General features: G+C 44.8%; 1 protein-coding gene, 1 long non-coding RNA gene, 3 other non-coding genes and 1 pseudogene across 8 annotated transcripts in view; 2 read left to right on the plus strand and 4 right to left on the minus strand.

Annotated features, from left to right (window-relative positions):
* Positions 1 to 8561: 8561 nt before the first annotated feature.
* Positions 8562 to 10100, minus strand: LOC117075495 (annotated as a pseudogene).
* Positions 9741 to 9814, plus strand: TRNAN-GUU. Its single transcript has one exon. It is a non-coding gene; the product is annotated as a tRNA-Asn (tRNA).
* A 10061-nt stretch (positions 10101 to 20161) lies between the features above and the next one.
* On the plus strand, positions 20162 to 20325 carry LOC117076884. Its single transcript, XR_004434516.1, has one exon. It is a non-coding gene; the product is annotated as a U1 spliceosomal RNA (small nuclear RNA).
* A 5885-nt stretch (positions 20326 to 26210) lies between these two features.
* Positions 26211 to 26282, minus strand: TRNAQ-CUG. The gene has a single exon. It is a non-coding gene; the product is annotated as a tRNA-Gln (tRNA).
* Positions 26283 to 50858: 24576 nt separating this feature from the next.
* Positions 50859 to 52000, minus strand: LOC117075544. Its single transcript, XR_004434046.1, has 3 exons — positions 51701 to 52000; positions 51197 to 51347; positions 50859 to 51100 (listed from the first exon to the last, which is right to left on the minus strand). It is a non-coding gene; the product is annotated as an uncharacterized LOC117075544 (long non-coding RNA).
* A 12007-nt stretch (positions 52001 to 64007) lies between these two features.
* Positions 64008 to 72089, minus strand: part of LOC117075461 (myomegalin) — a 276182-nt gene continuing 268100 nt past the window's right edge. The window contains exons 42-48 of one of the 4 annotated variants that reach the window (XM_033197852.1): positions 71601 to 71717; positions 70431 to 70657; positions 68296 to 68439; positions 67074 to 67212; positions 66722 to 66768; positions 65777 to 65828; positions 64008 to 65073 (exon numbers count right to left, since the gene is read on the minus strand). In XM_033197852.1, the coding sequence (XP_033053743.1) occupies positions 64928 to 65073; positions 65777 to 65828; positions 66722 to 66768; positions 67074 to 67212; positions 68296 to 68439; positions 70431 to 70657; positions 71601 to 71717 (872 nt within the window). In that variant the 3' untranslated portion in view covers positions 64008 to 64927. The remainder of the gene's footprint in view (positions 65074 to 65776; positions 65829 to 66721; positions 66769 to 67073; positions 67213 to 68295; positions 68440 to 70430; positions 70658 to 71600; positions 71718 to 72089) is intronic. The other 3 variants (XM_033197848.1, XM_033197851.1, XM_033197849.1) reach the window with 3 other exon arrangements.

The raw sequence follows: 72089 nt of genomic DNA on the forward strand, positions 1-72089 counted from the left end.
GTCCTGAACCCTCAGAGCTATTAGCTCCTGTTCCCTTGGTTCTTCTAATGAATATCATGAATAGAAATTGAGCTCTTTGGCTTTTACCCACTAAGTATGGCTATAGTACAGGTCTCTCTCTCCCTCTATGTCTTCTCTGTCTCTCTTACTGTTTCTTTCTCATTTTTGCGTTATTATTTTCTGCCATCAGTGGCACCAGTGTGGGTTTCTGGTTTTGATGTTATGGAGTGAACTTCTGGGGACAATCTCTGTTAGGTGGTGGTTGACAAGGATCCATTCCCTGACTGGCAGTGCGTGACCACTAATCTAGTCTGCGAGGCTTTCTTGATTGTCCATTATCCTAAAGATTCTGGTCTTTCCTGACATTTGAGACTGCAGCAATGAGAATTTTTTCATATCTTGTCTTTCTGATGTTTGGTAAAACTCTTATGGACATAGTAGTTGTCAATATCTGCAAGAATGGCATCTCTATAATAAGGATGATCTTAATACACAATGTGCCATGCCCCATTTCATAGGAACTCTTGGCTCCAGGAAAGTGCTATACCTAAATGGATCTTGGCACAGGAAGGAAACTAAATTCCTAGCATGTGAGGGGCGGCTTTCCTTGATGGGCATATTCAAATTTTTCATAGCTGAAAAATATCGAATTAATCTCCTCTAAGGATTGTGTAAATTACAGTACAGGAAGGAGAAAAAAGACAATTATTACATCCCAAATAAGCAACTGAGTCAGCAACATGAGCGCTTCTGATAATTATACAAATCAAGACCTCATAATTTCCTGTAATTTAAGCAAGTCCAGCCCTTAGTAAAAAATGGTAGAAAAGCAATGACCTGTAACAGTTGTCAGAATGAAAAATGGAGCCACTTATGCCAAATCCTAACAAAATTGAATCCGGAGATCACAAAGGAGGGGTGCTCACACACACATGCCCATGACAAAAAACTACCACAAGAACTCTCTGAAAACCACAACTTTGCACAAAGGCCACCACAACCTCACCCAAAGAATCTCTCTGCAAGGACATCTGCCCAGCAACTGCCTATTCAGCCTTGGACCGATGCCGCTCTTGTGATTATTCCTTGTGGCCAAGGATAAAGGTTTCTAAACAACTATGTGACCTTCCTCATTTCGGCTGTGAAAGGTTCCCCTTCTCAGCCTGCCCGGATGCGCCTATGGGTCCTCATACCGTAGTGTGCGGATCCCGGATTGAAATCCTCTGTTTATTCCCAAACATTCATTTCTTTGGAGAACCACCCTCTCTTGGTTGTTATTTTAGGTTGGCAACTTCGTCCTCTGGAAAAGAGAATAATCTGTTAAACTCAAAATTGTATCACAGAATTACTGAGATTTTTGGCAGTGAGGGCTCTCCAGGTATCTAAGGGTACCTAATGATTCCTTTTGTTTCCCTCACTGATAAGCATCACTGATAGAGACCACTGCCTCTGTTTCCACTTTAAATGATGTTACTTATGACATGCTTTAGAATGCCTGGTACTTTAACAGATTTTTTTCCTGTATAAATACACAGTATTTTCTAACTTTGTCTTGCCCTGAATACTGTAGACAAATTAAGTATCTGATCAATATAAAGGAGGTACTGCCCCAATAGTCTTATTATTATTATACGATTATTATTAATTTTCAGAGACAGAGTCGCTATTCCTCACCCAGGCTGGAGTGCAATGGCATGATCTAGCTCACTGCTGCCTTGAACCCCTGGGCTCAAGTGCTCCTCCTGCTCCAGCCTCCTGAGTAGCTGGGACTGCAGGCACATGCCACCATGCCTGCCTAATGTTTTTATTTTTCAGAGTTACAGGGCCTCACTGTGTTGCCCAGGCTGGCCCAATTAGCTTAAGAACAGTAATAATCATGTGTTTAAATTTACAATAAGAAAACTAAGACTTTTTATGAAAAAAACTCACATTTGTCTACATATGCTTTAAATGTGATGTTTCTCTGAGGGAAAAATCCTGCTGCTGAGTTTCCCAAGAGGAAAAACAAGCTGCAGATCAGCCGAGACAGAGACCAGGTTGGGGTGATCCGCCCCTTTGCGGCCTGCCAGGGGCAGAGGGGAATTCATCTTTAGAAAGACAGAACATGACTCAGTCCTTTCATAATTTTTCACGCAAAGACCCATCATTCAGTCACAATATTCTAGGCATATAAAGTAGCAGAGGCAAGAGAAAACAAACCCAAAACAGGAAACAATAGGTTTCTCACAGATGACGGAGATATCGAGGTTGTCAGATAGTAACATTAAAATGATATGATTTAGATGTTCAGAAAAAAGGAAGAGATGGTAAAATTTTTCACTGGAAAATAATAACCTATTTTGAAATAAAATGGAAATCATAGAAATAAAATGTGGTCATGGTAGAAATAACATAGAGATGTAATAAATATTTATAATTGGAAAGAAAATCTATTAAAGTTAGAAATAAAATGCAATAGTTATTATTTTAAAACGTCAATAGATTGGTGTAATGGCAGTTTGGATCCGTGTGAAGAGGGATTACTAGCCTGAAGATAAGTAAGCGGAGACTTTCCAGATAAGCATAGAGAGCTAGCAGGAAGGAAAACTAAGAAACGAGTGCATATATATTTGAGAATATATATATGTGAGTTATGTCATAAACGCTTAACATAATATGTCACTAAAGTCCTGGAAGCTGGAGGAGACAGAAAATGGGACAGAAGCAATACTGAAAGGAAATAGTTCTTACCTATGGACAATTATGAGAAACAAACCCAACGAGGCATCAAGCCACATGTGCAAGAGGAGCTATGAACTCCAAGCAGCATAAGGACAAACAAACCACACCTAGGCATGTCATCAGGACACTGCTGAATGCCCAAGGCACATGGGAAAACCAGAGCAGCGCCCAGAGGGGAAATTCCTATTGTGTCTAAAGGTCGGGAGCTAAATTCACAGCAGTGAAAAAGCAGGACACCACAGAGTTCTAAAATACTATCATTTTCAACTGCCTGCTGGCTCCTAACCCAAGACTACAGATCTTTCAAGTGGAGGTGAAGTGCAGATCTTTCTGGAGAAGCAGCACATGCTAACTAAGGGAAACGCAAAAACGTGAAATGATCCCCGGGGAATGTGAAAAGGGAATGAAGGAACGCAGAGCAATGTGTAGGTTAAATGCGTGGCTCAGTCAAATAGTACGTTTTACTAATCCAACGATCATAGTGATGTCCATGTGACTTAAAATATATGTTGCCATAAAATTAATGACAGTAACTTGAAAATCACAAGGAGGGTAAATGGAATCAAGATGTTCCAACTTATAGCACTGTGTAGGAAGAGTAAAAAGTTCTAATTTACTCCAAACTTTATTGTACAGATTTTACAGTACATATAAAAGTAAAAAATATATCTCAGGGTAAAATCAATACTAAAAAAAGTATTCATTTTAGGATTTCAGCAGTTTAAAAATAATTAACGTTATTTTTATATTAAAAATGTAAATGTAAACAGTGTACCGTGAAATTTAATAAATGTATAGACCGTTTTAAGTATTAACCAGACCAAGCTATAGTACATTTCCATCAACCCAGGAAGTTTTCCATCAAAGTATCTCAAAGAGGGAACCACTGTTGAGTCCTGATGCTTCATGTAAATGGAATCACACAGGAGTATCAGACAGGTACATTAAAATAAATTTGTTTTTGATATTCAAAAGATATTTTATGGGCATCTTTTGCTAAGCATGGTGTTTGGAGGGTTTTACCCATGTTACTGTGTTTTTTCATGCTTTCCCTGCTTTAAAAAAAGATTTTTTTTTGCTCATTTTTGTTTGCTGTGCGTGAGGTCATTTTATGACTATATAATAGTAGATATTAAATTTTTCTGTTGATGAGTACTTGTGTTGTACCTAGTTTTTCCTTAGTATAAAAATAAGGTTTCTATGAGCATTTCTTGTAGAAGTCTTGTGGGATGTATGTGTTCATTTTTCATGGGTAATGAATGAAAGTCAATTTGCTTTCCTATAGGGTAGACTTAACTCTGTAAGAAACTGCCAAATATTAGAAAAGGTGTTGTGCTAAATTGCAGTCCAACCAACGTCACACAGCAGTATCATACACACTCTGAATGAGGAAGAAGGAGGGGCAACGACTTTCAAAATCAGGTTTTCTATGTTTCCCTTCATTTTCTTGCAAGCATTTAATGACATTTTTGAAGGTGGTTATGGGGACACCAAGTGTTATCACCAGCCTTTTCAAGTCTTGCCACAGAGCCATGGAGAGATACCCCAGGGAAGCCCAGCCAAGGGTCAGGCTTATAAACACCAGGCAGGAATAGATGCCTACGAAATGAGAAGGGTCAAGTGATCCCTCCCTCTCCTGCCACGTCTGTGCCTCTCTTTGCAGCTGCCTTGACATCAAAAATGATCACTCCACTTATTTTGTCAAAGAAAAAGCCAGACATTAGGTAAAGCACAGAAAACGGATTTTATTCACTAACTACTGACAGTAGAGAACCTGGCTGAGCTGCGTTCCCATTTGTGCAGAGGTGATGGCATTATAGGGGGAGAGGGAGGAGAGAGAGAGGGCAGGGGGCAGGGCACAAGTGAAACATTACAAAAGGTTGGTCAGTGTAAACTTCTGCCTCATCAGGTCAGCTGTGTTTGCTAGCTGGCAATATTGAAGATAGGATTCTAACCTCCCACAGAGACGGGAAGACAGAGGCTCAGTTCTTCCTGAGAACTACAGCTCAAAGGAATAAGACTTTCAGATTGTAGGGAAAGACACACTGGAGTCCCTAGGAGATACACACACATCTCAAAGGGATGCAGGAAGGTTTCCCTTCTTAGTAAGTGCCATAAGAAAGGGAGATCCTGAATCTACCATCATCAGCAGGTATTGGCTAGAACTAAAGTAAGTTCCCCTGGCAGCCTCGAGCTTTCTGGGGTAGGCATTGTCACGGGAGCCTACAGTCATCCTCCGGACAAAGCCTTATGTCCGAGAAGCCATGATAGAGTCTGGTCATCTCTTAGCCCAGAAATTTAGACTGAGTCATTGTGTGCTGAGTTTGGTGTTTCTCACTTTCCATCACCCCATTACATGGCTTAGATTTTAGTCGACTCTGTTAGATGCAGAAAGCCACGGGTCATTTTCAGTGGCTTTCAGGCAGCCCAGGCATATCTATTGAAACCTGAATGAAAATAAAGAAAACCGTGAGATTGAGAGTGGGCCCCACAATAGGTATCCATTGCCCATATTCAAGGAGATGGACACGAATATTTCCAGGCTTTATCAAAATGGAAAGTGGCTTATGGAGTCAGGATGAAACTCAAACTTAGATTAGCACTGCATATAGCTTATTGATATATTTTTACATAAAAGCCATGACAAAATGACAATCCACAAGTGGCAATGGTATGTAGGGGTTGAGGAGAGACTCCATAAGGTCAAAATTAACGTCACTTTATTTATTTATTTTTATTTTTTTGAAATGGAGTTTCACTCCTGTTGCCCAGGCTGGAGTGCAATGGTGGGATCTTGGCTCACTGCAACCTCCACCTGCCAGGTTCAAGCAATTCTCCTGCCTCAGCCTCCTGAGTAGCTGGGATTACAGGCACGCACCACCATGCCCAACTAATTTTTTGCATTTTTAGTAGAAATGGGGTTTCACCATGTTATCCAGGCTGGTCTCAAACTCCTGAGCTCAGGTGATCTGCCCACCTCGGCCTCCCAAAGTGTGGGATTACAGGGGTGAGCCACCGTGCCTGGGCAACCTTACTTTCAATGAAACTCTTACATGTTGCTACTATAAGAGAAAGGAAGACAATGTTATGCTGGAATACATTAATTGTTGTGGGATAAACAGGCAGGACATGATGCTAAATTTATTAGTCAATTTTATTGAGAGTATTTGTGAAGATTAATTTTTCTGTTAGTTTGAATGGTCCATGGGGTGCCCACATATTTGGTTAAACAATATTTCTCACTGTGTTTCTGAGAGTGTTTTTGGATGTGATTGACATTTGAATCAGTAAACTGCGTAAAGCAGATTGCTCTCCCCAGTGTGAGTGTGCCTCATCCAACCCACAGAAGGCTTGAATAGAATGAAAGGCTAAGAAGGAAGTCTTTCTGCTCCAACTGCCTTTGAGCCGGGACATCAGTCTTCTGCTTTGGGCCTCGGACTTGGTAGAGAACTACATTCGACTCTCCTGGGTCTAGAGCTTACTCAGTGTAGACCTTGGACTTCTCTGCTTCCATAATCACATTAGCCAATATAAATCTCTCTCTCTCTCTCTCTCTCTCTTCTCTCTCTCTCTCTCTGTGTGTGTGTGTGTGTGTGGTGTGTATCCTGCTTGTTTTCTTTCTCTGGAGAACTCAGACTAATGTAGTAATATATGCCACTCGCCAGTCTTTGTCTCTATGCTTTTAAAAGGTATAAAACAAATAAGTAAACAAAACCCTGGAGGGTTCTCAAAGAAGAACAGCAAAGGAAGTGAATTCTGACAGGTTTTGCACTGAGGATATTCAGGTGTGAGGAAAACATGAAAACCACTATGCCAGGGAAAGCAAATGCTATTGAGAATGTCTCACAAACACAACTTACATGTCAGGAGGTAGGGTTGGCCCACAGGGTGGGCACATTTTACTTTAATTGCACTTTCGGTAGAACTTAAGATGAATCTAGGACTTTCACGATGGATGTGTCTATATCTGTGTGTGTGTATACATACACACATAGAGAGAGTGTGTGTATATATATTACATATAGTTATGTATGTTATATTATATATAGTGTATATATTATATATATATACACACACACAGAGAGGGAGAGAGAGAGAGAGAGAGAGTCTTGCCATCTTATCCAGGCTGGTCTCCAACTCTGGACCTCAATTGATCGTCCCGCCTCCCCCTCCCAAAGTGCTCAGATTACAGGCATGAGCCACCTCACCCAGCCCATTTTCATATTTTTAATTTAGTTCAACTATTGTGGAAGACAGTGTGGCAATTTCTCAAGGATCTAGAATCAGAAATACCATTTGACCCAGCAATCCCATTACTGGGTGTATACCTGAAGGATTATAAATCATTCTACTATAAAGACACATGCACACATGCACTATTCACAATAGCAAAGACTTGGAACCAACCCAAAGGCCCATCAGTGATAGACTGGATAAAGAAAACATGGCACATATACAGCATGGAATACTATGCAGCCATAAAAAAGAAAGCGTTCATGTCCTTCGGAGGGACATGGATGAAGCTGGAAACCATCATTCTCAGCAAACTAACAGGAATAGAAAACCAAACACTGCAGGCTGTCACTCATAAGAGGAAGCTGAAAAATCAGAACACATGGACACATGGAGGGGAACATCACACACTGGGGCCTGTAGGGGGTGGGGGGCAAAGGGAAGGATAGCATTAGGAGAAATACCTAATGTAGAGGACAGGTTGATGGGTGCAGCAAATCACCATGGCACGTGTAACAAACCTATGTAACAAACCTGGACGTTCTGCACATGTATCCCAGAACTTAAAGTATAATAAAAGTTTTTAAAATTTAAATACACATTCCAAAAATTATATAACAAGTACAGGAAGCCCACTTTATGCCAGTTTTACAAAAACAGAAAAGATGATATATCAATGACAAGGCATCAAAGTGGCAACATATTAAAGTAGTGAGAGAGAGAAAAAAGTTATTCTGGAATTCTAAGCCACAACGAAAAATCTTCCAAAAATGTGACTGAAATAAGGACATTTAAAGACATACAAAAAATGAGGCCAGGTGCGGTGGCTCACTCGTATATCCCAGCACTTTGGGAAGCCGAGGCAGGCAGATCACTTGAGGTCAGGGAGTTGGAGACCAGCTTGGCCAACATGGCAAAACTTTGTCTCTACTAAAAATACAAAAATTAGCCAGGCGTGGTGGCGCATGCCTGTGATCCCAGCTACTCGGGAGGCTGAGGCATGAGAATCACTTGTATCCAGGAGATGGAAGTTGCAGTGAGCCCAGATCATGCCACTGTACTCCAGCCTGGGTGACAGAGTGAGACTCCATCTCAAAAAAATACAAATAAAAATAAAGACATACAAATAAATGAAAGCATTCACCGACCCACACTACAACAAACGTTAAAGGAGTCCTCCAGGCCTAAGGATAAGGATATCAGACAGAAATCTGGACCTACACAAAGAAATGGAGATGCCTGGAAATCACTATGTATGTACTTAGATGTTGGGGTTTAGAACACGTCTAAAATCAAAATACATGACAACACTAGCATAAAGGCCAGAAGGGGAAGTATAATGTCACTTGAGGGCAAACTGATAAATACGTATTCTAGAAACCTTAAAGCTATCACTGACATAATAAAAGAAAGAATTATAGCTAATAAGCCAAAAAAGGAAAGAAAATGGAATGATATAAAAAACCATGTAATCACTATGCTGGAATAACTGCTCTTGAGGCCTCTACCCTATAAAATACACCAGTGGCCAATGAGAAATGTACAAGAATGACGATCGCAGCATTGCTTGCAATCATAAAGTAATGGAAACAACATAATTTCAAAGATACATGAAAAGGGTTTTATTTATTAAACAAACACAACAATTGAACAAACAAACAATGGAAGCAAGTCCTTTTGCCAAGAGGAACACAGAGGGTCATGATGGTGCTACTCCTCCAAGGATTTCAGGGGTCCCAGACGCCTAGTTTTCAGTCTGATTTTTCTGGAAGATCTTATTCTTGGGGAGCTACAGATTCTCTCGTTTCGGGCTCTTTCAGGTTCTATCTCCATTTTCCTCTCAATTCCTCCCCATTCTGCTACAATAAAAAAACAATTCTCACCTCCGGAAGATACCGCCTGTGCCTCCCCACGAGCCTTTCAGGAGATCTGCATGTCTGTTCCACCGCTCCCCAGCTTCTTTCCCTGCTTTTGCTTTTCCCTTCCCCCGCTCCCGCCCTCCCGCCCCACCACCCACCACCGCCTGACCACCACCCAGCGGAGATTCTCTATTTATTCTCCACCGCGCAGAAGGTGCACTGGAGGCCCCGCCCGTTGCCCGCCCCGCGGGGTGCCGAGAAATCAACCTGAATAAACGCTTTGTAAAAAGAACTTCCCCATGGAAAAATCTCTCATGATTTCCATTTTCAAGCCTCTTCAAAGGACTAAAAGCTAAAGGCGACGATGGAGTCATTCAATAAGTCCTAGTCGTGCGCCCTGGTGAGTGCCAGACCCTGCTCCCCGCGAGGGGACCCACGAGCGACCTTCGCCACCATCCCTGCCCTGGTGGAGCCCCCGTGCGGGACACAGGATTCGAAGATGGCAGCGGCAGCTCCGCAGCGGCCCCGAAAGCGACTGGGCCGGGTGGGCACAGGCTCCCTCACTGGATGAAAGCGGCGCAGAGAACGGGAAGAGCCATTCCGGGAACCCACTGGGCGTTCAGCTTCCCTTGGGGCCCCCAGGCGGCTCGGGCCCGGGTTTCTGAAGTTTCCGGGGAACTGGGAGTTTCCGGGGGCTTCTGAAGCAGGCGAGGGGCAGGGCAGGCCAAGGCCATTTGGCTGTCCTTCTGGCTCCAGAATCTCCCGCGCAAGTGTCCAACGTGACCAGCGCGATTCACCGCTCTAATCGCTCGGGTTTTCCAAGGCCTTGCTCTATCGTCCTGCCAGGCGAGCCCTGAGGCTGGAAGCGATAGGGGCAGTTTGTTAAAGGCGCCCTTCCCATAATGCGCAGTAGAATAAGTAGGTCCTGTCTCTGTGGCGCAATCGGTTAGCGCGTTCGGCTGTTAACCGAAAGGTTGGTGGTTCAAGCCCACCCAGGGACGCTTGCTCACGCTTTTAAAGCGTTTGTGTATTATCGATCACTAGAGAATCTCCCCCGTTCGTGTATTATCCATCACTAGAGAATCTGCCCTTTTTCTTCCCATAGTCCCAAATCCTAAAGGTTGGTGGTTCCAGGCCAGCCAGGGATGCCCACTGCAGGGAGGGTTTTATCTTCCCAGGATTCTAGGCACAGTTAACAGAGATCCCTGTCAAGGGCCATTCCCCAGACCCCACACACCTCCGCCTCACAGATCCATTTCAGAGCATCTCCTGAAATGTCATGCTGTCTTGTGCCTGTGTACAAGAAACAGAGACCAAACGAGTCACTTTTGGTGCCGATAAAATCCTCATGCTGCCCCTTATAGGCTTGGATGGGTTATATGCCAGCCTCAATTTTTTCATTTTTAATAGGAGGCCTAGAGAGATGTCCCATCCCCTGGATGTGCTGGATTTACTGATTGCTCTATCAATGATATGGATAGAAAGTGGAATCATTCATCATCATAATAATCCTCTCCATCATTTTTGAAAACAGCATTTCTTATCTGTCAGTTTGTGCATAATTTATTTAACCCTTTTCAAAATGTGTTTGAAATGAGGTTGACTTCATGGTTTTAGGATTTCAGAGAATCCTGAAATCGTCATTCTTGCACACATATCTTTGGCCACTGATAGTTCTATAGTAGCGTAGAGAACTGGATGTGCCACTGCTATATTACAGGCTTTTTAATGTTTATTTTTAGTTTTTGTGAGAGGGTCTCATTCTGTCTCTCAGGCTGGAGTGCAGTGGCCTGATTGCGTCTCCCTGTAGCCTTGATTTCTCAGGCTCAAGCGATCCTCCCATCTCTCAGCTTTCCCAGTAGCTGGGACTACAGGCGTGGGCCATTATGCCCTGCTAATTTTCGTATGTTTTGTAGAGAAGGGGTTTCACCATGTTGCCCAGGCTGGTCTCCAAACTCCTGGTCCGCAGCCTTGCAAAGTGCCAGGATTTACAGGCACCAGCAACTTCAATGGATCTTTTGTAATGCCTCTAACTTGAGCACTTTTAGCAAATTTATCTTCTGCGGGAGAGGTACCAATTCATATTCCAATTTATTTCTCAACTCTAATACTGTCCCTTTTCGTCATTTACTTGCTGACACAACAAACTTTCTCCCCCTTCTCCACATTTTTTAGACTAGGTCTCACTCTGTCACCCAGGATGGAGGGCAGTGGTGTGATCTCAGGTCACTGCAGCCTCCACCCCCGGGCTCTAGTGATCCTCCCACCTCAGCCTCCAGAGTAGCTGGATCTACAGACATGCACCACCACATTCAGCTTTTTTTTTCTTTTTTTTGTAGAGATAGGGCCTTGCTGTGTTGCCCAGGTTGGTATCCAACCCGGGAGCTCAAGAGATCTATTTGCCTCAGCCTCCCACAGTGCTAGAATTTCAGGTGTGAGCCACTGTGCTGGCCATGAGCCCATGATATTCTTTTTTTTTTTTTTTTTTTTTTTTTTGAGACGGAGTCTCGCTCTGTCACCCAGGCTGGAGTGCAATGGCGCGATCTCGGCTCACTGCAAGCTCCGCCTCCTGGTTTATGCCATTCTCCTGCCTCAGCCTCCCGAGTAGCTGGGACTACAGGCGCCCGCCATCTCGCCCGGCTAATTTTTTGTATTTTTTAGTAGAGACGGGGTTTCACCGTGTTAGCCAGGATGGTCTCGATCTCCCGACCTCGTGATCCACCCGTCTCGACCTCCCAAAGTGCTGGGATTACAGGCTTGAGCCACCGCGCCCGGCCAAGCCCATGATATTCTAATAAGGGGACAGGTGCCTTCCTGGCTTAACTAAGGGGAGGGTACAACAGAAGGACATGGTCGACATTACACATATATATTCTATTGCATAGGATGGACAGCTAAACTTGTAAGACATTTTCTTTTCTTTTCTTTTTTGAGTCAAGGTCTTTCTCTGTTGCCCAGGCTGCAGTGCAGTGGCACAATCACAGTTCACTGCAGCCTGAACCTCCTGGGCTCCAGTGATCCCCCCACCTTAGCCTTCCAAGTAGCTGAGACTACAGGTATGCACCATCATACATGGTTATTAAGAAAAATAATAATTCTGTAGAGATGTGGTCTCACTAAATTGCCCAGGCTGGTCTGCAACTCCTGAGCTCAAGTGATCCTCCTGCTTCAGCCTCCCAAAGTGCTGTGCTGAGATCACTGGCATGAGCCACCATGGTCAGCCCTGTTTCTTTTTAAAATTTATTTATTTTGAGTCAATATTTTATTTTCTCTGGAAAGAGAAAGGGAACAAGTTTTTTCCAGAAACAGGCCTATGGTATGGGCCCAATGATACCCTGATCCACCCCTTAGGCTTCAATTACCCTTTTTAAAGTAGTTCATAAGCTGACTTGTTGGAATTCAGACAAAATGATAGCGTGGGGAAAGCAGTGTATTGAAAACCACTGTCTACGATTGTGCAAAAGGTTTATTCTTGCTGTACCGTCTGTTCTGGCCCGAACATAATCCTGGAAAACCCCTTCACGTGTCACAGGGACTTTGTACCTTTAGGACCCTTTGAGACATGGCAGTTAGTCTTTATCCAGCTGTCTCCATCTCAGGGTCACAGATACCTTCTGGTGATAATTTGTATATGCTCTCAATGGGGTGAAGCATTTCCATGCCGATGAGCCTCAGCCCAAGTAGCAGGTAGACTGTGATTAGAAAAAATCATTCCTCTGGCCGGGCGCGGTGGCTCAAGCCTGTAATCCCAGCATTTTGGGAGGCCGAGACGGGCGGATCACGAGGTCAGGAGATCGAGACCATCCTGACTAACACGGTGAAACCCCGTCTCTACTAAAAAATACAAAAAAACTAGCCGGGCGAGGTGGCGGGCGCCTGTAGTCCCAGCTACTCGGGAGGCTGAGGCAGGAGAATGGCGTGAACCCGGGAGGCGGAGCTTGCAGTGAGCTGAGATCCGGCCACTGCACTCCAGCCTGGGCGACAGAGCGAGACTCTGTCTCAAAAAAAAAAAAAAAAAAGAAAAAATCATTCCTCATGGGGAGTGCCATCTGATCTCCATAGCAACCCAGGAACAAACTTTATCAGTCAGGTAGTTGGATCCGTTTGCAACGTTTGGCCTATGTCCCAACATTTCCATTGTGCCTATCACCCCTAATCCTCTGGACTGATGCAACTCAATAATGATACAATAAAAATTCAATTGACAAAACTAACAGAAGTTTTTAACCTTCCCTGGCCAAAGATCCTCCATTGTTTCTGGAAAACTTTCACTCTCTCCCTTTGAAATTAGAACAGGAAGACCCATGTAGTAGTTAGATGAAGGGGCTTATGAACCTGTACTGTACTTCTTAAAGGTAACATTCTCCATCATTGCTAAGGTCTCACAAGACTTCTTACCAAGAGCTCTGAATTAATAAAGGATGCCTTTCATAATGAGCTGCTGGGAGATGAAAATATCAAACATTGTGGCCTATAATCTGGAGATGTTGTTTACTGGAAACATCAAATAAAATATTCCCTCCAAGCCCACTGGAGGGCACTAAATAGATATTATTAATATGAATGTTTTCCTTTCTTTCTTTCTTTCTTTCCTTCCTTCCTTCCTTCCTTCCTTCCTTCTTTTCCTCCTTTCCTCCTTCCTTCCTTTCCTTCTTTCTCTCTCTCTCTCCCTCTCTCTTTTCTCTTTCTTTCTCTCTCTCTCCTTCCTTCCCCTTTCTTTCTTTCTTTCTTCTTTCTTTCTTTTCTTTTCTTTTCTTTTCTTTTCTTTCTTGAGATGGGGTCTCCCTCTGTTGCCCAGGCCCGAATGCACTGGCACAATTATGACTCATTGGAGCCTTTAACTCCTGGGATCAAACCATCTTCCTTCCTGAGTCTCCCAAGTAGCTGTGACCAGAGGTGTGGGTCACGACACCTGGCTCACATCAGGTTTTATTGCCCAATGTCTGTGGCAGTAAACATAAGGGCGTTGACACACAGATTCATGTTTCTCATATCTAAAAGGCAGCTCTCCAGAGTGGACATTTGTCAGTGAGGTTTTCACTTAAAGGTGACCTGCAATATCCCTGACCAAGATGGCAAGTAGCTGACATCTGTTGTAGCCGACTTCCAGATGTCATATATAACTGGGCTGTATAACCAGTTATTCACAATTCCAGTGCTAACTGCAACTGAAAGGGTTGATCTCTTTTTCTGTAGGCTGGAATATGTACACCATTAGGGTTCCTTTAATTTGTAGGGGTCCTCTCTTTGTGGTTTCGGTAAAATCACCCTATATGCATATTCTCTAAAGATATGACACACTAGTCCTATTGCGTGTATTTGTATATATATATATACCTACACACATAGCAACATTCCTGTGATCAGATTGTTGTTTTACTGTCCCTAATTAATTTGATTACAGCAGGGAGGGATAATTCTCTCATCAGAGTCTCACAAACCATTGCCACTGTGGGAAATTTGACAAGGTGCTGGGTTTGCCACCGTGAACCACCAACCACCTTTGGCCGTAATGACCATTGGTACATCCTGTGCTAAATTTCACCAGTATTCCCCCTGATTACACTCACGATGCAACTCGGGATCACATCAAGCAAAACCTCTTTATCGAATCTGTCTGACTCTTCCTAACATTCCTGCCCCACATCTCAGTTTAAACCATCATAATTGTACTGTCAAAATAACTGCCTGTAATCCCAGCACTTTGGGAGGTCGTGGCAGGAGGATCACTTGAGCCCAGAAGTTTGAGACTAGCTTCCTGGACAAAATGATGAAACCCTATCTCTACAAAATATACAAAAATTAGCTGGGCATGGTGGTGCCCACCTTTAGTCCCAGCTACTCAGGAGCATGAAGTGAGAGGATGACTTGAGCCCAGGAGTTCGAGCCTGCAGTGAATCCTGATGACACCACTGCACTCCAGACTGGGCAACAGAGTGAGACCCTGTCTCAGAAAGTAAATAAATAAGCTGGGCATGATGGTGTGTGCCTGTAACTCCAGCACTTGGGAGGCTGAGGTAGGATGATTCATTGAGCCCTGAAGGTCAAGAGGTCAAGACTGTACTGGGCTGTGATGTTGCCACAGCACTCCAGCCTGGGCAACAGTGAGACCCCGGCTGCAAAAAACAAACAAACAAACAAACAAACAAAAAAAACCAGAGACAACACCAACCAAACAAAAAATGGTTGCCTCACTCTGAAATGACAGTGGTAAACACTATGATGCTATTGGAAAGTTAAGAGAAAAACACTCCCTTCTGCTATCAGGATGCAACCTGTCCTCTTGCTCTAACATGTCTGACCATGGTTTAAATGCCAAAAGCTGATGTACCCAAATTATACTACACTTACCTGTTCTGCACCAGCACTTATTTTGTCTCTGGAGGAGATCACCATCCATGGCCCTCAAATATCTAAAGGCATGGAATGATGAAGTGCAATGTCTTTTAGGATATTTGGTCACCCCTATATATAGCTCTGAAGAAATTCAACATTGGATGAATGGCAAAGCCGAGGCGGGTGGATCACCTGTGGTCACGGGTTCAAGATCAGCCTGGTCAACACTGTGAAACCCCATCTCTACTGAAAATACAAAAATTATCCGGGTATGGTGGTGTTCACATGTACTCCCAGCTACTCAGGAGGCTGAGGTAGGAGAATCACTTGAACCCAGGAGGCAGATGTTGCAGTGAGCCAAGGTCATGCCACTGCACTTCAGCCTAGGAGACAGAGCAAGACTCCATCTCAAAAAAACGACCAACCAACCAACAAAACAAACAAACAAAAAAATTGGATGAGTATCCTCAAACTTTTCACTAGGCATGCCCACCACTCTATTTTATTAATAGATCGAGATCCTGTTGGGGGAAAATTTGCTAATTACCTGCCTGGCCATTAAGAAAGTAGCTCCATACATTTTTGGGGGAACACCCTTTTGCTTTGATGGGATGTTGCTTCCCATGGTTAGAAATCCTTCTTTAGCCTTAGGTAACATTGCTGATAAAAATTGGGCATGGTGGCTCTGGCCTATAATCCCAGTGATTCAGAGGCTGAGCTGGAAGGATCATTTAAACCCAGGAGTTCCAGTCTGCAGTGAGCTATGATGGTGACACTGCACTCCAGCCTGGGCGACAGAGCCACTCCTACTCTCTGAAAGAAAAATAGAGTCCAGGCTTGGTGGCCTATGCTTGTAATCCCAGCACTTTGAGAGGCTCGGGTGGGAGGATTGCTTGAGCTCAGGAATTTGGGACCATCCTGAGCAAGATAGGGAGACCCTGTCTTTCAACAAACAAACAAAACAAACAAACAAACAAAAACAAAATTAGCCAGGCATAGTGGTGCATGTCTGTAGTCCCAGCTACTCGGGAGGCTGAGGTGGGAGGATTGCTTGAGCAAGGGAAGTGGAGGCTGCAGTGAGCCAAGACTGCACCACTGCACTCTAGCCTAGGCAACACAGCAAGACTGTGTCTTAAAAAAAAAAAAAAGAAAGAAAGACAAAAGAAAGAAACAAATATTGCTGATGAAACTGTAGCCTCCTTCACAGCTCAACAAAAAGCTATTTATTCACTGGCTAAGGTTGTACTAGATAATCGCATCACTTTAGATGATACATATTTTCAAAGACAATATTATCCTTATTTAAAAACGGGTAGAACCTGGGCGAGGTGGCTCACACCTGTAATCCCAGCACTTTGGCAGGCCGAGGTGAGTGGGTCACCTGAGGTCAGGAGTCCGAGATCAGCCTGGCCAACACGGTGAAACCCCGTCTCTACTAAAAATACAAAAATTAGCTGGGCACAGTGGCATGTGCCTGCAGTCCTAGCAACTTGAGAGGCTGTGGCAGGAGAATCGCTTGAACCCAGGAGGCAGAGGTTGCAGTGAGTCAAGATCGTGCCACTGCACTCCAGCCTGGAAGACAGAGAGACAGTCTGTCTCAAACAAAACAAAACAAAAACAATGGGTAGATACAGCAGCACTTACAAGAGTTCATAAAAGGAATTGTACATTGTCAACTGATAGTGTGGAGAGAGCAGCCGCCTGCCCACCTGGTTGTGATCTCTGCACAATGCTTGCCCACAACCTCCTCTTCCACTTAGTACAACACAGCCCAGAACACACAAGGGGAGAGCCGCAGCCACAGCAGCCTCCGCAGCCCGCTTTAGATGGTAGATTTAGCTGATCAGGGAGGTGGATGTGTGCTGGTTACAATGTCTTGTTGCGTATACATATATAAATACTTCCCATGAAGTAGAACTTCATCTAGAAAAAATTAGAAGTCATTTGGCTACAAGAAATCATGAAAGAAGAACTGGGATGTGATGTTTTCCCCAATGTTTTTAGTTGGCTCCCTAATGGAATAGGAATAGGTTCCCTTACTGTTCTGGCATACAGATTCTCTTTGTGATTCTCATTCTTGTGTGCATTATATGTGTTCTATTCAAATTATTAATGTTATATATTCCCTGTTTTACTTCTGAGAAAAGTGATTTTATGGTATCTGAAGACTAGAGATGATTCAACAAGTGATAGCTGTAGACTTAACTGAGGTCTCTCTCTCATTTCCTTCCCTGCCCTTAGTGTGAGAAAGACTTTCTGGGAATGAGCCTTCCTGGCAAAGAGGGACACCTTGGCTGAGCTTTTGATCACCAGCGCTTTCAAGAAGAAAGATTTTTAAAAGAATTTTTATCTGAGGAATGTGAGCCACTTCACATGATCAGAGAGACATTAAATCAAGACAGCAACCACTTTCTAATTCCTTCCTTTTGAACTATGTATTCAACTGTTGGAACTGCTTGCTATCACCCCAGGTAGGTGTAAATTAATCTAATAATGCCACACCAAACACTACATCCCACACCCCATAACAACGGATAGCCAAGCTCTCAACAGTGCTATTTCTGAAAACCAATGAGAATTCCACACAGGCACCTTTCTATCAGCCCATTGTGCGTCCCCTCTTTTGATCTTTAAAAACCTGCTTGTGACAAAGGCCAAAGGGAGCTCAGATCCAAAGTTCTTTGGGTGTGAGTCTTCCAGGCAGCTGCCTTCACGTTGGCTCAAGTAAACTCTAGATTCTATTTTGTGCTTCAGCCTCTTTCTTTTAGGTCAACATGTTCAGCAACAGTAGAATAAATAAATAAGTTGGCCTATATTCATACAAAGGAATACACACAGAAACAAATAACCACATGAATAACATGAACAATTCATAGATGTAAGACTGAGTGAAAGAAGTCAAACCCATGCCTCTGCTCCTGAGACCGACTTTGCAAAAATTATAACTGGGACAATTATCACAGCGAAAGAGATCCTACCTAACTGATTCCATCTTGTTTCTAACGTCCAAGCTGTCCTTGTTCATTCCTGGGCACAGGCCAAAATAACTTTGAGAGGAACTTAGTTTATGGTTTAGCTGTGAAACAAAGATGATAACAGCCCTTTCCCAAAACAAACCCCCTTCCTACCTGGGGACTAGACTGCCTTTGCAGGACTCACAAATTAGCCACGATATTAGAAATGATGGTTTAGGAGTCACACAGCCTCCAGCTTACGATTCTAAACCTCCCCAAATTGTTCCTGGGGATCAAATCACTATTGTAAAACATAAGATCGGTGTGTGAGATATTGCACAGACCCTGCACTCGATGCATCAGCTGGCACCACCCAGATGGATAAACCAGCTCATCTGATCTTGTGGCCCCCACCCAGTAACTGACCCAGCTCAAGAGGATGCTTTAGCTCCCTCTGAGTTCATCTCCGACCTGAGCAATCAGAACTCCCAACTCACTGGCCCCCACCCACCAAATTATGCTTAAAAACTCTGGTCCCAGAATGCTCAGGAAGACTGATTTGAGTAATAACAAAACTGGTCTCCCACACAGTTGGCTCTGGGTGAGTAACTTTCTTTATTGCAATTCCCGTCTTGATAAATTGGTTCGGTCTAGGCAGCAGGCAACGTGAACCCATTGGGCAGTTATACTCCCCCAAAACCCACTACATACTTTATGATTCGATTTATATGAAAGCAAAGGACAGGAAAAACTGGCCTGATAGATTTGGAGTCTGTGGAGTATTGTCCGAGTTTGGGGTTGTGTTCTACAGATTGAAAGTAATCAGTCAAACACCTCAAATAAAATTTCCCCTCAATTTTTTTTTCCTCCAAATTTGGACCACTTTGTTTCTGTCTTTGCAGAATATAAAGTGCTAACATGAGGTAAGTGCTAAGGTCTAGAGAAGGCTGTGGAAGAGATGACAAACTCCAGCACCATGCCTGAGTGTCCAGTGTGCTCTGCTGGCAGCATATTTGTACATTGCTGTATTTGAAAAAACCCTACAAGATTCATGAAATTGGACCACCGTCTTTATAACACTACTAGTAGTAAAACAAGTAAGGATGGCTGGTTTGCAGTCATCTGAGCAGTGTCTCTAGTTTCATAAATATGGTTTCTCTCTGATATTGAACGGCTTCTAATTTCAAGTAGAATGTTACATCACAAGAATAACGATGTGAAGAGAACCAGTTTCCTGTGTAATCCTACATGTTTTAGTCTGCGCATTACAAGCCATTATTTGAAGAAGGGTGGACAGGTTCCAGTTGTCTGCCAAAGAGGTCCTCGGCAACACAGTGTAAGAACCTGCTTCTGGGCGGGCGTGATGGCTCAGGCCTGTAATCCCAGCACTTTGGGAGGCTGAGGCCAGCGGATTACCTGAAGTCAGGAGTGCGAGATCAGCCTGGCCATCATGGTGAAACCCGGTCTCTACTAAAAATACAAAAATTAGCCGGCCTTGGTGGCATGCGCCTGTAATCCCGGCTATGCGGCAGCCTGCGGCAGGAGAATCGCTTCAACTCGGGAGGCGGAGGTTGCAGGGAGCCGAGATCATGCGACTGCATTCCAGCCTGGGCGACAGCGCGAGACTCGGCGCCAAACCAAAACCAAAAAACTACAACAGAAACGCACGCTTCTTTGGGGAAGACCAGGGACGGGGAAGGGAGGGAAAGGAGAGGCAGAAGTCACTGTCCCCGCAGGCTGTGGCAGCAGGTTGTTCGGCTGAGCGGGAGGACGATGGGGCGGAAAAGCAGACGGGGACCGGGAACGCGCTGTCGGTGACATCACGGAGAGGGCGACTTCTATGTAGATGAGGCAGCGCAGGGGCTGCCGCTTCGCCACCGGCTGCTTCGCCACGAAGGACTTCCCGTGTTGTGGGAGCGAGCCCAGGACCGCCGGTCGGACCTGAGAGTCCCAGCTGTGTGTCAGGGCTAGGAGGGCTCGGGGGTGCGCGGGGCAAGTGACCGTGCGTGTAAAGGGTTAGGCGTGTGGAGCTGTGGCAGGGCGGAGGGGCCAAGGCTCATACTTACCTGGCAGGGGAGATACCATGATCACGAAGGTGGTTTTCCCAGGGCGAGGCTTATCCATTGCACTCCGGATGTGCTGACCCCTGCGATTTCCCCAAATGTGGGAAACTCGACTGCATAATTTGTGGTAGTGGGGGACTGCGTTCGCGCTTTCCCCTGTATTTTTATAGTGAAAAAGTAGAGTCCACCCGAAAGGCTACTCTTGACGTCTACGTGTTCGTCGTTTGGGTTGGATCTTAAGCGTTCTTCTCACAGTTGCAGTGTTGAGAAACGGGAAGTACCGTATTAGGTAGTTTGAGACTAGCTAAGTGACCTCAGGGGCCTTCTCTTCTTTTTCTACTTGGGGCTGGTTTTTGCAGATTGCTTCATGGTCTCCCGTCTCTTGGGTTCTCACGCTCTGTGGAAACCTTCGTGTTTTTGCGTAGCCCCCAGTCACTCTTCAGGCAGCCTCTGTTTCTAACCGCAGCCCCCACAGTTTGTGGGATTTCTGTGCTAGCGGGGAACGTGTTCTTATCTCACAGAGCCAGGAAGAAACTCTACGCAGTTGGGTGCTGTTCTCTGAGATGAAAGCAGGGACTTTGGTGCTGTTCTTTGGGATGAAATTAGTGTCCCCGTTGGGTTGTAGACACAGCATGCTTGCTTTCTGTAGGGGAACGGGAGGGCTCTCCCCGCGCCCAGGTGCCCTTGCTCGTGTTCACCGAGGCCTGCAGGTCGGAACCGCAGTCTTACCTGTAGGCAGAAAGGGCTGCGATCTACCCCAGCTACCCGAACTACCCAGCAATAAAATGGGACACATTACGGAAAGATGAGATTGCATGGATAATCTCAAAAACATTATGCCGAGTGACGAAAAGAGGACATCCTGTGAAGCGCCATCAAGGTGAATTTCTAGAACAGGTAAAACTAACCTGTATAGTGACAGAAACTACATCATTGATTGCTGGGGTCAGGCAGAGGGCGGGACTGACTGCAAAGGGCACGAGAGGACCTTTTAGAGTAATAGACATGTCATCAAACTTGAAATGGATGCGTTGTACCATAGCTCACACCTTAATCAACTTGGTTGTAAAAAGGAATAAGAAGACCACTCCAAATCTTAATGTCTTCTACTTGATTTAGTGTATGTTTACCCTTAGAGGATTCCTTTAGAAAAATGTCTCTCTAACTGTGCTAGGGAGTTGAGGAATTCCTTCATTTCTGGTTCTGTCTCTGTCTGCAGTTAAGTTCATGCACTATTAAATGGAATATTTGTAAAATAAAAATAGAGTCTAAGCTAAATTTTGTAAAAGCATACATATATGCATCTTTATTATTTTATTATTTTTTCAGGTCTATATGTCCTTATTATTTTTTCATTTTTTTGGGGGGGGGGCCTGGTGGGAACAGTCTAGCTAAAACATACATTCCTGTCTCTGTAGATATACCACAAGACCATTACTCCAGTGTTGCCCAAATGTTATGAGAAATTGTTTTTGAACTTAAGGTGACCAAAAATTTTACGTATGTTTACATCTTCTCTACTGTTAGTATGGTCTATGCTTAGCATGTTTAATTTTTTTTTTAAGACAATAGCTTAACAATGATTTGGAAGAAAAATATGTACCTATGTTAACAGTAGTTAATTCCAGGAGGTGTGAATATGGATGAGCAGTTATCTTCCCCTTTATGAATTTTTTAAATTTTTAAATGGAAAATCCTCAATGACCTGGAAGTGAATGAACAGATTAGATTTGGAAGGGGTGTGGAGCAGGTGAGAGGAAAATGTAAAGGGAAGGACAAACCCAGTTCTGGCAGGACCGTGTTTAACTTGAACGTTTCTGTGGAGCAGCTGTTGGACTAAGAAGAATATGGGGGAGGCAGGAGAATCACGAAAATATTTAGGACAGTGTATCGCCTGTCTTATCATTCCTCCTCCTTTTGTGTTTCTTCAAAAGAAATACACAGACTTACATTTCTTTTCAAGCATGCTTACCATTTGTGTTTCTCTTTTATTAATGTAACTGCCCGGTAGGTTTATCTTGCCGATTGCCCAGAAAAGCCAATGGAGCTGAGAACATCAGGCTTTCTACAATAGAGAAAGAATTTAATAAATGCAGAGGTAGCTAGGTGACCAGGACAGGGGTTTATTATTACTCAAATCTGCCAAAATTCAAAGACTAGAGTTTTTTGTTTGTTTGTTTGTTTAGGATAGTGTGGCAGGCAGGGGGCTAGGGAATGGGCAAAGCTGATTGGTTGGTTTGGGGGATGAAATCACAGTGTCAGAGCTTGTTTGCTGCACTGAGTCAGTCCCTGGGTGAGGGCCACAGGACCAGATGAGCCAGTTTACTGGTCTGGGTGTGCCAGCTAGTCCATCATAAGGCAGGGTCTGAAAAATATCTTGGACACCAATCTAAGGTTTAACGCTAGCAACGTTATATATAGGCACAGTTGGGGAGCTTAGGAATCGTGTGGCTTCTGGCTGCATGGCTCCTGAGCCATAATTTCCAATCTTGTGCCTAATTTATTAGCTTTGCTAAGGAGGTCTGATCCCCAAGATAGGAAAGAGTTTGTCTCGGGAAGGGGTAATCATCTTTGTTTCAGACTTAGACTTGGAACTAAATTCCTCTCATAGTTAGCCTGACCTATGCCCAGGAATGGACAAGGGCAGCTCAGAGGTTAGAAGTAAGATGCAGTCAGTTAGGTCAGATTTCTTTCACAGTCATAGTTTTCCCATGTCAGGTTTTTCTTACTGACATAATTTTTGCAAGGGTGATTTCGCTAGGAGCAGTATAAACACAGTGGTTCTGAGAATGTCTTCTGGAGCCAAGCTGCCTTCACTTCAAATTCTCCTTTGCTGGCTGAGTGACCCTGGGCAGGTCACTTAACGTCTTTGTGCATCTCAGTTTTCTCATATGGAAGATGAAAGTGATGGTGTGACCTCGGCCTGAGGTAAGGACTAAATGAGTAAACATATGCACTCATCAACTGTGCGTGACATGTGGCACTTTGTGATTCAGGCACAGTTGATGATGTGCATATGTTACTCATGTGCATGTTAGCTCTGGTGTTTTGCCTGCAACATTGCACAAAGAGCAGACGTGATGAAAACCATTTGTACTGAAGTTACAGCAGTGATACTTTCCAGTGGCTGTGCACCCTCCCAGGGAGACTGCAGCAATCCTCTCACCAGCAGTAACCTCCTGAGCTGGGAGGTTCCAGGAAGGCCCCTCAATCTCCAGCAGGTTTGACCCTCAAGGAGCTTCAGGAAATGAGCTAGAGAAGTATTTCTATTTGGGAGGAACTGGGAGTTTATTAGCTCATCCGTACAGCTCATCCAAATGGGAATAATGATTCAATTTCTGGCTTCAAATCTGCCCCAATAAAATTTTTACAGTTTTGGCCGGGTGAAGTGGCTCATGCCTGTAATTCCCGCACTTTGGAAGGCTGAGGCGGGTGGATTACCTGAGGTCAGGAGTTCGAGACCAGCCTGGCCAACATGGTGAAACCCCATCTCTACTAAAAATACAAAAAGTAACCGGGTGTGGTTGTGGGCGCCTGTAATCCCAGCAACTCAGGAGGCTGAGGCAGGAGAATCGCTTGAACCCAGGAGGTGGACATTGCAGTGAGCTGAGATCACGTCATTGCATTCCAGCCTGGATGACAGCACAAGACCCTGTCAAAATATATATATATATTTTGTAGTTTTATAGTGGAAGACATTTCTACATGTAGGGGAGGAAAGATGACTTTTCCTCACCCAGCCTAGGTTCACTGCTGAGACCCTTACAGCAAAAGACAGACTAACAAGAGAAGAGCATATGTATTTATTTAATGTAAGTTTTACATTACGGAGCGCCTTCTAAAGGAAATGAAAGCCCATGGAAACAGCTAAATCTCAATTTTTTTTTTTTTTTTGTTTAACAGTCAGTTTGTTGAAGAATGGATAGTCATGGAGAAGTATGATAAGACAATAATAGTATGACCTAGCAGTAACAAACTGAGGAAAACGTAGCCAGGCCTCTGTGTTCAGGCTCTTCTCTGTGTCCCTGTGTCTTCAGAATCGAGGATGCACCTTTCCTCTGGGTACAGAGAGTGCACCTCTCACATAAGTGTCTTTTAATCGACTTCAGAGAAGAAGGGCAGCAGGTGGTGGGGTGACAATGACCTTCCTGCTTCTGTTGTTTACTCAAATTCCTTTAGCATAAAATATTCAATACCCCAAGATGTCATATTTTGGAGTAGCATGTCATGAACCCCATCATGCTCATGCAACAAAACCTAGAGTCTTTGAAGAGTGATGACTGCAAAATATTTAAATTCAAAATACAAATGATGACCAAGTAGGGTGGCTCATACCTGTAGTCCCAGCAGGGAGGTGCGGGGAGGCCCAGGCAGGTGGATCATTTGAGTTCTGGAATTCGAGAGCTACCTGGCCATTATGTTGAAACCCCATCTCTACTAAAAATACAAAAATTAGCCCAGCATGTGGTGCACACCTGTTGTTCCAGCTACTTTCAGAGGGTGGGGAATGAGTGGGCTGAGGATCAACTGAAACAATATCATATTTACAAATGATTTTTTTTCCTATTAGGCTAGTCAAGTGAAGCAGTGGAAGTGGAGAAGGCACAATGAAACCTGTAACTGGTTGTGATCAATTATTTGTAAACAGGAATGAATTTTTATGCACTATACACTGTTGTCAAATTTACATATGCTGCAAAACTGGAGGTGAACAGCAGTGCCCTGGTCTCTTCCTACACTTACCTCTAGGGATAACAATTTTTAATGCGTGCAGCCAACCTGTACATAAATATTGTTACTCTTTGTCCAATTTTCCTCCCCAGGCCCTGCCACCCAGCCTGCAAGGGGAAACAGAGTTTGTGTGTTTCCTTACCTTCTAGTCCACTCCAAGGAGCCAAGAAGGCATCATCTCACCCCACTCAACCCCGGCTCGTCCTCCAAACTGAGCCCTTCAAAGATTGCGGTGATTTTCAGTCCTTCCTAATCGCTTTCAGACCCAAAATATGAAAATGAGAGCGATGGTCCTGAGCGCCTGGAGCTACATCTTAGTTCGCTCCCAAGACCCATCAGGAACCTCATCCCAAGTGCTCTGAAGAGCAGGAGAAAACATTTTTAACTCTGGTAGCGTCCTAAGGCGTCTTCTTCTTGGGGCAGGGTTCTGATGGGACGAGGGGGAGCCCCACCGTCAGAGACTCGCCCCTCAGAGCTGCTCAGGCTCCTCTTCTCCGTGGTGCTGCTGGGAGCTCGGCCGGGGCGGCGGAGGATCAGAACCCGCGCTCCCAGGCCGCGCACTTGAAGAGGCCGCCGGGAGGATTTCTCTTTCCAGCTCAGATCTTGGGATAAATAAATGAGATTTCCCGGAGTCAGGTTCCAAAGCTTAGTGAAATGGCGACTTTTAGGGTCCGCAATAGAGACGTAGGCGCTAAAAATTCGGCGTAAAAATCTGAGTATGAAGAAGAGAATAAATTAACACTCGGAATCAGATGGGCCATGTGAATAAAGCATTGCTATCCCAAGTTAGGTCTCCAACCATCCATCCTAAACTGAGACACAATCTCCAATGACTGAGCTAACCCCATCAAAATTTCTCACGCCACCGTTTACTTACCAAAATGACAGTGGGTGCCATTACGAGATTTCCCCAGTGAAAGTCCCGGTCTAGGACTGAGGGGCGGCAGCCTTTATAGTGGAGGAGACCTCTCACCCGGAGGCGGGGGGTCGGGGGGAGGTGGGGGCGGGAGGTCCGGGCTTCCGATTGCTGGGTGCCGGGAGGCTCGCCCAGGAAGGGGACCCTGCAGGATCGGTGACCCCGACTGGATGATTCGGCAATTTCCCTGTGGTCCCTGCCACTGTGAGAACCCGGCTTCTGGGACCCCGAACATCTAAGAGGGAGATGGAGAGGGGACAAGGAGCGCCAGGTACATCGCGAGCAGAAGGGACACGCAGGCCCGCAGCTCAGAGCTTCTGAATGTCAGTGGAATCCCCATTCCATTTAGGGAATAAAACACTGTACTATCGTCCTAATTAAACTGAAAGATACACAAAGGTTCTACCGAGACCCGAACTCGGATCACTGGATTCAGAGTCCAGAGTGCTCACCATTACACCATGGAACCTCACAATGCAAGTTTGCTGGCGGTGTCTGAATTCCTAATAAGTAGCAATAGTTCCCACCCACCCATGTCAAGGCATTTCTATTATCCCACAAGCAACACTCGAGGAAGGTGGATCAGTAGGAAGGAGCCATCCCTCTTGCTTTCTTTCTGTCCTCTCCTTTGATCGGCTTCTATCATTGCATTTGCACCTCGGAAAATGAGGCAATATCCACTGTGGGTTTAGGGCCAGAGAAGAGCCCTTGAAGCCTGGGTCATAAGAGTTTCCTGTGCCAAGGTGAAGTATTTTTCTTCTTTTTCTCTTTCTCTCCTTCTCTCTTTCTCTTTTTCTCTCTCTCGCTCTCTCTCTTTCTCTCTCTCTCTTTCTTTTCTTTCTTTCTCTTCTTTCTTTTTCTTTCTTTCTCTCTTTCTTTTTCTTTCTTTCTCTTTCTTTCCTTTCTTTCTCTCTCTTTTCTTTCCTTCCTTCCTCTTTCTCCCTCCCTCCCTTCCTCTCTCACTTCTTTCTCTCTCCCTTCCTTCCTTCCTTCCTTCCTTCCTTCCTTCCTTCCTTTCTTTGTATTGAGATAGAGTCTCCTTTGTTGCTCAGGCTGGAGTGCAGTGCAGTGGCAGTGGGCAATCTCCCCTCACTGCAACCTCCATCTGTTGGGTTCAAATAATTGCAAACCCCAGTAGCTGTGATTACAAGTGTATGCCACCATACCCGGCTAAATTTTGTATATTTAGTAGAGATGAGGTTTCGCCATGTTGGCCAGGCTGGTCTCGAACTCTTGACCTCAAGTGATTTGCCCACCTTGACTTCCCAAAGTGCTGGGATTACAGGTGTGAGCTACCGCGCCCAGCCCGGAGATGAAATGTCTGCAAAATTTCTGTTATTTTCTTTATGCTTTCCGTCTTTTCTGTTTGCCCAAGGAGGCTAGATGATTGTCAAAACAGGACAAGGGACTTCCTGGGTGCCTTGCCTCCTTCCTCCCTGTAGTACATAATAGAAGACAGCAATCAAGTGAGATTGGGAAACAGTGAATCCTTCATATTCTTCTTCATATACATCTATGTTTGTTTGTTTGGTTGGTTTTAACAAAATTTTCTCACCAGAAATGGAGATTTGTTGGATTTAAAATAAATGCAATCAGCCATGTTTTATATTTCTATAAAACACTCAAACCAGGCCATACTCACCTGCTATGACTCAAAATCAACCATATACTGTCAAGGTCAGGAGACAGGGCCCTGATATTTAAGCTCAGGGTGTTTTCTCAGAATTGGTCAAGTTGATGCCATTCCAATTTCTCAATATCTCATGATCCATTAATTACAGTCTGTAAAAGTATACATGTATTTTTACTGAAAGCCCAGGAGTTTGGTCTAGGCCCTACTGCTCAGCTCACAGAAAACCAATCATTGAGACATTGAGTGTTGCCGAGGAAGAAGGATTTAATTGGATGCTGCAGCTGAGGAGATGGGAGATGAGTTTCAAATCGATCTCCCAGATCAACTAAAGTGAGGGGTTTATTTAGCAGGGAAGAAACGTAACTGTGTGTGGGAAAAGAGGAACTAGGCAGGGGTGAGGAAGCTTTCATGATGAGTGAGGGGACTAACATCTCATTGTCTGGAGGCTGTGATCTGCTGAGTTTCAGGTCTATGATGCTTTTTGAGAGGCCTGAGGGTCCTTTCCTGAGGAAGGAACTCAGATAAAACAAATGTAAGTTTCAAGCTTTAAGACCAGAAGGGTCCATTTTTATGTCTGTCCATAAACACTGTCTATGGGACTATTGGGTCGATTTCAGTCCCCACTTTCTATTTGTCAGTTCTTCAATCATGGGGAATCTGGTCATCCAGCTTCCTGGCTGTGTCATGTGGAGAAGGGGCACCCTGAGCAGCTTCACACCATGGGTGACCGCATGGCCACCCAGGAATCAAACGTTCATCTAATACTGTAGTTTCTCCTGAAACACAATCTTTCTCTCTCCAGTTCCCAATTTCCACTAAAGACAAAACACAGCAGGACCAACCTACCTGCAAAAGAAGCTTCAGTTCCGTATACTTGGCCTGATTACCCACACAAAGTGCAGCAAGAATCATTTTTCATATAGGCTCTCCTAAATAGGCTTTGCTGGAACATTTCACAACGCCATTTCAGGCAAAGCCCTGGGAAAATTACCAATTCCTCCACCTGTGTCAGATTATAAAAGAAAACAAAATCTTATTGAACTTATGCAAACAAACACATGGTCATGAGTTAAGAATATTCCGTTTACAAATTCTGGAGAAATTCGGCAGAGAGAAAAATATGCCGCAAATTCTGTTTAGAGGACTATTGTACTCAATTGTTGCAGGCTATCAATAGCTCAAAAGAAAACAAGTTCTCCAGACTCTGAAGAATCAACAGTGTATCAAACAAACAAACAAACAAAGATCATAAAAACTTATTTCAGTCCTCTATTAGTCCAATCCATGCAATCAACTCCTGTTCTGCTTCATACTGGGCTAGCAATCTTTATGAACACATCAGCCTTTCTATTAGTGCCCTGGAAATTTTCTCTTTAGTTCAATGGCATGATCTCCAAGTTATCAGAAACCTGCCTCCAAGAGTCCTTTTCATGGACTTCCCCAAAGAACCAAGGCCTGGACTGTAACTGATTATAAGTAACTATGCGAACTACCAGGACCTGATATACCCATGTAGCAATCCTACACGTGTACCCTTGGTACATAAAATAAAACTGAAATTTTAATAGGAACAAAATTATATTACACTAAAAAAATTACTGCACAGAAAGTAAACTAATCATGGATTTAAAAAAATTAAATATTACAAATAAAGATCTAAAATCAATAATCCAAACTTACACTTTAGGAAACTCAAAGAAAACAAGAGCAAATTAAGTCCAAAGTGAGTGGAAGACAAGAAACAATAAACACTGGAGCAGAAATCAAGGAAATCAAAAACCAGAAATCAATAGAGAAAAGTCAACAAAACCTGAAGAATGTTCTTTGGAATGACCAGTAAAATTGATAAACCTTTAGCTGGTGAACCAAGAAACAATGAGAAAAGATACAAATTACTAATATGAAAAAGAAGGTCGGGCGCGGTGGCTCAAGCCTGTAATCCCAGCACTTTGGGAGGCCGAGACAAGCGGATCACAAGGTCATGAGATCAAGACTATCCTGGCTAACATGGTGAAACCCCGTCTCTACTAAAGAATACAAAAAACTAGTGGAGCGAGGTGGCGGGCGCCTGTAGTCCCAGCTACTCGGGAGGCTGAGGCAGGAGAATGGCGGGAACCCGAGAGGCGGAGCTTGCAGTGAGCCGAGATCCGGCCACTGCACTCCAGCCTGGGCCACAGAGCGAGATTCCGTCTCAAAAAAAAAAAAAAAAAAAAAAGAAAAAGAAAAAGAAAAGAAGGACTCTCACTACTGATCTCGTGGACATTAAAAGGATAGTAGAGGACTATTAAAACAATTCTCTGCTCACACATTTCATAACTTCGATGAATTGGACCAAGTCCTTGAAAGATAAAGTTGAGAAAACCTCATACAAGGAGAAATAGATAACTTAAATAGGTCTCTATTAATGAAATTGAAGCAACAGTTAACAACCTTCCAGAACAAAGCACCAGGTCTAGATGGTTTCACTACCAAACACTTAAGGAAGAAACAATACCAATTCTCTTTAGAAAATAGAAGCCGAGGGAACACGTCTTAACTCCGGTCTAGGAGGCAAGCTTCACCCTAGTAGCAGAACTGGACAAATGGTTTTGAACCAGGATGTTGAACTCGTCTGGACTGCTGACCAGCTCCTGAACTCAACCCTGGAAGAACTGTAGACGCAAGAAGAAAACATGGCTTACCGGAACTGTAAAAAACGGTAAACCTCCTGTAGAGACCAAGGCAGTATTGAACTGATGTGTGTGGAAAGTTGATGTTCACCGATAGCAGAGAGAGAACAAGAGGGTGGAAAGTATTTTCGGTTCTGCTCTTGCGTCTTTCTTCATGGTTCTGGGCCAACTGCATTTTTTCCCCCTTCCGGGAAGAGATTTGTCAGTGGCTCTTAATCCACCAATGTAGCAACTGTGATGTGACATCGGGACCCATATAAGCTTCGCTGAAGAAAAGAATAGATGAAAACAGGGGTGAAACTGGATAATCATGGGGCGTTCCTCTTCAGAGTGTCCTCCCGAGGCCTCCAGAGCTAACGACTGTCATGGCCTCCCCACCACGCTGCTTCAAGAGAAGCATTAAAAAGAATCCCTTGGACAGAAGATTTGCCTGGTGGAGTGTAAAACAAACAGGGCTGATAGAAATGAGTTTTGGGGACGTGCTGCTCTCCACTCGGGGCCCATCCTTCATTTTGCCGAGACCACCAAAGACTGGGCCTTCCTCAACAGGAAGGTCCGAGACCCCTCTCCGCAGCTCCCCTCATCTGCACTCGGGTTCCTCCCCACACGCCTCCCCTTTCCGTGGGTTCCAGTTCCCCATCATTGCGTGTGTCCGCCCAACCCCACAGCTTCTCTCCTTTCAGGAATGTCATTTCTTGAGCCGCACTCCCTCGCAAGATGTGCTCCAGTGGTCTATCCAAGGTCCAGGCAGATAATTAGTGACCAGGTGACTCTTTGTACTGCAGGGATCCAACAGCAGAGATGATGAAAGTCGCGCCAGTTTTAGGGTCAAATATGTAGAAATGCAGAGACCAACCAGACCCACTGGCTGCTTCAAAGACAGTCTCTGCAAAGTCTCTGCTTAGATAAATTCCGCTCTGGGGCCAGCTCACACCTGTAATCCCAGCACTTTGGGAGGCCGAGGCCGGTGGATCATGTGAGGTCAGTAGTTCAAGATCAGCCTAGCCAAAATGGTGAAACCCCGTCTCTACTGAAAATACAAAAATTAGCAGGAAATGGTGGCACATGCCTGTCATGGCAGCTACTTGGGAGGCTGAGGCATGAGAATCACTTGAGCCCGGAAGGTGGAGGTTGCAGTGAGCCAGAATTGTGCAACTGCACTCCAATCTGGGCGACAGACTGAGACTCTGTCTCAAACAGACAAACAAAAATAAATAAATAAAAGAAAAATAAATTCCGCTGCATAAAGAACCCGAGGAGGACTACACAGCACTTCCGCTCCCTCCGCCCCCCCCCCCCCCCGCCCCCACCCCGCCCCGGTCCACCTCTGCCTCCTTTTTTTCCTTTATTAGCGCGGCACAGTAAGTAAATGTAAAAACCACAGGGCACAAAGACAGGACGCTGCATTTGCCGGAAATGGAATCCAGGTCTCCCATGTGGGAGGCGAGAATTCTACCACTGAACAGCCAATGCCTCCAGACCCCGAGCTCTGCAGCCTTGGAAACAGTTAAGACACAGACTTCGGTAAAGGAGTCAAGATTTTCACCATGTTCTCTTTGCAAGATGTGACTTACAAAAGAGACACCCAGAGCAAAGGCTCACGGTGGAGATTTGCATCAGGCAACACCACAAAGTTATGGCTTCACATTAAAAGAGTTGACTTGAAAAAGCCTTATTCTGAGTAGGCTCTGTGCAACTGGGTAACAAGCCTCTGTAGGAAAACACCAGAAATTCATCCAGCTTCTTATCTCTGGTCCTGTATCCAGTGTGAACCCGTGGAAAGTTCTTGCCTCGCTTGTTGATGTCTTCTCTTTGCCTTCCTGTTGCTTGGTGCCTCCCAAACCCTTTCCTCCCAACCTTGACAGGAACATCAGTACTTTCCCCAAAAAGGCCTTCAGGACCCAGGAGTTTGAAAAGCTGAACTCTTGGGACTGTGCCTGGGATACTCCAGGAGACCAGGGTGATAATTGAACTTCCCTTCTCCTACACCTCTTTCGAGTTCTTGGAAAACGCCAGGGACCAGATCTTGCTTTTAACTTCTTATGCCTTACAGAGACCTAAACAAGAGGGAAGAAATGGACATTTCACTCCAAGATTTCTTCCCTTCACCTGGCCCTGGCCGGCCACCCAAGGAGGCCAGTTCAGGGAAAAACATTTCCATTTGATTCTAGATAGATGCTGGGATATTCCTCTAGCTAACATAAAGCGTTCTTTTGCTGTTTGCTTTTGTCAGACATTCATGTTTTCACTCTCATTCTTTTGTTTATAATGAGCGTGGTATAGATTTGCACCACTTTTTGTTGTTGTTTGTTTTCTTTCCTTTTTACATTTTTTGTTTCCAACTTTTATTTTAATTTCAGGGGTACATGTGCAGGATGTGCAGGTTTGTCTCATAGGTAAACCTGTGCCATGGTGGTTTGCTGCACAGGTCATCCTATCACCCAGGTACTAAGCCCAGCATCCATTAGCACTCTTCCTGATGCTCTCCCTCCTCCCAATCCCCACCCTCCAACAGGCTCCAGTGTGTGTTGTCTTCACCCCCCAACCCCATGTTTCCATGCATTCTGATATTCAGCTCTCACAATAAGTGAGAACACACGGTGTTAGGTTTTCTGTTTCTGCGTTAGCTTGCTAAAGATAATGTGCACTGCTTTTGACCCAGTGTGGTGGTTCACATGTGTAATCTCAGCACTTTGGGAGGTCAAGGCGGGTGGATCACGAGGTCAGGAGTTCAAGACCAGCCTGGCCAATATGGTAAACTCCTGTCTCTATCAAAAATATGAAAATTAGCTGGACATGGTGGCGTGTGCCTATATTCCCAGCTACTCGGGAGGCTGAGGCAGAAGAATCTCTTGAACCCAGGAGGTAGAGGTTGCAGTGAGCCGAGATCGGATCACTGCACTCCAGCCTGGTGACAGAGCGACACTCTGTCTCAAAATAATAATAATAATAATAATAATAATAATAATATGGACTGCTTTGAATATTTAACCCTTTCCTGCCATTAAACCATTAGAGCTGGCATTTCCTTTTCTATCCAATCGGAGAGACTTAGATCCATTATAATTCAGAGGAATTAGTGTTATGTTGGAGATGATGGGCATAGTTAGTCTCATTTCCACCACCTCATTGTATGATTTCTGTGTTTCTGCTTTGTTTGTAAAATCTCTTCCTGCGTTTGTTAACTAGACTGTTCTGTTTGGGTAAGTTTTTTGTTTTCCTGTAGTGTTTTTGACATTCCACATCCCTAATTTGTTAATATATTCTTTTAGATCTCAGGTGCACAGGAAGAAGGTAATCATGTACCTTAGCTCAGGGCACATTATGGTGGCTGCTCTGAGCAAGGCCCTTACTGTCTTTCCTTCTTTTCTCTGTTCATCCCACTCCCATTCCCCTGTCCACTTCCAGACACACGTTCTGAAGAGTTTAATATATGTTCTTTTATCCCACACTTTCTCTGCATATTTTAATAAAGGGATGTCTTTGGAGAACATGCATTGTTCTTTGGGAGTGAGGGGTGTTAAAACAACTTTAAAGTGTGAATTGGTTTCCGAAAACCAATTCCATCCTCTTTACTCCATTCTGTGTACTATCTTCTCAACTTTTCTATTCTAATACAAAAGTTTGCGCATAGGCCAGGCACGATGGCTCACACCTCTAATCCCAGCACTTTCGGAGGCTGAGGCGGGCAGATCATGAAGTCAGGAGTTCGAGACCAGCCTGGCCAACATAGTGAAACCCTGTCTCTACTAAAAATACAAAAATTAGCCAGGCATGGTGGTACACTCCTGTAATCCCAAGTACTCAGGAGGCTGAGGCAGAAGAATTGCTTAAACCTGGGAGGCAGAGGTTGTAGTGAGTGGAGATCCTGCAATTGTACTCCAGCCTGGGCAACAAAGCAAGACTCTGTCTCAAAAAAAAAAAAAAAAAAAAAGAGAGAATACAATAGTGCCACCATTCTAAAATACTGTCTGATAGTTTCTAATACAGTTAAAAATACCCTTACTTCATGACCCACCCATTCCATTACTAGGTTTATACTCAACAGAAATGAAGGCACAGCCCCATAAAAAGGCTCATAGTAGAATATTTGGAAACACCTTATTCACAATAGCCATAACTAGAAATATCCCAAGTGTCCATCAACTGTAGTGTATTCACATGTTGGAATAACACTCATCAATAACACCAAAGAGCTGAGATACATGCCATAAAGTGGAAGCATCTCATAACCACTGTTGCATTAAAAAAAAAAAAAACAAAGTCAAAATCAGTATAGTCCTTTACGTGATTTCTACAAGAAGCAAAAGTAAATCATGGAGATAGAAATCAGAATGGTGATTGGCTAAGTGGGGATGGGGTGAGGATTGACTGGAAAGGGGCTCCAACGACTTCTTGGTCTGTTGAAAATGTCCCGTAACTTGATCTATGTTATGGTTTCTTTTGTCAAAATGCACTGGACCACACACTTAAGATTGGTGCACTTTAGTCTCTGTGGATTATACTTCAGTCATTTACTGGTAGCAAAAAATAAAATAAAATAAAATAAATAAATAAATAAATAAATACATAAAAACAAAATTAAAGATTGTGGTTGGGGAATGTCATTAACTTTAGATTTTATTGTATTCCTTCGGTTTTACTTAAAATACCCAGCTGGAGTGCGAACTCCTCTTCTCTTGTTCATTTCTAATTTGGCCTGAATGGGCCCCATGGATTTTTGAAATATCTGACCCAGAAAAACGGGTAGGGCCACATCATGTCAACAGTAAAAGATTCTGATAAGGTTGACTGAGAGGGGGCACCTCACCTTTTGGGTGTTGTACTTGCTCAGAGAGGGCGTAAAAGTCTTTCAAGATGACCGGACCTCTAGGCCTGCAGGGTAGGGGTTCTTTCTATTCTTGTCGCTATAGAGAGCTCTGAAGCCACAGGAAAGTTGTGACCTCTCTAGCCACACAGGTAAACGGCGCAGCCTAGGCTGAGATTAGAGGCGAAAGGGAAAAAAGAGCACTACACCCTAGGAGGGACATTGCGGTGATTCGGCTTCCAGCCAAGGCTGCTGCGGCCACAGCGCAGAGTACTAACCACAATACTATCACCGCGAGCCATACGAGCTAAAGCGCGCTGGGCTCCTTCTTTAAACTTAATGCAGGGCTGCTTCCGTTTTGGAGACGTAAGGGTCCGCGTAGATTTTGTTCTTCCTTGGTGTCTCTTCACTTTTCCTCCCTTTCTTCCCCATTCTGCTACAATAGAAAAACACTTCTCATCTCTCCCTTGTGCAGTCCTTACCGCTGCACAAAGCTACTGGGAAGTTTCGTCTCCCGGGTTCACGCCTCTGCCGCCTTCCTTGCCCTCCTCCTTGCAATTCCCTGTTGTATTCACCCCTTGCCCGGCTCCCGGCCTCCTGCCCCACAGAGGCACACAAAAACAGCGCAGCTGAGCCCCCGCAGCTCCACCGCTCAGAGTGGCAAGAGAGGCCACTGGAGGCCTCGCCCCCTGTCAGCCCCAGGGATGCCAAGAAATCAATCGGAATAAATGCTTTCCAAAAAAGAACTTACTTCCCCTTCGCGAGTAGCCTCCGCAACATGTGGAAATCCTGTCTCTACAAAAAATACGAAATTAGCCGGACGTGGTGGCGCGCGCCTGTAGTCCCAGCTACTCGGGAGCTGAGGCACGAAGATCGCTTGACCCTGGAGGTCGAGCCTGCAGTGAGCCATTTTTGCACCGCTGCACTCCAGCCTGGGCGACCAAGTGAGACCCTGTCGAAAAACAAAACAAAACAAACCTTCCCCATAGAAAAATAGTTCATGATTTACATTCTCAGGATTCTTCAAAGGACTAAAAGCTAAAGGCGAGGATGGATTCATTGGACAAGTCCTAGTCGTGCGCCCTGGTGAGTGGCAGACCCTGCTCCCCGCGAGGGGACCAAGAGCGACTCTCACCACCATCCCTGCCCTGGTGGAGCCCCTGCGCGCGGACACAGGATACGAAGACTGCAGCGGAAACTCCGCAGAGGCCCTGAAAGTGACTGGGCAGGGTGGGCATAGGCTCCCTCACTGGGTGAGGGCGGCGCAAAGAACGGGAGAGCCATCCTGGAAGCCCATCGGGCGTTCAGCTTCCCTTGGGCCCCCAGGCGGCTCAGGCCCGGGTCGCAGACCAGGGCGTTTCAAAGCAGGCGAGGGGCAGGGCGGGCGAAGGCCATTCGGGTGTCCTGGCTCCAGAATCTCCTAACCCGCGGGTATGCAACGTGATCAGCGCGACTCACCGCTCTCATCTCACCGGTTTTCTGTCCTGCCAGGCGGGCCCTCAGGACAGAAGGGATGGGGGGAGTTCGGTGAGTGTGCCCTGCCTATAGCGCTCCGTAGAAACAGCAGTAGCGCTTTCTGTAGCGCAGTTCGGTTCCACCCAGGGGCGAGTCGCTTTGTGTTTTAACTCGTTTCTGTTGATGCACAATCAACTCAGCCTAATCAGGAGACATACATGTCCTCTTTCCCACCTTCTTAAGTCTGAGGCTTGGTAAGGGCCACGGTGCCTTATACCTGTCAAACTCAGGAATCCCGGAGACCGTATAGAGGAACTCACTTCTGGTGTGATAAAGATCTTTTCTCTCATGGAAGGCTTGGGGGAGTAAGGTGCCTCGAGTTTTTCATGTTTAATAATAGGAGGCCTATTACAGCAGTATCCTATCCCCAGGATGTGCCAGGGTTTACTGATTGCTCTATCGATAATGTGACCAGTGGAATCAGTCATCCTCATGGTGATCCTTGCCATTGTTTGTGAAAACAGCATTTCTTCCTCAGTTTGTGCATGATTTATTTAACCCTTTTCAAGATGTTTTTGAAATGAGGTGAGTTTCATGGTTTTAGGATAACAAATGATGCTGCAATCTCTACCATACTTGTACACATATCTTTGGTCACTTCTGCAGATATTTCTATAGTGTAGAGAACAGCATGTGACATTTTTACATTACAGCATTTATTTGATGCTTCTCATTTGAGTACATTCTGCAAATTTATCTTCCATGGGAGCAGTAACAGATTATATTCCAATTTGTTTCCCAATTCTATCAATGTCCATTTTGTCATTTACTTGCCAGCACAACAAACTTTCTACACATCGATGTATGATATTCCACTGAGGGGAGAGGCGTCCTCCTGGCTTAACTGAAGGAGTGTACAACAGAAGGACATGGTGGACATCACACAGAGATTCTGTGGCATAGGATGAACTACTAAACTTCTAGGATATTTTAAAGTCCTCCACCGTCTGTAATTGTTTTCTGTGGTGACCAAGCATCCTGGGTCCGGAGAAGATGCGCCACAGTGACCTCTTTGAAAGCTTTCTGTCAAGTCTCTTATCCAAGGGGAGCAAAATCACAAAGGTCCCAGGTGAGTTTTTTCTTCTCCTCTTTCCTTCATAAATGTTGGTTTTACTTTTATTTGACGAAAACAATCTAATGCCTCTTCTCCCTGCTATATAATGGTAAATTAGCATGCAAATAGCTATCGCTTTATTATTCTTTGATAGATTTTTGCAGAGGCTATGCCTGTAAAAATTAGCCCACCTGAGATACATCACTGGAACCAGCAGAACCCTGCACCCAACAGGCACCTTGTGTAGACCTGGACCCTTAGAGCTATTGGCTCATGTTCCTTTGGTTTTTCTAATGAATATCATGAGTAGAAAGTGAGTTCTTTGGCTTTTACCCACTACTATGGCTATAGTACATTTTCTCTCTCTCATCTCTCTCATTTTTGTATCACGATTTTCTGCCATGAGTGGCATCAACGTGGGTTCCTGGTTTTGATGTTATGCAGTGAACTTCTGGGATCGTTTTATGACTACATAACAGTCGACATCAAATTCTTCTGTTGATGAAGATTTGTGTTGTTCCCAGTTTTTCCTTAGAATAAAAATGAGGTTATTAAGGGCATTTTTGGTAGAAGCCTTGTTGGATGTATTGTTCATTTTACAGGGGTAATCAATAAACATAAGTGTGCTTCCTTATCAGGTAGGTTTAACTCGAGGAGAAACTGCCAATTATTAGAACAGCTGTCATGCTAAATTGCAGTCCAACTAACATCACACAGCAATATCATACACACTCTGTATCAGGAAGCGGGAGAGGAAATATCTTTCAAAATCAGTTTTTCTATGTTTCCCTTCATTTTCTTATGAACCCTTAATGGCATCTTTGAAGGTGGCTGTGGTCACACCAAGTGTCACCACCAGTCTATTCAAGTCTTGCTGCAGAGCCATGAGGTGATACCCTAGGGCAGCCCAGCCAAGTCACAGACTTATAAACACCAGGCAGATGTTTATAACAGCTGTTATAGACTTATAACACCATGCCTATGAAATGAGAAGGGTCAGGTGATCCCTCCCTCTCCTGTCATGTCTGTGCTTCTCTTTGCAGCTGCCATGTTGCTAAAAACAATCACTCTCACTTATTTTGTCAAAGATAAATCAGACATTAATCAAAGCGGTGAAAACAGATTTTATTCAGCAACTACTGACCATAGAGGAAGGGGCTGAGCTCCTTCGCATTTGTGCAGAGGTGATGGCATTCTAATCAGAGAATGAAGCAGGGGAGAGGGCAGGGGTCAGGGCACAAGTGAAACATTACAAAAGATTGGTCATTGTAAGCTTCTGCCTCATCATGCCAGCTATGTCTGCCAGCTGTCAATATTAGACGTGAGGATTCTAACCTCCCACAGAGACCAGAAGACGGAGGCTCAGTCCTTCCTGAGGACTACACCTCAAAGGAATGGCTTTCAGATCCTGGGGAAAGACACACTGGAATCCCTAGGAGATACACACATTTCTCAAAGGGATGGAGGAAGGATTCCCTTCTTAGTAAGTGCTATAAGAAAGAAAGATCCTGAACCTACCATCATCAGCAGGTATTGGCTAGAACTAAAGTAAGTTCCCCTGGCAGCCTCGAGCTTTCTTAGGTAGGCATTGTCATCATTGTTACGGGAGCCTAGGGTCATTCGTGGGACATGGTCTTATGCTACTAGAAGCCATGATAGAGTCTGATCATCTCTTAGTGCAGAGATTTAAACTCAGTCGTTGTGTGCTGAGTTTGGTTCTTCTCACTTTCTAGCTCCCCATTCCATGGCCAGGATTTTACTGGACTCCGTTAGATGGACAAGGCCACAAGCCATTTTCAATGGCTTTCAGGCTGCCAAGGTGTATCTATTGAGACCTGAATGAAAATAAAGAAAACCATGAGATTGACGTCCCAGCTCAAAGACAGTGGAGCTGAAAAACATCTTTCTTAACCCTTCATCCTAGTCAAGCCGTCCATGGGTTGGATGAGGCCCACTCACACTCGGGAGGCCCACTCACACTCTGCTTCACTCAGTTCAAATGATTCAAATGAACTGATTCAAATGTCAATCTCCTCCAGAAACACCCTCAGAGACACAGTGAGAAATCATGTCTAACCAAATATCCGGGCACTCCCTGACCCAGGCAAATTGACACAAAAATTAATTTTCACAAGTACTCTCAATAGAACTAACCATTAAATGTAGCATCATGTCCTGCCTCTTTATCCCATGACAATTAATATAATAGACCATAACATTGGCTTCCGTTCCCTTATAGTAGCAACACTTATAAGTTTCATTTAATGTGAGGATAATTTTGACCTTATGGAGTCTCTCCCTACCCCATCTACCATTGCCACTTGTGGATTGTCATTTTGCCATGACTTTCTTTTACAAAATATCAATAAGCTCTATACTTTGGTAATGTAAGTTTGAATTTCATCCTGGCTGCATAAGTCACTTTCCATTTTGACAAAGCCTAAAAATATTTGTGTCCATCTCCTTGAATATGGGTAATGCATATATTATGAATGTACTTAATACCACTGAACTGTACACTCAATTCCACTGAACTACACACTCAATACCACTGAACTGTACACTCAATACCACCGAACTACACACTCAATACCACTGAGTTACACACTCAATACCACCAAACTGTACACTCAATACCACCGAACCACACACTCAATACCACTGAGCTACATACTCAATACCACTGAACTGTACACTCAATACCACTGAACCATACCCTCAATACCACTGAACTGTATACTCAATACCACTGAACTATACATTTAATACCATTGAATTGTATACTTAATACCACCAAACTGTACACTTAAAAATGGTTAAGATGGCACATTTTACATGTACTTTTACCACAATAGAAAAAAACTGGGAAAAAAGAAAAAGAAACTTCTGCATCATGGAGTCAACAGCAGCTCCACATTTGGGTGTATGTGTTTAAGCCAAATATTGAAGCTGGCTCAATAAACGTGGCACATGGTGGCTCACACCTGTAATCTCAGCACTTTGGGAGCCCGTGGTGGGTGGATTGCTTGAGCCCAGGAATTTAAGACCAGCCTGGGCAACAGGGAGAAACCCTGTCTCTACAAAAAATACAATAAAACAATTAGCTGGGCATGGTGGTGTGCACCTGTAGTCCAGGCTACTCGGGAGGCTGGGGCAGGAGGATGGCTTGAGCTTGGAAGGTCAAGGCTGCAGTGAGCTGTGATGGTGCCACTGTACTTCAGCTGGGTGACAGAACGAGACCCTGCCTCAAAAAATATATATGCAAATAAAAATTTTAGGCCGGGTGTGGTGGCCTTACAGGTTTACAGGTGGGATTACACGCCTGTAATCCCAACACTTTGGGAGGCTGAAGCGGGCGGATCACCTGAGGTCAGGAATTCGAGACCAGCCTGGTCAACATGGTGAAACCCCATCTGTACACAAAAATTAGCCAGGCATGTTGCTGGGGGCCTGTAATCCCAGCTACTCAGGAGGCTGAGGCAAGAGAATCACTTGAACCCAGGAGGCAGAGGTTGCAGTAAGCCGAGATGGCACCATTGCACTCCAGCCTGGGTGACAGAGTGAGACTCTGTCTCAAAAATAAATAAATAATAAAAAGAGAAAATTTTAAAAATGTGGTAGATACGGTTGCTGGCTGGCCCAGCTGTCACCCATGACCCCTATATTTCCTGAATTTTCTTCCGGCTGGGGTGGCCTGTGGCGGTCTGTAACCCGAGTCCTGGAGGGTGGGGCTTTGGGAAAGTACTGCGTGGAAAGGGAAGCAATCCTGGTGCCTTCATGTCATGGAAGAGGCCGAGTATCCAGTTCTGCTTCTGTTTTCAGCAGGGGTGGTGCTGGGGGCATCTCAGGCCGGATCGGGGACAGGAGATGGCAGTCTGAGAGGCTGAGGTGGGAGGCTGTACTGCAGCAGGTGGTCCTGACCACAGAACGAGATCCCGAGCCAGCCCTGTCTGGGGACCACGGAAACCCTCCTCCAGCCTAATGGGGACCTCACAGTGGTTTTCCTTCTAGCTTCTAGTTATTTCTACAACATAAGGATCAACTACGGAATCAATCTGCTTTGATGCAACTTCGTTCCTCTGGGCCAGGACTGTGGGGAGGTGGCAAATCCCCGAAGCGTTACCAAAGATAACTAGGTTCACACGTCGTCAGACCTCTGAGCATGCAGAGACGGGACCCCAGGTGCGGGGCTGCGGGGAATGCAGGACCCCCTCCGCAAGACCCCCACATTGTAGGTCTCCCTGCCTCCACCTGTGGGAAACTCTAGGCAGATCATCCCACTGGGGACAACTGAAATGACAACATGGTCCTTTGCATGTTGATTGGAAACCAGCTTCCTCATCACTTTCACCTGCTGGGCCTGCTCTGCCCTCTGACAACGAAGTGAGTCCCTCTGTCTAGGACAATCCCTGGAGCCTCTGAGGACACCCGCCACAGCTCACCCCATCTACAACTGGGCCCTTTGTTCTTGAGAGCAATCCTTGCTTCTGTCCCTCCTTCCGCACAAGGCTTCGGACTTAAGCCCATGAATGTAATTTTGGCCCATGCTGTGCAACTTGTGCCGCACATGGGCTGTGACATCAGACCCTCGCCAAACCCTACAGGCCGGCCTCGGGGCAGTGCTGTACCATGGAAGATGCTGAGGTCGAGGTCACCAAGCTGGGCTTTGGAGAGCAGGAAGTCCGGTGCTCCAGTGCCTCACTCCAGAGCCTTAGTTAGCCATCATTCGGCACAGTTTCTTTCTGGAACATCAGCACCCTGCCACCCTCTTTGAATGGTGTTTCTGTTTGCCACATCCTTCCTAAAATGACAGAGGCACCCAGAACCTGAGCAGCATTGCATGCTGGCTGGCCAGCAGAGTGCAGCACGACAGCTTCCCTCCTTGCTCTGGGACAGGGGTTGGCAAACTGGTGGACCAGCCTGTCACCTGTGTTTGTGCAGCCCTCGAGCTAAGAATAGTTTTTCCAGTTTTATTTAATTCATTTAATTTTTTTGGAGAAGGGAACTTGCTCTGTTGCCCAGGCTGGAGTGCAGTGGCATGATCACAGCTCACTGCAGTCTTGAACTCGTGGGCTCAAGTGGTCTGTCTGTCTCAGCCCCCCAAGTAGCTGGAACTTTACATGTGTGCCACCACTCCTGGCTAATTTTAAGATTTTTTTGTAGAGACAGAGTCTTAACTGGGTGTGGTGACACGTGCCTGTAATCCCAGCTACTCCGGAGGCTGAGGCAGGAGAATCGCCTGAGCCTGGGAGTTGGAGATTGAAGTGAGATGAAATTGCACCACTGCACTACAGCCTGGGTGGCAGAGTGAGACCCTGTCTCAAGAAAAAAAAAAAAAAAAGGAAAGAAAAGAAAAGAAAAGAAAAAAGAAATAGCACAGATGACCCAAATCATGAGATGAAAAGCCAATGACTAACGTGTGGGAAATACCTGCCAAGGACGTAGAGAGACAGAGAGGGAACACCTGGGGCCAGAGAACACTCCCTGATAGAAATCACAGGGCCTCACTGCCTATCTCCGCAACTCCTTGAAGGCCTGTCGGCTTCACAGTGGAACCGCAGGGCAGAAAGTGAATTCCAGGTCATGCTGTAGTTCTTTTTCCCTTTAAAACGAAGTTTACACCCTTTTGTGAAGTGTGTCAGAGTTCCTCCCATTGCAGGTAGTTGATCAAGAGAAGCCAGGGAGAGAACAGAACCAGGCTGGACAGTGTGCTCCAGGCTAGTCCTGGCAAGAGGCTTTGATAGGGTCTAGACAGGGGACGTGCATCTGAAGATGTGTGTGCATGTGTGTGCACACATACACACACATGCACACACACATATGCACACATGTGCACACATACACACACACGGACACCGCCGGGCCCACTCTACCCGTTAGCGAGGCTGCTTACGGTCTGCTGCCCCCTCATGTACCCAGCGAGCTGCTGGGGAAAAGCCGCACTCTGCACTAGTGGATGCCCCGCCCCATGCGAGGCAGGCCTCCTGCTGCTCTGGAAATCAAATACTCCAAGGGATAGGTGCAGAGTAAGTCCCAGTCCCCCTACAGAGGACGGGGTGGCCAGGGGGACTTGGAGAGCTGCATAGTGGTGCCACGTGACCCTGGCTCATGTCTCCAGATGAGGATGTCCAGTCAGGGCCCACTTGAAACAGAGGCTCAGAGTGTGGCCCGCAGCTCCTGGGGCAGAGGGGTTGGACTGTGGGGTGCAGTGCACCCAGGAGCACTTTTGCTTTGCTCTTTCCGGCCTGGACATGCCTAATTTCCCTGCTTTACAGCTTTCCCTGCGGCTGCTCCCAGAGGAATGGCAGGGCTGCTCTGTGGCCTCACTGTGGACCCAGGCCAGAGGCTTCGGACATCTCCCTACTCAGGCGCAAGGCCTGAGATTCCCACGGAAACAAGTCCCCCAGATGACCCCTCCCCATGTGACACAGGGGGTCAAAGCTTGAGACCCCAGGGACCTGGGGCAGAGCTCTGGGGTGGCGATTCGGGGGCCTCACTCCCTCAGCCACTTCCGTGATTGAAGCTTTGTTTTTATCAACTGCTGCAGGTCTGTTGATACCAGGAGCATTTCTCAGCCCATGTTGGTGTCCTGAGTGATCCTTTTTTTTTTTTTTTGTGACGGAGTCTTGCTCCGTCTCCAGGCTGGAGTGCAGTGGTGCGATCTCAGCTCATTGCAAATTCCACCATGCCACCTGGGTTCAAGCAATTCTCCTGCCTCAGCTTCCCAACTAGCTGGGATTACAGGCACACACCATCATGCCTGGGTAATTTTTGTATTTTTAGTAGAGACGGGGTTTCCCCACCTTGGCCAGGCTGGTCTCGAACTCCTGACCTCAGGTGATCCGCCCGCCTCGGCCTCCCAAAGTGCTGGGATTACAGGCATGAGCCACCGTGTCTGGCTCTGAGTGATTCTTAAAGAGGATGAACAGAGGAACAAGGGAAGCCTGTGCTGGGAGCTGGCTGCTCTTGGGGCAGGCAAGCCACCGTCAGGGTGATGGGGGTGCAGGTCCTTTCTGCCATGGAGGACGCAGCACAGTGGAACCCGACTTGGCTCACCATCTGCCTCGTGAAATCCAAGCCCTGCACTTCGCAATATGGAGAAAACAATCTGTGGATCTTAATGCCCCAGCTCCAGGATGTCCTCCTCATTGGTGCAGGTGAGGGGATGCCTGATGAGGCAGTGCTCCTGGCCCCCACACTCATCAGCTCCCTTGGGGGGAACCATGTCAAACCAGACAGTTCCAGGCAGCACTTGCAGGCCACACTGAACTGAGGGGAGCCAGACCCCGCCCCTGCACCTGCCTCAGCATCTCCCACACCTCCCAGGGCTGTGGCTGCAGCTGCCTCTACCTGGCTGCAGTGTCAGGCAGAGAAGGAGCCTCTGCATCTGGCAGGCTCATCAGTGAGGGCCCAGGGAGGGGCGGGTGCAGGAAGAGGAGGGGAGGGCCCAGGTTCTCCTGGCCAGCCCCTCCCTCAGGGGTAAGGGCAACAGTGAGGCACACACGCTGCGGCGCCCAGCTGCTCCCACTCCTTTCCGAGCATCCACAGTAAATGGAGATAAAGGAAATACTGAGTCTCCTCTCAGAGCCAGACTGAAATTTTATTTTATTTTATTTTTATTTTTATTTTATTTTATTTATTTATTTATTTATTTATTTTTGAGACAGAGTCTCGCTCTGTCACCCAGTCTGGAGTGCAGTGGCCGGATCTCAGCTCACTGCAAGCTCCGCCTCCCAGGTTCACGCCATTCTCCTGCCTCAGCCTCCCGGGTAGCTGGGACTACAGGTGTTGCCACCTTGCCAGGCTAGTTTTTTGTAGTTTTTAGTAGAGACGGGGTTTCACCGTGTTAGCCAGGATGGTCTCAATCTCCTGACTTCGTGATCCGCCCGTCTCGGCCTCCCAAAGTGCTGGGATTACAGGCTTGAGCCACCGCGCCCGGCCTCTCTGTTTATTTTCTAATCTCTTCCACATGGTAGGCTATGTTTACCATATGTAGCAGAATATATTTACTACATTTCTTGATTCTAATTATTTTATTCTTTGTGAGTGTGTGTGTGTGTGTCTGTGTGTGTCTGTGTGTCTGTGTGTGCCTTTGGCATTTAGGAAGGGTTGCATAGCTCAGGGTTAATATTGCACTAAAAATGTTTTTGATAATTTTCCCCCCTTTGAACTAGACACACTTCTGATATGTAGTTTATACGTTTTGAATTATAACTTTCAACGTCAAACATTTCTATACAACAGTCAATTACATGATGTGGTTTTTTTTTCTACCTTCTTTACCTCCACTTCTCATAATAGTATTTGAACCTAAACATATACCAGTGACATTCTGTGATTATTATCTTGTCCCCACCTTGGTTTTGGTTTAGATCCACAATTAAATATATTAATGCTCATGAGCTATTCAAAAGTGAATGTCACAGTCATCACTTGCTGAGTGGTACTCATCCTTAACAGAGTCCTCATGAGGGAATCAGGTCTCGCTGAGCTTAGCATGTTTAATAATCTTTTCTCACGGTCTTGATACATGGATCGCATGACTGGATATAAGGTGCTCGCCCAAAATGATTTTTCTTGAGTTTTTAGGAGATATTGTCTTCCTGGGGGACATACATGGTGTATGTTCTCATTGTGGGATTCTATTTTGTTCTACCAGGACCTCTAATTTCTGCCAGTTACTTCGTTCATGTGTTCTCTTCACCACGAGTCTCCAGAGGATGCTTCCTCTGTCCATGCCTCCCCATCTCCCAGCAATTCTGCGTTTCCAAGATTGGCACCTCTGGTCCTCTGCACGGTGAAGCCCCTTCCTTTCAATTCCCCAGTAGCCAGTGCTCTAATCCACCAGGTCTCAGGCATGGTCTGTTTCTCCACACTCACTTTCTGAGGATAGTTTTACCTGTGTTCTGTCATGAACAGCCCCTCCCTGCTGTCCTGGCCTCTGTTTGCTTCCTGCTCCCTCTGCCTTTATGTGGCTCCCAGACCCGGCTAGGGCCACGGTGTTCCCTAGCCCTGGTGTTTAGGGGCAGGATTGTGGGTGGGATTTTTGATTCTCTATGTTAACCCCTAGGGCGTTGAAGTGTATGTTGAGAAATTCAGCTGTTATCATCCTAGGTGGCCTTGCTCTCTCCTATCCTCCTACTTCAAATGCAGAACTTCAATTGTGTACAAAAGAAGACTGAATCATACAATACAACACACCCTTATTCATTGGCTAGCTTCACCAATCATCTCATGGCTGAACTTTTAAAAATACAATCTTAGCCACATACCTATGAAATGCGTATGTGTGTGTATATATATATATGAATTTGCTTCTGAGATTATGGAGGCTGAAATTCCCAAGATGGAAGGAAAGCTGGACACCCAGGAAAGCATTTTTTTCCCATTAGGCCTCTTAATTCTCTCCTGGCCTTTGATTGATTGTATGAGTCCCACCCCCATTAAGGAGGCCAATCTGCTTCACTTAGTCTGCCCATCCCAATGTTACTCGTATCCGAAACACTCTCTGGAACACAACCAGAATCATGTTTGGCCAAATGTCCCGGCACCCTGGTGCTTGGTCACAGTGACACGTACAAGTAACTATCACACATGCCCTTTGTCATATTTGTGATTTCCACTGTTTTTCTCCCAGTCCGCAGCTTATATTTGTTCTCTTAATACTGCCTTGTGTTGAGCAAAAACTTTTAATTTTTATAAAGTTGAATTTATCAATGTTTTCTTTAATGGTTTGTGTTTATTGATAACAAAGAACATTTTGCCTAACTCTGTGTCATGAAGATTTTTGTCTTATATTTTCTGCTATACTTTCTCTGGTTTTATAGTTTATATTTAGCTGCATAATCCATTTTGAGTTAGTTTTTGAGTGAGTATTGAGATTCAGGTGAATTTTTTTCCTTTGGGGATATGCATGTCCAGTTGTTTCTACACAATGTGTTGACAAGAGAATGCCTTCTCCACTGAATCATATTTGGACGTTTGTCAATCCATTGGGTGGTTGAGGCTGGTGAGAGGTCTGTCCTGGTGTTTGGACAGAGAGACAGGGCATGAAGTCGGGTGGTTCTTATGGGAAAAATTAAGGAAGGCACATCTTTCCATGAGGCATAGGAAAGCCCCAAGCACAATTGGGGTACCCTCTACCAGCATGTTGTAGCACACTCATCTCTGCTCTCTCTTCCTCTCCTGTTGCAAAAGCTTGGGTGTGTATAGACACTGAGGTCGAGTGGTGTCTTTGGGCACTTTTGAGCATTGACACCAAAGCTCCAGCATCAAATCTTAGAATATCAAGCAGCCGGGTGGATCACCTGAGGTCAGGAGTTCACGACCAGCCTGACTAGCATGGTGAAACCCCGTCTCTACTAAATACAAAAAAATTAGCCAGGCATGGTGGCGCATGCCTGTAATCTGAGCAATTGGGAGGCTGAGACAGGAGAATCGCTTGTGTACCTGGGAGGCGGAGGTTGCAGTGAGCTGAGATCACACCATTGCACTCCAGCCTGGTCAACGAGAGTGAAATTCCATCTTCCAAAGAATAAATAAATAAAAATAAAAGAATATCAAGCAGCCAAAGAAGCAGGAAAACATGAGACATAATGAATCTAATAATCCAGTTGAAATTGACACACATGTTGGAAATAGCAGAAAAGGACATTAGAGCAGTTATAATTGTATTTTAATTAAATGGAGAGGTTGAAGGTTTTTTAAATATCAAATTCTGTAGATAAAAACTGATTTACAGTCTGAAATGGAAGAAGGCACTGCAGAAGAGAAGATTATTGAACTAGAAGGAATAGAAGTTGAAACTAACATAAATGAAACACACAGTAACAAATGACTTGAAAACACAAAAGGACCATGAGTATAAAAACTTTAAACACCCTCCAGAGGGCTAAATGGAATCCCTGAAGGGCGTGTAGTGGAGAAGAGAGACAAAGATATTTAAAACATACTGGATGAAAGATTTAGAAGCTCCATGGAAACCATAAACTTCAAATATTACAGAAATATGATTATTCTAAGAACAAGAAACATGAAGAAAACTTCACCAAGGAACACCTTAATCAAATCCATCAAAACCAGTGATAAAAAGGAAATCCTAAAAGTAATAAAAGGGGAAAGAACATGTTACATACAGAGCACTAAATATAAGGATGGCATAAGATTTCTCATAGGAAACTTTACAAACAAGAAGTTTGCAATAAAGTACTTAAGAAAAACTGTCGCCTACAATTCTACACCTGGCCAAATTATCTTTCAAAAATAAACATGAGAAAAAATATTTTTGAACAGAAAACAAAATGATCTCAATTTGCAGATGGTGTGATCATATATATAGAAAATCCCAAATAATACATACAAATGCAAAGACACACACACACCACACACACACACACCACACACACACACACTACTAGAGTTAATAAGTGAATTCAGCAAACTTTCAGCAAGCAATCAGTTGTGTTAGCAATGAACAATCTGAGAAGAAAATTGACACAATGATTTTATTTATAATAGCACCTGTAAGAATAATATGCCTGGGAATAAATTTGTTCGAGAAGGTGCAGTACTTGTACACAGACAACTACAGAACATTGCTCGAGGAGGTTAAGGAAGACCTAAATCAGTGGAAAGACATCGTATATCCATGGGTTAGAAGCTGTAACATGGTGAAGATAAAACTACAACTCAAAGCAATCCGCAGATTCAATACAATCCTATCAAAAAGTGGCTTTTCTACAGGAATGGCTAAGAAGAACTTCATATTCCTACAAAATAGCAAGTGTCCCCCCAAAACAAAAGCAATCTTGAAATGCAAGGAGGAACATTCTCTATTCCAAAGGTCTTTAACTGCTCTCAGCAATACTTGGTAGTCTTCAATATATAGGCTTTCACATCTTTTTTTTTTTCTTCCTTTGCTTCTAGACACAATCTCACTCTTTCACCCAGGCTGGAGTACAGTGGCACGAACACAGCTCACTGCAGCATGGAATTCTCAGGCCTGTGACATCCTAGGGCCTCATCTACTGAGTACCTGGGACTACAGGCTCACACCACCACACCCGGATATTTTTTCTGATTTTCAGTAGAGATGAGGTCTCACTATGTTGCCTAGGCTAGTTTCAAGCCTCTGAGCTCAAGCGACCCTCCTGCCACAGCCTTCCAAAGTGCTGGGATTTGAGGCCGAGCCTGGCTGGTTTTCACATCTTCGCTATGTAGTTTATATTTCTTGATGTTATTGTAAATGTTTATTAAAGGAAAATTATATATTTAAGGAATTACATATATATATATTTAAGGAATACAACCTGAGGACTACATATACATATGCATATACATATACATAATGAACTTATGCCTACTAGGTGAGGGGCTGCCTTGTGAGTAAACCCAAGGTCCTTGGCTCACGAAGCCTTTGTCTAGAAGGATGGAGGGATCAGCAAGGTGGGCACGTGGCAGGTTCTGTCTTTGATGCGGGCACCTGCCCACTCGGGTCTCTGGCAATACTAACCAGGCTTCATGATGGGTGAGGTGAGCTAGGAATGGAAAGTGGATGACCTCAGATCCAGAGACTGCAGTTGTCACCTGGGGACCTGGCATGCGTGTGGAGGAATCTCCCACGGATTTGGCCCTGGGTCAATGCCCAAACACGCACAAGGACAGGACTCTCAGCCTCAATGTTTTAGGAGCCCCTGGTCTTCTAAAGAGGGTTTGTGGTGGGGAAGAATGTTCAACAAAACAGAACAGTTACGAGTACTCTAGCTTGGCAACAGAGAATACTTCCTTGTGCTACTAAATGGCAATATTTGACAATTATGGATGACACAATTGAGCAACAGCTTTCACTGTTTAACAATCAGTGTCTCTGGAACACTAGGTTAGTGTTATTGAATGTTGATGGAAAAGTCAGTGGTTTGAGCCCATCCAGTCACATTAATGTTTCTAGCTGATGTGACCTTCCATCTGAAGAGTCTCTTCCTTGGACTAAATATATCTTAAAGCTTCTCTTCCTCCTGTCTCTTGTCTATTTTCCAAGGTGCCTCTTTGTTGCTTGGGGCGAAAAAAGTCCATTTTTAATCCACACCCAACAAACATCTATCCTTTCTTATCCTGGTTTTTAGGGTTTTGAGTTTGTTTGTTTTCTCAGCTTGTCATATTTGGAATACTGTAAATTCCTAACGTGGAGAATGACAGAACCTGAATCACACCTATGACGAAGCCACAGGCTCTGGGTGAAAAACCTAATCTACCAGAGTTTGAAGTTAAACACATTAATCTTCTGTGCCTCCATTTCTATCATATGGGCTAAATCAGAACACTTAGGTTGTCCAATGTTTAAATGAGCAGTGCAGAAAAAGCGTGGAGCCAATGCCTGTCACATAGTAATTGGTCAACATGCATGAGCTCCTATCAGCATCAGGGCCTCCAGCATTTCCATCAGGCTTTGATCTTTGAAATGTCCTTCTTGATATGAATGGATCATTCTTCAAACATTCTCTAACTGATGGCCATGAAATTGCTCCAATGTGGATTATTACAAATACAACTGCAGGGACCAGACTGACACATGTATCTGTCGTGCATCACTTGTCTATTTCTCTATAGACACCTGGGGATGGAATCGTGAGACCAAAGTATTTATACATTTCTGATTTTGCTAATTTCTATCTAAATTACTAGGAAGAGAAGATATAACAAGTCATACTTTTAACATTTTATGAGAATTCTTTTTTTTCTCCATCTTCTGGCCAAAACTGGGAAGTACTTGCCTACCATTTGCTCTGAACTTACTTTTGCCAACATTTCTGTAGTCATACAGTGGGATCACATTGTATGCGTGACATCAAACTCAAATCCTTAAATGAAAAGAGGGATTAACATGACTGTATAAAAATTTATATTCAAAATACAATGAATGCAAACATATATGTATATAAATATATATATACACACATACATATATGGGAAAGGAATTTTTTTATTTGGATACTTTAGCAAAGTTATATATACTTGAAAATTTGTTTAATAAAACAGCAGTCTCCTTGTGTACTCCCAGAGTTTCATCACATGAAGCAATTATTTGGTTATTTATCTCCTTATGTCTAAATAGATACTATAACTTTTTGATTTTCAAGTTTAGGCACTTATCTCTCCTTCACATTCTTGCTCATCATCACCCCCCACCCAAACATGCCTGTCATTACCTTACCCTCTAACATGTTTGTGTCCTAGTTTGCTGGGTCAATTACTACATTGTTATAACTTGTATATTTTATTCAGAGTTCAGTCACATTGGATATACATAGCAGGAATGAAAGGCCAGTATCTTCAGGTACTCTCTCTCAAGTGGATAAGCTTCAGAGATTTTTGTAATCTTTGGTCACCCTCCTCGTCTTTTTCCTATTCCAGGTAAGTACTGGATCTGATGGGCCCAGCTGAGGTCAGGCACTCACTCCTTTGAGGAGGGGAGAGCAGGACATCTTCATGTGTAGTACCAGGAAGATACTGTCTAAAGAGGGACAGGTAGTTCTAAGACAGAAAAGTCAATCTGGGGTACGGGTAGGCAAAACGAGGACACGAAAAAAACTGTGTCTGTTCTGTGAGGGGAGCATGCAGTAGAGGGTGGATTCAGAGTGGGAGGGGAGAGTTTTGAGAGATATGGGCCATGGATATTCCTCTGTGGGCTGGAGCCACACAAGACTCTTGGGGTCTCTCAGGGGCAGGGAGCTGAAGAGAATCTGCCCTCCCCAACCGGGGAGACTGGTGAGGGGATTGTCCTGTTCACCAGACAGAAATGGGGTCTGGGCCAGGGCAGTTCTGGTGGGAAAGAAAGAACAGGGCATCTCCTTAAGGTAAGGTCCTGAGTTCAGGTCTTGCTAGGGAGGGAGGTTACCTTGGGCATTGGCAGCTGAAGATGGTTGGCCAGATGAGGGCACTGAATCTATGTACTATAAACTTGTAGTTTTAGTAAAAGAATAGCTGCAGTAAAGGGTCTTTAGGAAGAGGAGGTGGAAGACTTGATTTTGGTTGGGGGGTCCAAGAAGAATGTCTGCCTTGCTGTGCAGAAGCCTTCTGCATAACCTCCCTGGTCCCCTTGCTCAGTCTCCTGGCCAGACCCCCAGAGTCCCTGCCCTGTGTGCCCTGGAAGTGCACAGTCAGCTCAGCCAAGGCATCTCCAGCTGGGACTCATCCCTGGGCATTTCTGTGGCCTTGGGTGCCCTGGCCTTCTCCAGGCCCTGTCTTGCAGGCAATCGTCTTGCAAGGGAAGTGGGGAAGGAGGCTACTTGACAGTTAACTCTGAGCAGCTCCATAAGGTCCTAATTTAGCTCCTAGTCACTTGCAAACCTATATACCCCCATGTCATCCCCAAACGATGAAAAGAAACTTTGCCAGGACTCATGCCAGACAAACAGGGTGGGACCGTTCCATAGAGCCGAGTTCTTAGGACATCAATAAGAGATGGAAACCACCTGCTGGAAGGTGCCACAGTGGGAACCTTGGGGGCAGGGAGCAGTCACTGAACTGTCAGGGTGAATCCTGGCTCCTGACCCACACACACCCTTTCTCCCCCTCCCTCCTTCTCTCCTCCCTTCTGTCTGCTCTTTCCCCTCTCTCCCCTGCATCCCTCAGGTACCTTCCATGGGCCCTCACCCCTCCTTTTCAGAGGCTCCAAAGTGAGCCCTCAAAACACTTGGTAACCTTGGACATTTCCAGAACTGGAGAGATTTGGCCACACCATTTTTATGAGCTAGGAAGGTCCTCCAGAGCGCTTGCCTAAATTTTTCTGCTGAGAAGAGAATAAAAGAGTTCTCATCTGATCTGGTCCTCAGGCAACTTCTCCTTGGAGCAGAGTCTGGGCAGGAAGAAGGGGGTTCCCCAGGGCCCTGGACTTGCCCTTCCCAGCTGCTCTGCTCCTCTCCCCTTCACTGCGGGAGAGCTGGCCAGGGATCAGGAACCTCTGTTCTCCACAGATGCTGGGATCCCAGGCTCAAATCTAAATATTGGCTGATTTAGGAGGCTAAGGGAGGCAATTCCCTGGAGAGAGGATTTGGGACAAGAGCAGGATCTAGTTGCCGTCCACAGAGACCCCAAGGACAGGAATCTACTGGCAGCTGGTTGGAGGGGATCCCATGAAAACAAAATGAAATGCACGCATTCACACTGGCCCCAAGATCAGGAGATTAAAAACTGCCGTCCTCAGGGATGAAGGAATTAGGGCATCCCAGAAGTAAAGTTTTTCTTTTTTTTTTTTTTTTTGAGACGGAGTCTTGCTCTGTCGCCCAGGCTGGAGTGCAGTGGCCGGATCTCAGCTCACTGCAAGCTCCGCCTCCCGGGTTCACGCTATTCTCCTGCCTCAGCCTCCGGAGTAGCTGGGACTACAGGCGCCCGCCACCTCGCCCGGCTAGTTTTTTTTGGTATTTTTTTAGTAGAGACAGGGTTTCACCGTGTTAGCCAGGAGGGTCTCGATCTCCTGACCTCGTGATCCGCCCGTCTCGGCCTCCCAAAGTGCTGGGATTACAGGCTTGAGCCACCGCGCCCGGCCAGTAAAGTTTTTCATATGGGTCATTTCTTCCTAAGAGACACAGGGCAGCGGCCCAATGACATGAGTAAAAGAAAACTCGGGGTCTGGGATTGAGGGGAGGCAGCCTTTTTAGTGGAGGAGACCTGTCACCTGGAGGCCCAGGGTCACCCTGAGAAGGGAGGGGTCTTGCTGGGTCCCTGGGTCCGGGACTCCAATTGCACACAGCCAGTGGCCTGGAGGGTCCATGACCACGACTGGGGCAATTTCCCCCATTCCGCTTAGGGAGCAATAGAGAGAAACCTCACAGGAATTATACAGAAAGGTCCCACTGAGACTTGAACTCTGAGCACTGTATTCAGAGTCCACAGCGCTCACCATTATACCATGGGCCCTCACACTGGCTCATAGCTGGAGGTAACTGAGTTCATACTTAGCAGCCATAGTTCTCACGCACCTATGTTAAAGCATTTCTTCTGATCCCTCAAGCAACACTGAGGAAGGTGGACCTGCGAGGGAGGAGTCATCCTCTCTCTTTCTCTCTGCCCTCTCCATTGATCAGCTTTTATCATTTCATTTGCACCTCGGAAAATGAGGCAAAATCCAGTTTGGGCTCAGGGCCAGAGAAGAGCCCTTGAGGCCTCCCTCATGGAAAACATACTCTCTCAGTTTACCAGAGTTTCCTGTGCCAAGGGGAAATTTCTGCAAACAGTAGTGTTATATTCTTTTTGCCTTCCCTCTTTTCCCTTTGCCCAGGGAGGCCAGATGATTGTCAGAACAGGACTTGGGACTTCCTGGGTGCCTTGCCCCCTTCCTCCATGTAATAAATAATGGCTGACACCAAGCAAGGGGGATTGGGAGGCAGGGAATCTTTCATTTTCTTCTTCATATACTTCTATGCATTTGTTTGGATGGTTTTGGCAAGATTTTCTCACCAGAAATGGAGATTTGTTGGATTTAAAATAAAAAGTAATCAGACATGTTTTACATTTCTGTAAGACACTTAAACCAGGCCATACTCTCCTGGTGTGCCTCAAAATGAACCATATACTGTCAAGGTCAGGAGGCAGGGCCCTGACACTTAAGCACAGTGTGTTTTCTCAGAATTGGCCAAGTTGATGCCATTCCAATTTCTCAATATACTACAACCCATTAATTGCAGTTTTTAAAAGTGTACATGTATTTTTACCAAAACCCCAGGGGTCCAGTGTAGGTCCTGCTGCTCAGCACACAGAAAGCCAATCATGGAGACATTGAGTATTGCTGAGGAAGAAGGCTTTAATCAGGTGCTACAGCTGAGGAGATGGGAGATGAGTCTCAAATCTATCTCCCTGATCAACTAAAGTTAAGGGTTTACATAGCAGGGAAGAAACACAATTGTGTGTGGGAAAAGAGGAACTAGGGAGGGGTGAGGAAGCACTCATGGTGAGTGAGGGGTTTGGCATCTCATTGTCAGAGGCTGTGATCGGCTGAGTTTCAGGTCTGTGATGCTTTTTGGGAGGGGCCTGAGAATCCTTTCCTGAGGAAGGAACTCAGATAAAACAAATATAAGTTTGTTTTATCGAAAGGCTTGACCTCAGGAGTTTGAAACCAGACTAGGCAATATGGTGAAACCCTGTCTCTACCAAAAATACAAAAAAAAAAAAAAAAAAAAAAAAAAAAAAAAAAAAAAAAAAAAAAGAGGGTTTCTTCCAAGATAGTCAAATAGGAACTGCTCCATTCTACAGCTTCCAGCAAGATCGATGCAGAAGACGGGTGATTTCTGCATTTCCAACTGAGGTACCTTGTTCATCTCACTGGGACTGGTTGGACAGTGGGTGCAGCCCACACAGGATGAGCCAAAGCAGGGTGGGGTGTCACCTCACCCGGGAAGTGCAAAGGTTTGGAAGATTTCTTTTTCCTAGCCAAGGGAAGCTGTGAGTGACTGTACCTGGAGGAGCAGTACACTCCTGCCCAAATACTGCACTTTTTCCCATCTTCACAACTGCCAGGCCAGGAGATTCCCTCCCGTGCCTGACTTGGTGGGTCCCAAGCCCATGGAGCCTTGTTTTCTGCTAGTGCAGCAGTCTGAGATCAACCTGGGACACTGCAGCATAGCAGGGGAAGGGGAAGTCCCCCACTGCTGAGGCTTGAGTAGGCGATTTTACGGTCACAGTGTAAACAAAGTGGTAGGGAAGCTCCAACTGGGTGGAGTCCACCACAGCTTAGCAAGGCCTCCTGCCTCTCTAGATTCCACCTCTGGAGGCAGGGCATATCTGAATAAAAGGCAGCAGACAGCTTCTGCAGACTTAAAAGTCCCTGCCTGACAGCTCTGAAGGGAGCAGTCGTTCTCCCAGCACAGCGTTAGAGCTCCAATAACAAACAGACAGCCTCCTCAAGTGGGTCCCTGACCACTCTGTAGCCTAACTGGGAGACACCTCCCAGTAGGGGCCGACAAGACACCTCATACAGATGGGTACCCCTCTGGGACGAAGCTTCCAGAGGAAGGATCAGGCAGCAATATTTGCTGTTCTGCAGCCCCTGCTGGTGATATCCGGGCAAACAGGGTCTGGAGTGGACCTCCAGCAAACTCCTACAGACCCACAGCTGAGGGACTTGCCTGTTAGAAGGAAAATGAACAAACAGAAAAGAACAGCATCAACATCAACAAAAAGGACATCCACACCAAAACCCCATCCATAAGTCAACAACATTAAAGACCAAAGTAGTAGATAAAACCACAAAGATAGGGAGAAACCAGAGCAGAAAGGCTGAAAATTCCAAAAACCAGAATGCCTCTTCTCCTCCAAAGGAACACAACTCCTCACCAGCAAGGGAACAAAACTGGATGGAGAATGAGTTTGACGAGGTGACGGAAGTAGACTTCAGAAGGTCGGTAATAACAAACTTCTCCAGACTGAAGGAGCATGTTCTAACTCATTACAAGGAAGCTGAAAACCTTGAAAAAAGAATAGATTAATGGATAACTAGAATAAACAGTGCAGAGAAGAGCTTAAATGACCTGAAGGAGCTGAAAACCACAGTACGAGAACCTCGTGAAGCATACACAAGCTTCAATAGCCGATTCAATCAAGTGGAATAAAGGATATCAGTGATTGAAGATCGAATTAATGAAAGAAAGCAAGAAGACGAGATTAGAGAAAAAAGAGTAAAACGAAAAGAACAAAGCCTCCAAGAAATATGGGACTATGTGAAAAGACCAAATCTACATCTGATTGGTGTACATGAAAGTGATGGGGAGAATGAAACCAAGCTGGAAAACACTCTTCAGGATATTATCCAGGAGAACTTCCCCAACCTAGCAAGGCAGGCTAACACTCAAATTTAGGAGATACAGAGAACACCACAAACATACTCATTGAGAAGAGCAACCCCAAGACACAACAATTGTCAGATTCACCAGGGTAGAAATGAAGGAAAAAATGTTAAGCACAGCCAGAGAGAAAGGTCAGGATACCCACAAAGGGAAGCCCATCAGACTAACAGTAGATCTCTTGGCAGAAACCCTATAAACCAGAAGAGAGTGAGGCCAATATTCAACATTCTTAAAGAAAAGAATTTTCAACCCAGAATTTCATATCCAGCCAAACGATGCTTCATAAGTGAAGGAGAAATAAAATCCTTTACAGACAAGCAAATGCTGAGAGATTTTGGCACCACCAGGCCTGCCTTACCTGAAGAAAGCACTAAAAATGGAAAGGAACAATCAGTACCAGCCACTGCAAAAACATGTCAAATTGTAAAGACCATCTACACTATGAAGAAACTGCATCAATTAATGGGCAAAATAACCAGTTAGTATCATAATGACAGGATCAAATTCACACATAACAATATTAACCTTAAATGTAAATGGGCTAAATGCCCCAATTAAAAGACACAGACTGGAAAATTGGATAAAGAGTCAAGACCCATTGGTGTGCTGTATTGAGGAGACCCATCTCACATGCAGAGACACACATAGGCTCAAAATAAAGGGATGGAGGAAGATCTAACAAGCAAATGGAAAACAAAAAAGGGCAGGGGTTGCAATCCTAGTCTCTGATAAAACAGACTTTAAACCAACAAAGATCAAAAGAGACAAAGAAGGCCATTACATAATGGTAAAGGGATCAATTCAACAAGAAGAGCTAACTATCCTAAATATAAATACACCCAATACAGGAGTGTATTTATGAACCCAGATTCATAAAGCAAGTCCTGAGAGACCTAAAAAGAGACTTAGACTCCTACACAATAATAATGGGAGACTTTAACACCCCACTGTCAACATTAGACAGACCAACGGGACAGAATGTTAAAAAGGATATCCAGGAATTGAACTCAGCTCTGCACCAAGCAGACCTAATAGACATCTACAGAACTCTCCACCCCAAAGCAACAGAATATATATTCTTCTCAGCACCACACTGCACTTATTCCAAAACTGACCACATAGTTAGAAGTAAAGCACTTCTCATAAAATGTAAAAGAACAGAAATCACAACAAACTGTCTCTTAGACCACAGTGCAATCAAATTAGAACTCAGGATTAAGAAACTCACTGAAAACCGCACAACTACATGGAAACTGAACAACCTGCTCCTGAATTACTACTGGATAAATAGCGAAATGAAGGCAGAAATAAAGATGTTCTTTGGGACCAATGAGAACAAAGACACTACATGCCAGAATCTCTGGGACACATTTAAAGCAGTGTGTAGAGGGAAATTTATAGCACTAAATGCCCACAAGAGAAAGCAGGAAAGATCTAAAGTAGCCACCCTAACATCACAATCAGAAGAACTAGAGAAGCAAGAACAAACAAATTCAAATGCTAAAAGAAGACAAGAAATAACTAAGATCTGAGCAGAACTGAAGGAGATAGAGACACAAAAAATCCTTCAAAAAATCAATGAATCCAGGAGCTGGTTTTTTGAAAAGATCAACAAAATAGACCATTAGCAAAACTCACAAAGAAGAAAACAGAGAAGAATCAAATAGACACAATAAAAAATTATAAAGGGGATATCACCTCTACTCCCACAGAAATACAAACTACCATCAGAGAATACTATAAACATCACTATGCAAATAAACTAAAAAATCTAGAAGAAATGGATAAATTCCTAGATACATATAGCCTCCCAAGACTAAATAAGGAACAATTCAAATCCCAGAATAGACCAAAAACAGGTTCTGAAGTTGAGGCGATAATTAATAGCCTACCAATCAAGAAAATTCCAGGACCAGACAGATTCACAGCCGAATTCTACCAGAGGTACAAAGAGGAGCTGGTACCATTCCTTCTGAAACTATTCCAATCAACAGAAAAAGAGGGAATCCTCCCTAACTCATTTTATGAGGCCAGCATCATCCTGATACCAAAGCCTGGCAGAGACAAAACGAAAAAAGATAAATTTAGGCCAGTATCCCTAATGAACATAGATGTGAAAATCCTCAATAAAATACTGGCAAACGGAATCCAGCAGCACATCAAAAAGCTTACCCACCATGATGAAGTCAGCTTCATCCCTGGGATGCAAGGCTTGTTCAACATAATCAAATCAATAAATGTAATCCATCACATAAACAGAACCAATGACAAAAGCCACATGATTATCTCAATAGGTGCAGAAAAGGTCTTTGACAAAATTCAACAGCCTTTCATGCTGAAAGCTGTCAATAAACTAGGTATTGATTGAACATATCTGAAAATAATAAGAGCTATTTATGACAAACTTAGAGCCAATGTCATACTGAATGGGCAAAAACTGGAAGCATTCCCTTTGAAAACTGGCACAAGACAGGGATGCCCTCTCTCACCACTCCTATTCAACATAGTGCTGGAAGTTCTGGCCAGGGCAATCAGGCAGGAGAAAGAAATAAAGGGTATTCAATTAAGAAAAGAGGAAGTCAAATAGTCTCTGTTTGCAGATGACATGATTGTATATTTAGAAAACCCCATCGTCTCAGCCCAAAATCTCCTTAAGCTGATAAGCAACTTCAGCAAAATCTCAGGATACAAAATCAATGTGCAAAAATTACAAGCATTCCTATACACCAATAACAGATAAAAAGAGAGCCAATCATGAGTGAACTCCCATTCACAATTACTAAAAGAGAATAAAATATCTAGGAATCCAACTTACAAGGGATGTGAAGGACCTCTTCAAGGAGAACTACAAACCACTGCTCAACAAAATAAAAGAGGACATAAACAAATGGAAGAACATTCCATGCTCATGGATAAGAAAAATCAATATCATGAAAATGGCCATACTGCCCAAGGTGATTTATAGATTCAATGCTATCCCCATCAAGCTACCAGTGACTTTTTTCACAAAATTGGCAAAAAACTACTTTAAAGTTCATATGGAACCAAAAAAGAGCTCACATTACCAAGACAATCCTAAGCCAAAAGAACAAAGCTGGAGGCATCACGCTACCTGACTTCAAACTATACTACAAGGTTACAGTAACCAAAACAGCATGGTACTGGTACCAAAACAGAGATATAGACCAATGGAACAGAACAGAGTCCTCAGAAATAACACCACACATCTGCAAGCATCTGATATTTGACAAACCTGACAAAAACAAGCAATGGGGAAAGGATTCCCTATTTAATAAATGGTGCTGGGAAAACTAGCTAGCCATATGTAGAAAGCTGAAACTGGATCCATTCCTTACACCTCACACAAAAATTAACTCAAGATGGATTAAAGACTTAAATGTAAGAAGTAACTCCATAAAAACCCAAGAAGAAAACCCAGGCAATACCATTCAGGATATAGGCATGGGCAAAGACTTCATGATTAAAACACCAAAAGCAATGGCAACAAAAGCCACAATTGACAAATGGAATCTAATAAACTCAAGAGCTTCTGCACAGCAAAAGAAACTATCATCAGAGTGAACAGGCAACCTACAGAATGGGAGAAAATTTTTGCAATCTATCCATCTGACAAAGGGCTAATATCCAGAATCAAACAAATTTACAAGAAAAAAACAAACAACCCCATCAAAAATTGGGCGAAGGATATAAACAGACACTTCTCAAAAGAAGACATTTACGCAGCCAAGAGACATATGAAAAAATGCTCATCATCACTGGTCATCAGAGAAATGCAAATCAAAACCATTCACATGGTAATTTATAGATTCAATGCTATCCCTATCAAGCTACCAGTGACTTCCTTCACAGAATTGGAAAAAACTACTTCAAAGTTCATATGGCACCAAAAAAGAGCCCATATTGCCAAGACAATCCTAAGCAAAAAGAACAAAGCTGGAGGCATCATACTACCTGACTTCAGAGAAATGCAAATCAAAACCATATCAAAACAATGAGATACCATTCACGCCAGTTAGAATGACGATCACTAAAAAGTCAGGAAACAACAGATGCTGGAGAGGATGTGGAGAAATAGGAACGCTTTTACACTGTTGGTGGGAGTATAAATTAGTTCAACCATTGTGGAAGACAGTGTGGCAATTCCTCACGGATCTAGAACTAGAAACACCATTTGACCCAGCAATCCCATTACTGGGTATATACCCAAAGGATTATAAATCATGCTGCTATAAAGACACATACACATCTATGTTTATTGCAGCACTATTCACAATAGTAAAGACTTGGAACCAACCCAAATGTCCATCAATAATAGACTAGATAAAGAAAATGCGGCACATATACACCAAGGACTACTATGCAGCCATAAAAAAGGATGAGTTCATGTCTTTTCAGGGTCATGGATGAAGCTGGAAACCATCATTCTCAGAAAAATATCACAAGGACAGAAAACCAAACTCTACATGTTCTCACTCTTAAGTGGGAGTTGACACATGGACACAGGGAGGGGAACATCACACACCAGGGCCTGTTGGGGGGTGGGGGGCTGGGGGAGAGATAGTGTTAAGAGAAATACCTAATGTAAATGATGAGTTGATGGGTGCAGCAAGCCAACGTGGCACATGTATACCTATGTAACAAACCTGCACGTTGTGCACATATACTGTAGAGCTTAAAGTATTTTTAAAAAAAGATTATTTCTTTGAATAAGCGTTCTACTCTTCGCTCCTCCTCAACCCCCTCTTTGAGCCAATGAATCTTTGATTTTCTTTGAGGCCCTCTTCTAGATCTCTTAAGCATTCTGTGTTCCTTCTCATTCTTCTTTTCTTTTTTCTCCTCTGATTGTATTTTCAAATAGCTTGTTTGCATGCTCATTATGCTTGATCAATTCTACTGAGACCCACTAATGCATTTTCCAGCTCCAGGATTTGATTTTTTTTTCTCTTACTTCAGTAATCTTGTTAAATTTCTGATATATTTCTGAATTGTTTTTCTGTGGTTTCTTGAAGTTCATTGAGCTTTATCAAAATAGCTATTCTGAATTCCTTGAGAGGTTACACATCTCCATCTCTCCAGGGCTGGTCACTGGGTGCCTTACTTGGTCCATTTGTTGAGGTCATATTGACTTCAATGTTATTCAATGTTTGTCAATATCTGGGCATTGAAGGATAAGGTATTTATTCCAGCCTTTGCAGTCAGGTTTTGTTTGTACCTGCCCTTCAGAGGACCTTCTAGGAATTCAAAGTGGGCTGACGGGTTCCCTAAGCCAGTGATCACTGCAGCCATGTTTGTACTACAGGGCACCCTAGGCTCAGGTACGCTGCAATTCTTACAGATTCCTAGGTCCCCAGCCCTGTAGACTTGGGGGAGATCGTGGATTATTCCCTGCATTCCCAGGTAAAGCCCCTAGCTTATTTCCCTTTCTTTCCCCAAGCAAAAGGAATCTGTCTTCAGGCTGCACTGCCTGGAGTGTGGGGAGGGGTGATACAGGCATTCCCAGAGCTGCTGCAGCTGCTGCCGTCATACTGGCTCACACCTCAAGTCCAGGGTCTTCCAGACCTATGCAGCATCAGGGCTTGCCCAAGGACTGCTGTCACTACAGCCTGCCTGCCACTGAATTTTATTTGAAGCCCAGTAAATTTCCAGTAATAAAGCCGGCCAGAACCTTGGTGGGTTCTTCCTGCGGGGGGCAGCTGATTCCCTTGTGGCCCAGGGTAGGTCTAAATGCTTCTTTTGTGAGCACCAGCCTGGAATCAAGTGCCGTGGGGTTCTGTCCAGTGCCGTGTGTCACTATGGCAAGACTGGTACTAAGTTTCAATATAAAGTCCCACACTTTCCCCCTTGTCCCCAACCCATTAGATTCTCTCTCAGAGATGCATTTCCTGTGGCTGGGGGAGAGGTGTCATAGGCAATGCAAGACTGTCCTTCCTCCCTTCTTCAATCATCTTTCCTTGTTATCATGTTAAAAGCAGGTGCTGTGATCTCTCACCTGGTTAGCTCTTGTGAAAGTGTTTTCTTGCATAGACAGTTGTTCAATTTGATGTTCCTTCAGGGAGACCATTGCTGGAGAATTCTATTCTACCATCTTACTCCACCTTCTACCTATTTGTTTTTTAAATGTGTCTAGTAAATAATTGTGAAGTGATAGCTTTATTTTAATCTTGGGGATCAAAAGCATGTAGCTAAGAACGTTTCCCAAGGAATATTTTAAAAATTTTATACCAATGTTAATGGAATGACATGCTTTTTGATTCAAGGTTCTTAAACTTAGTTTTAGTTTTGATTCAATGTTATAGAACACTGTTTTTTTAAACTGTGATCTGCAGCCCACATGTAATGGAATCACCTGGGGTGCTTATATAAAAAAATGCAGATTCTAGGGCTCACACCAACTAAATCTCCTGGGATTGGAGACCAGCAGGTAGCTCCTGTAATCTCCACAGCTGCTTCTAAGGCACACCGAGTTTAAGAAGCATTCTTTCATATTTTCAGACTGGGGATTCTTACAAAATGACAAAGAAGGAAAACCTTAATCTTTTAAAGTTAGAGTTCGGGCGTTAGACTGTGCACTTCTTCAACACAGTTGAAGTCTTTCCATTTTCCCTTTCCAGTTCTTTATACTGTCAAGGGATTGGGGCAGAAATGGGAAACAAAGCAACAAAAGAAAAACTTTATTTCTTTATACACATTTTGCTTTAATAATCACCAAAAAGACTTTCATTTTCTGTCACCCACCCTGTCCACCGGTTATGTTGGCCTTCAATATATGGCGATAGCAACATATATAAATCTATATCATACATTTATACACACAACACATTCTACCAGTACTGTGAAGACACAGACTAGGCTTTACTATGGCTGGGGGCCTCTCCCATGCCACTTAAAAATGAGCACAGGTTTGCTCTATGCAAGAATTTCAATAGAATTGGTCTGGCCATCAGTCCCCAATTTCCCCGAGGTAAGATAGGATGACAAAATGGGACAGCATATTTGAAGTGAGGTCAGTCCAATATGGATACCATAGAAGAAAAGAAATCGGATGTGCTAGGTTAAGCCTGAGATGGTATCTGGGAAGTCACCACATTCATGATGTGAACTCAAAGAACACAGGTGCTACAGTGCAGACCAAAGCCCAGCCTGACTCGACCCAGCAGGGTCCGGTGTGGATCTGAGTAGTGCTCACTGAGCCCCGCCAGCAGTGTCCGGCAGGGCACCGCTGCTCAGTAGTGTGCTTTTAGAACCTGCCAGAGGAGCTCCAGCATTGGGACCACGTGCCCCATTCAGCGGAATCAGGGTCCTATATCCACTGAGTTTTCCGTCTCAGGACAGCCGATGAGGCAAGAAATGTGCTGTTGCTAGTTCCCAAGCTGCTGGGGCTGTTGAGAAGCAGTACCACGAAACCTTCTATGCAAACTACGCATCTTCTGCTTAGTGCTGGGCCAAGTGGACCTTGGCTAACGGTATTCCATAGCTCTCAGAAAGGCTTTCTGGCTTTCTCCCAGCTCCACCAGGATACATCTCTGACTCCCTCTTCTGGACCCTCCGGTGGACTTGGAGGAACGAGGCCCAGATGCTCCTCAGCAGATAGGTAGCTGCACAAAAGGGGGACAGGCCCACCTTTCCTGCTGTTTTAAGGACTTCTGGTGGCTGCGCTTCTTGCATGGTGCCTGGAAGGCAAGGGTCACGAGACTGGAGTACACGACAGAGCCCTTAGGGATTTCACCTGCAGACAAAAATAAAACAATCCAAATCAGTGTATATTGCCAGGCCCTACTGATGGCTACCTGAAGCTGGGTGACCAAAGTCATGAGCATGATAAGAGCCAGTTAAAAGGATGAGCTAAGAGCATGCGGTGCAGTCTGGAGAAGCAACAGGTGCCCAAGGTTAGGGGGAGCCTCCCCACCTCCCTGTGTGCTGAGATCCCTGCTCCAATTCACCGCACACTGGGTGGCTGGATCCTACCACTGCCTCTTTAGGGGCCAGGTGACTCTCCAAATCACTTTGTCTCAGCAGAAAGAGGCCTTTGCCATCTCCACCCAAGAAAGAAGTGCTTAGCATGAAACATGCACATATAGAAACAGCCTGTTGTAGGAAGAAGAGGACATTTTGTGGGGAAGTCCTCTGTTAAGTTTCTGTCCAGTCGCCATAATGAGGGTGTGGAGGGGCCAAGTCCACAAGGACCTCAAAGCTCCACTAAGTCCAGGTCCATCTTTGACAGATGAGGGTGCAGCAGTCTCACAGAGACTAAGGGACAAGCCGAAGCCACACGCCAGTTAGTGATAAGCCAGGGATTAGAACCGAGGCCTCGGGTCTTTTCCAGTGATCTATGGGAGGTGGAGGGGAAAGCTTCCACACTGGAGAAAGCCAGTGGATACTAGAGACTTTTGGGTTACCTTTTAGTGGATACTAGAGACTTTTTGGGTTACCTTTTCTGGGACAGGAATAAGGCTTTACAGAGGCAATCCTGTAAGTGTTGCTCTAAAGAGGCTCAGGAAAGAGAAGAATTATCAGAGAAAAACAAAAGGGAATTAGTGAAAAAATTAAAAAAAAAAAAAAAGAGCAAGTTAAACTGGCCCAAGCCATTTTCACACTGTGGAGATCAACATTCTCTCAGGTTACAGTTTAGAAACATTTCTAGGAATATGCTCAATTGCTTATGGCAAAGCTTTGAAGCCCAGGTTTAGTTTCTGATTTTTAAACCATTTCATATACCTCAAGTTTTTCTTCAAAGCACTTCCTAGGGAATGACTAACAATCAAGTGTTTTAAGTAAACATAGATAATGTCTGATATTTGTAACATTTTTCCCCTGAAGGTTCAGTTGTTATTCACTAACAAATTCTCTTTTAGAGGAATGAGACCCAACAAATATCTTTTGTCATGTTGCTTAAAGATACAGCAAAATCAAATTGCTGTTCTTAACTCAGGAGTGTGCAGTGAAATCAGTTTACTAGGTTGAAAATTCCTGTTACTTTTTCATGAAGAGTAGAACACATAACTGGCCTCAAGATCCCTCTACCAAAAGCTCATTCCGAGGCAGACTCCCGAATGTCTAATGACTTCAAGAGTCAGCTGAACTGCATTTCTCCAGTCTCCTGACTCGGCATCAAAGAAGAAAAACGGGAGTAAAAAGGAGAGATGATGACAATGTGAGAGTGAACCAAGATTCAGGGGCAGGAGCTGACGGGGTGGGAGGGTGATGGGCACAGAAACTAGCAGGACACTCACTGAGGACCTGTGATGTTGCAAGTGGACCCAAATCTTCTCCTGGAAGGCCAAAGCAGGCCAAGGGTCACCGACAAGATCTGCTAATGGATGGTGATGGGTTGGGGACAGGCTTGGTGCCTCTGACTGCTGCAGTAGTTTCCTTACCTCTAAGTTAGTCCTTGCCTTCTTTAAAACATCGTGTGTTCTGGTTACTGAAACAACAAAAGAGCACCACAGAGTAGAAATCACCAGCAGAAATGAACCCTACTTGCTTAGCATGAGAATTCTAAAGCATTTATTTCTTTCTGGCCATTCAGCTTGGAGTCTCCTTCTATCCACCCCCTGTCCTCCCCTCCCTCTTCATCCACAATTGCTCGTGGCACAGGAGGTTTAGGGACATCAAATCAGTCTCCATTCCCAACATCTCCAAGCCCCCCGGTCACTGCTCCTCTGCAGCACAAGTGGGGCATCAGGAAGACTGCCCGTTTCTTCGTCCATTCCCTCTCAGGGAACCTACGCTGGCTGACGATGAACTGCTCCATGCTCTCCTTCTGCTGGTTCGCGGTCTTCAGACGCTCAGCTGTGCTCTGAAGGAGCCGCTCCTGTTTGGATACTTTTGTTCTCAGTTCCATAAGTTCCCTTTCTGTGGATTCTCCCTGGATAACAGGAACAGATTCTTACTGAAGAGGCAGGCCTGAAGCACCCTGTGCTTTGTGGCTCTTCCCAGTTCAAAGAAGGATTCTACAATCTTCTCCACTCTCCTGAACTGGATTTCCTCCTTCATAGCCTCGAATACCTCCAGCTGAGGACAGTTTAGGATGAGGCCATTAGGTAGAAATATTTAGACTCTGGAATTCCCCGTGTAGACTAGCACCGGCCCACACACCTGTAGCTCAAGAGAATCTCGCTTCAGGCTGGAATAAAACTCCCAACTCTAAAGAGGACCTTGCTTTAGTCCTGATATCAGTTCTGTCACTCTCCCTTCACAGGCAAGATTGAGAGTTCAGAAATGATATATTCGGGAGAGAGATCTGGACTCAGGAAAGTTTGCAAGTTTGTAAATATTTGTGCCAACATGAAAATGGCAAAACACCCTCTCCCTGGAATTAGCATAGTTGGATCCAAAAGGTATTGGTGACATTGATCTGGAGCTAGAATCCCTGGGGAGGGGATCCTGAAACCTGTCTCCTCAAGGGTCTGCCAATCAGAGTTAGCCTGAGCTCTGAGCAGATCCTGAGGGGTGGCTGACTTTCCCCAGGCCTGGTCCAGAGATGCCAGCTGAAGTGATATGCTGGGATTCCAGGCAGTGGCTAAAAAGGCTCAGTCTCATGGGGGCATTCTGTGATCATGTGACCATGGGATCCAAGGGGTGGGAGATGGGTGCTGAAGCTTTAACTGAATTTCAGCTCAGCCAAATTTCAGAGAGGTAAAGAAACTGAACACTTATAGACTGCCAGGGTTACGATGCCTCTGCCTTCTCCACACCCCTTCCTCTTCTTCTTTGATTTCTTACCAGGGGCCAGGGGGCTGGTGGGGAATGGGATGTATTTAGAGCTGCAATGAAAGCAGCCACCATGGGTCAGAGATGTCCCTCCAGGGACACTCCTCTAAGGTCCTGTCTATACCAACTCACTATGTGGCTCCTGATTTTCTGGAAAAGCCGCGACACTGAAGAGACAGAACAGTATTGGAGGGCAGGAGAACTGGGTCTGAACCAAGAAAGGACACTGGCATCTTACCACTTTGCCAGGCAGCACAGGGATGTGGGTATTTGGCAGGGCCGCTCTCCAGAACACGGTGAGGAGGGAAGCCGACTCCTCCAGGGCATGGTGCAGGGCACTGGTGCTGCTCCGAAGCTCATGAATGCTTTTGCTGCATAGCACCTGGAGAAAGGTAACACCACAGGAGCGCAGAGATTACTTTCTTCCCCCTGCATGGGCTCCAGCTTCCTTTGTGAGTGAGGCACAGAACATGAGCCTGCTTGAATTGTGAAGCCCTCGCACAACCATTTGCAGCTTTCAGAACTAAAGTCCTGCTCTCTTTACCAGGTGTGCCTCCCTCCACCTGCAGAACCCACAAGGCTTTCAAAACTCAGCCCCCTTGCTGTGTCCTCTATGAACCTGTTACCTTCCTTGCCTGAGATAAATGACCACGTCTGCACTGGCGGCCTCACAGCACAGAGGATGGCTTCTCACGCTGTGCCTGTAGCCCCTTACTGTGCTGATCTACTTCAGTATGTGTCTTCCCCACTAGAGTGGAGGCTCCGTGGAGGCAGGGCTGTCCCTACGCATCCATGGGTCTCCAGCAGCTCAGACAGCACAGCCACTGGTGCCTGGTCTCTCTCACCGGCAAGGCACTCTCAGAAGCTTTGCTGACTGCCTTCCCTCCCCCTATGCAGTCTGCACAAGGAAATGCCATGGCTGCCAGGCTTCTCACCCCTTCCACATGTGGGGGCCATACACCTGCAAATCCTTCAGTTTCTGTCCACCCCATTGTGTCAACTCTGCTCACAGATGGTCATGTGCCTGCATAAAGCAATGGCAACAAAAGCCAAAATTGACAAATGGGATCTAATTAAACTAAAGAGCTTCTGCACAGCAAAGGAAACCACCACCAGAGTGAACAGGCAACCTACAGAATGGTAGAACATTTTTGCAATCTACTCATCTGACAAAGGGCTAATATCCAGAACCTACAAAGAACTCAAACAAATTTACAAGAAAAAAACAAACAACCCCATCAAAAAGTGGGCAAAGGATATGAACAGACACTTCTCAAAAGAAAGACATTCATACAGCCAACAGACACATGAAAAAATGCTCATTATCACTCGCCATCAGAAAAATGCAAATCAAAACCACAATGAGATACCATCTCACACCAGTTAGAATGGCAATCATTAAAAAATTAGGAAACAACAGGTGCTGGAGAGGATGTGGAGAAATACGAACACTTTTACACTGTTGGTGGGGCTGTAAACTAGTTCAACCATTGTGGAAAACTGTGGCGATTCCTCAAGGATCTAGAACTAGAAATACCATTTGACCCAGCCATCCCATTACTGGGTATATACCCAAAGGATTATAAGTCATGCTACTATAAAGACACATGCACACGTATGTTTATTGCAGCACTATTCACAATAGCAAAGACTTGGAATCAACCCAAATGTCCATCAGTGACAGACTGGATTAAGAAAATGTGGCACATATACACCATGGAATACTATGCAGCCATAAAAATGGATGAGTTTGTGTCCTTTGTAGGGACGTGGATGCAGCTGGAAACCATCATTCTCAGCAAACTATCACAAGAACAGAAAACCAAACACCGCATGTTCTCACTCATAGGTGGGAATTGAACAATGAGATCACTTGGACACAGGAAGGGGAACATCACACACCGGGTCCTATTGTGGGGAGGTGGGAGGGGAGAGGGATAACATTAGGAGATATACCTAATGTAAATGACGAGTTAATGGGTGCAGCACACCAACATGGCACATGTATACATATGTAACAAACCTGCACGTTGTGCATATGTACCCTAGAACTTAAGGTATAATAATAAAAACAAGAAAAGAGGAAAAAAAAAAAAAAAGCTACCAAAGGCTGCTAGGCAATGCCATGTGTTTCTGTGGGGCTGAGGGGAAATATCCAGTCAGCTACATCTGGAAGAGAGCAGAACTGACAGTGAAAATAGGAGGTAGAGAAGACAGGGCCTGGCTGCTGTACATGGAAGAGGAAGCCTCAGCTGTTGAGAGATGCAAAGCATGAATAAAAAACAAAAAACAAAAATGGTGGGAGACAGAGTTAACATCAAAGGAAGAAAGGGCACAAGGAAAGAGTGCACCTAAAGCTACAGGTATGATTACCTCTGTGCCTTGGGCTTCAAGGCCAGGGAAGCTGCACGCTGACCTCACAAGAGACACTATCTTTTTGACCAGCAGCTTGCCCTCCGCAATCTGCTGTCGTAGGGCACTGTAGTCATCAATGTGGCCAATGACATGGCGGCCATGCTTATTGGCAAAGGAGCCATCAGTAGCATCACCCTCCAGCTTGGGAGGGGTCTTCATTACTGGAGAAGTATCCAAACCCAAGCCTGGAAAAGAAAATGACAACACAACAGAATCTTCTGTTATTCATAATGATATCCTAGGTTTGCTCCAACTCAAAAGAGGTAGGGGACAAGAAAAGGAAGAGGCTGGGAATAAGAAAGGAAGCCTTGGAATGTACAAGGGTGGGGCAAAGTCCATGGAGATCTTCTGGCTTCTATATTTCTATAATGTTTCTTACATGATCTCTTAATGATAAATTTGCCAGGGGACAATTTTTTCTTATTGGCAAATGAAATAGGACAAATCATAATAAATAATAGGTTTCTGGGTAGAGAAGACACAGACAAGGAAATCAAGCTGGATACAGAGAGCATTTTCTTTTTTTTTTTGAGATGGAATCTCGCTCTGCCACCCAGGCTGGAGTGCATTTTCAAGAATGGAGAGATTGGCCGGGCGCGGTGGCTCAAGCCTGTAATCCCAGCACTTTGGGAGGCCGAGACGGGCGGATCACGAGGTCAGGAGATCAAGACCATCCTGCCTAACACGGTGAAACCCCGTCTCTACTAAAAATACAAAAAAAAAACTAGCCGGGCGAGTTGGCGGCGCCTGTAGTCCCAGCTACTAGGGAGGCTGAGGCAGGAGAATGGCGTGAACCCGGAGGCGGAGCTTGCAGTGAGCTGAGATCCGGCCACTGCACTCCAGCCGGGCGACAGAGCGAGACTCCGCCTCAAAAAAAAAAAAAAAAAAAAAAAAAAAGAATGGAGAGATTATGGTGCAATGAAGCCTAAACCGCAGTAGGAAAACTACAGGAGGATGAACAATGGCAAGAAGGGCAGCCACAGAAGGTGCAGTGAGGAGGGCTAAAGGCCGTGGGGCATGCAGAGAACACTCTCTACATTCAGATAATTCGTTTAGAGACAACAAAAGATTGTTTGCATTAATCACTTTCCGTCATCAGTCCCTGGGCCCTTTAGTTGCCATATTTACCATGTGTTCTGTGGATTATGGCCATTTCTGAGCCAGGAGTAGAGGAAGCAGAGCTGGGGAGGACCAGAGCTGGGGAATTCATCGCAACATCCCGGACTGGAGGGGACACAGCTGAATCTAGGGGGTAAAGGCAACCACAGTTTTCAGGAGCCCTGGAACACACAGCACATGAAGCACATGCACACCTAGCCGTCCCCACTGAGGCCTAAGGTGGCAGGACTCTTCTCTTACAGAATTATCCATACCCCACAAGCAAAAGCAAAAGCAAAAGCCAGTGAGTCATTGAGTTCAGAATGTTTCCATTCCTCAGAACAAAAAGATATTCCTTTGACTGAGGGGTATTCCATGAGAAAGAAACCTCTAGTTTCAAAAATTATTAGGTGTATTTTTATAAACCGAGTCTTGAGTATAATTTGTGTGTGGTATCTAATACGATGCCCTGTAACTAAATGTAATATGTATAAATATACATAGTACATATTAAAATGT

The sequence above is a fragment of the Trachypithecus francoisi genome, unplaced genomic scaffold (genome assembly GCF_009764315.1).
Source record: "Trachypithecus francoisi isolate TF-2019V2 unplaced genomic scaffold, Tfra_2.0 Lachesis_group5, whole genome shotgun sequence".
Classification (NCBI taxonomy): domain Eukaryota; kingdom Metazoa; phylum Chordata; class Mammalia; order Primates; family Cercopithecidae; genus Trachypithecus; species Trachypithecus francoisi.